Source organism: Nomascus leucogenys, chromosome 12, assembly GCF_006542625.1.
Source record: "Nomascus leucogenys isolate Asia chromosome 12, Asia_NLE_v1, whole genome shotgun sequence".
NCBI classification, from domain to species: domain Eukaryota; kingdom Metazoa; phylum Chordata; class Mammalia; order Primates; family Hylobatidae; genus Nomascus; species Nomascus leucogenys.
In genome coordinates, this window is record NC_044392.1 from 86,381,483 (window position 1) to 86,453,571 (window position 72,089).

A 72,089-nucleotide genomic window follows, 5' to 3' on the forward strand; every position below is an offset into this window, starting at 1 on the left:
ATAGTAAAATTCATGTGTGCTCTCCTGAATCTTTCTACCTAGCCACCAACTCCTTACCTCTACCAAGAGTGCACAGTGAGGACTTGACATCTTAAGCACAGGATACAAATTGGCAGCCAGAAAGGAAAGGGTTAAAGAAGTGAGGTTTGTGACACAGCTGGGAGCCATTAACAATTAAGTTCTTGGACAGAAACCCAGCAGGAAGCTGAAGAGGGGCTGAAGAGGCACTATGGCCTCTAAAAAGCAAAAACTTGATTCAGAAATGAATGAACTGCCTTTACTAGTGAGCATTCAGGAAAACTCAAATTTCTCAACTAAGAATGAAGAGCAGATACTGGTTGAGTCTATATTATGCCTACCCATAAAACAGGGATCCTAATAAGGAAGACAATAGAAAGTTAATAATTCTTAGAAATTTATATTTTAACAATACATAAAATAGGGGAATGGTACTGGCCTAATTTAAAAATCCTAGTTGGTGAGCCAGCATTAGGTACCCTAGTATCTTCCGCCATTTGCATCACAGTTTGGTTTATTTTTGATGGCAAGAGGTTTGATCTTGGTGATAGAGTAGTAAATAAAGTACTTTAGTGTGATATTATCTCAGAGTTCTGAGGTCCCATGCTTTTTGTCTTGCTTTCTCCCTGCTTCTGCTCCCTTCACGTTAAGGATCTCATCTTCCTACTGATTTCTGTTGTTCCCTTTCTACCCCACCAGGATCCATACTGTGCATTCAAGGTTCCCTAATCTCCTATAATGGAACTCAATGCATGACAAATTTGTAAATACTTATGGGCTATTTTATGTAGTCTCTCATCAATATTCTGTGAGACTTTTTCTGAAAAATTCTAGCCAATCCTCATTTGTCCTACCACCTAGAGTTCTCATGTGTATGTTCCAGCTCTGCCGTGCCTCCTGATCCAAATAAATAATATTCAGTTTGGCACTTTATGTTGTCTTTGAGTCATTCCATTGTCTAATGTATAAAGTATTAACTTCTACTGAAGACTACAAACCACGTGATGTCAGGGACATGCATCATAATTCATTTTTGTCTTCTGTACTGCTTTACACAGTGCTATTTACACAATACGTCCTTAAAGGGCAGCAAGTCCTTGCAGAACTGAAATGAGCACCTCCACAAGAAAACTGCGCAGGCTGCTTTGGAAGGTAGTAAACAGAGAAGGAGCAACAGCGTACATATGTTTATAGATAAAATAGTAGGCCTGCTCAAGAAGTCTTCCCTGAACAGGACCCTTAAGGAACATTACATAAGTCAATTGGAAGAATATGCAACCAACATGATTTATATAGCTTTCATAAGATTTAACACAAAATGAACATGAGAATAAGAACTGTTTCCCCATTTCATCACCATCTCCACCATCTAGCACAACATGTGACACAGTAGGTGTTGAATGAATGAATGTATGAAAATGCTCAGTCCAGGGGCAGGGATAATATTAATAGTTGGCTGGATTAACCTGGGAATATTTCCCAGACAAATTGAGAAAATATTAATTCAGTGACCAAAAGGGACATAGTTTGAGGCTTCTCAGGGTGAGACTGCTTTGGCAAAGTTATGGATTAAGAAATCATAGGGAAGAAAAGATAGTAAAAGTCTTTTTCTTTTTAAGAAGGAAGGTTAAAGAATGGTATGGGAAGGGTGATCATGAGCCCCAGAAAGTGTGAGCATTGGAGAGGTGAATATAAAAAGAGCAAGGGTAGAGAATAACTTAAGTCAGTGGAGTCAAAAGTTTGAGAGGCCATCAGGAAGTTACAGCAATTAGGTGAAGGAAACTCAGACGGATTATTTGGATAGTCCTCTAGGAGCAGACAGATATTTAAAAAAACAAAACAAAACAAAACAAAAACTTGCTTTGGCTAAATGTTGTTAGGAAGAATCATTTTCTGGGACCTAGTCATACAGATTTTTGTGATGTTAAACTCAAGCTGATAAGTCCCCAGAGGACTTGGAAGACATTTTATTGCCCTCATTTGGAAGGTGAAGCCATTGACCTCAAACCCTAGGAATGTGTTACTTTGTTCTTTTAATAATCATAACGAACTTTTCCAGTGCAAGCCATGTACAAATGCAAGATGCTTGGACTGAGTTGAAAGTGCTCTACAAAAAAGATAGTCCAAAAGATGATTGGTCTTGGAAACTGGTGCCAATGAGACCAGCTTCTACCCAGCCAAACAAAGTCATGTGACCAGTTTTTGAAGCTAAATGAGAGCTGAAAAATTCAGATGAAGGGTCCCCTGCTGATTAGGTTGTGTCAGAAGCAAAGAACTAGATAAGGAGCCACATTTCACTAGCACCAGGAATCAACCTCACTAGCACCAGGAATCAACCTCACCCTTAACTTCTTTGAAATGTCAATTTTATAAGCAGACATAAAGGAGGAGGAAGCTATGCTAGGCAACCATCAACTCATGATCAATGGTCATGATATTCTGGAAGAGTTATAAGTAGTGCATACACACCACTTCTGTAATAAGGTTTTTATTCTTTTTCTGTGAAATAGCCCCTAATTTAGCACAATCTTAACTGTTAGGAAAATATGACCACATCTTTATCAATTTTGATTCATAATAATTTTTTTCTGTAAATTTGACACACATTTTTCAAGAAAAAAATGCTTTCACAGAAGCATTTTTTAATGTTGTAGGTGGGAATTGCCTGTGCTTTCTAATTAGACCTATAAAAAGCCAGTTCCCACATGCATGAAAGTTCCCTTGGGTTACCAATAGCGGGCCTTGTAGGAATGCTGGGAAATTCAGGCAGTATCGTTGGGGCCAATCTCATGCCATCTGCTCAGCATCCTCAAAAATGCTATTCCAGAAGGCAGTTCTTCAAGTTCTTAAGCATCTTTTTGACTTGACTCAGTGTGGCTGATAAAAATAAACTTCATATTTTGAATCACAATCCCTTGCACACTTTCCTAAAAAATTGGACAAAAATTTGTCAGTCTCTCTAGTCTCAGTTACTGTCTATTTCACAAACTGTACTTAGCCCTGACACCAGTCTCCTGTCTTAATGACTGTATATTAAGAGACACTGTCATCTTGTTAAAGAGCATGCCAAGTGGATATCTCCCTTTGATTACTTGTCCTCCGTTTCTATGGACCTAGAGTCAAAGCAGCCTCTATTATTTGAGTGATAAGTCCACATCTGCTGAATAGAGTCCTCGGTATCAGAGTGAGAGTGATGTTTTTAACTATTTATTATCTGCTTTCTATAAACTCAACTCAAATATAGAAGGAGGCAAGCAGAGACCAAAATGATGTCTTGTTAAGATTCATAGTGTTTTCTCTGAAAAGAACATATTCTTTATCAAGGAATAAGAAAGTATCCTCTTCCCATTTCCTTTAGCATATGAAATATTTACTTGTTAGACCGCCTCTGAAATAACCATTTTCCATAGAGCTCTCATGGCCCAGCCCATTCGTGTGCTGGTTAATTAAGTGTGACCTAAACCAACTTGACTTGAGCTCTGCATTAAACGCACAAAACCCATTTGAGCTGACCAGCAGCAGAAGTGGTACTCAGAGAAATTGGAAAGGATTTCTCCCAAATGCTTTCTACTTACTTACAGCACTCAAGTAATGGTTGAAGATTAGCATATGACATGACAGATTACATTAAGTCATGTCTTTCCAGTGCTTTATGACAGCACTATCACATTAGCTTCTTAGCACTGGCACATTGAGGCATGCAAATGTTTTCAGACCCTCTTATTCAAATCTACAAGCTGACATGGCAGCCCTGATATGATTATTAGTCATTTGAGAGACTTTAATTCACGTCATCAGATAACAGGTTCTGCTAAAAGGTTAGAGAAACTGTCTGCTTTTAATGAAGCTCTCAAAAAAGACCCTCAAAAACGCTGTTACACACCAAGAGCCTGGGTTGACTTTATTGACAAGACCCCTCTAAGAACAAACTTAAGTGGAATAATTAAATAGACATCTAGACATTGGAAGTGTTGTCTCTTTTGCCGAGAAAATCATGTTGGATGGTTGTGTTTTTCTCCTTCCTCACTGCACTTCCCCCTGACCCGTTCTAATTTGTGCCCTCCAGAACAGTGTGGGTGACTCTCAGACATTTTTACAATCTGATAACCAATATGAGTGTAGCAAGCAAAAGGATAATTATTTCTGGAACAGTCATTACAGTTTGGGCATAAGGTTTGCCGTAGTTCACAGCAATGGGTTAATGGTATCAGGCCTAAGTGGTGATGTTATTAAAGATCATGAGACTTTGCAATTCATAGTTTGTTTGCTGTAAATCGGTTTGGTAGTCAAATGTTTTGTTTCATATTGCGGTGATCTGCACTTAGACCCCAAGAGAAACTCTGTTTCCAAAATGCTTCCACATGTATCAGTGGAGTTTGGCACCAATGATCTTGTTGGAATGAATGAAGGAAGATGGCCCTAGGAGATATGCTGGCAGAATGAGCAGAAAGCCAGAGAGAGACCTCTGCAGGTGAAAAAAGCATTTGATGAAGGAGAAAAAAGAAGAGCCGTTTTCCTTAATCTGGGAAAGTGAAGGCAAGCGCACATTTTATTTTCTTGTCTTTTCTTTTTGTTAGCATCCGAAACCATGAATACCAAAACACCACTTCTGGAAAAATTCTTAAGAGCAAACAGTAGAAGTATTGAGCTGTCTCTAAAGCCTGTTTTGTTAGTTTGTTTTTTCATGTTCAATGTCATCTTGTTCACTCAGATTTCTGGAGAAAAAAGTATAGTTACAGTTTAAGGCAAAATAATTTTCTACTTTCTGAGAAAATGTTCAAAAGCATTTGATTTGTGGTTGATGTTCTTTCTTTCTTGCATAGATGTTAGTATACATTGCCTTAAGTGAATTAAATATGAATTTAATACTATTCATATTTCCTTATTCTCTTTCTTGTTTCTCTGCAATTTGACAACTATTTTTTGTCAATATATTCTTCCATCTATTCTATTTCTGGCCTTCCTTATAGCTTTCTTCTAACCTAAATTATAATGGTTTCTAAAGTAATCTTGGCTGAAAAAGGAAATAAGATACCAAATATGGAGGATATAAAGGGGCATTGATAAGCAGTAGTGTAAATAAGTTCTTATTTAACTAAGAGATGCTCTAAAAAAAAAAGGTCTGAAGAGAACAAAGAAACCCATCAAAAAAGATATAAAAATCAGACTATTCTCTTACCTCAACAAAACAAAGCATAGACGCATGCTGCGTGTGTGACAGAAGATGGCTCTCTGGAGAATTTTAGTGGCCAGCAGGAAAATGCTGCCAATCCTCCCCTCTCCACCCATTGCTTCCTACTGCTCTGACCCAGCAAGAGTGAGATTTGGGTGGACATTTCAGTTGAACCAAAACAGAGCGAGTATCTGCCTTAAATGAGGTACTCCATTCAGTGCTAGAACAAAAGGGAAATGGACAGCATTTGTCCCCTCTTGCCCTATCCCTCCAGGCTACAGAACAAGGAAGGTGAAAAACTTTCCTTTTCCGCAAGCCGATTTCACTTTGTGAAAATCTGACCTTCTTCATATTTGAAAGCAGTAGCAGGCCTATCCTTGGCACCCCTACACTCATTTTCTATTGTGGTTGATGTCTCTTCCTGCATTTGAATGCTTTTGAACACATTTTCTTTTTCTTTTTTTTTTTTTTTTGCGGGGTGGGGGACAGAGTCTTGCTCTGTCGCCCAGGCTGGAGTGCAGTGGCGCGATCTCTGCTCACTACAAGCTCCGCCTCCCGGGTTCACGCCATTCTCCTGCCTCAGCCTCCTGAGTAGCTGGGACTACAGGTGCCCGCCACCACGCCTGGCTAATCTTTTTGTATTTTTAGTAGAGACGGGGTTTCACCATGTTAGCCAGGATGGTCTCCATCTCCTGACCTCGTGATCTGCCAGCCTCGGCCTCCCAAAGTGCTGGGATTACAGGCATGAGCCACCAGGACCGGCCCACATTTTATTTTTCTACTTTCAATTAGAGCTGACCTCCTTTTCACTTTCAATCACACCATTAAAAAAAAAAACTTCCTTTCCTCTTTTCAGTGTTTTTTGCTTGAAAATAACTTCTCTAGATTCCAAGTAGCCCAAAGATGGTGTCAGTGCCTAATTCATCTTTGTATGCCAAACTTTGTATGCACAGTGCCTGATATTTGGCTTATGTTCAATAAATGTGTAGTGATTGAATGAATGAGTAAATAGAAAAATAACTTTGGAAGCTATCAATCATAACTATGCAGAGGGCTGTGTTCTCATTCCTGGTCTCATTCTCCTTTGCCTCCCCTAGCAAGACAGTGTTTCTCTGTTGAAGGTCCCTTTTGCCTCCCTGTGATCCTCATTGTATGTATGTAGGTATGCATATATGTGTTTATGTACATATGCATATATTGCATGTTGACTTCAGTTTTAATGATTTTTCTACATCATACATTATGAGCATAATAGTGCTCATAATTTTACTAAAATCCATAGACAAATATATATGAATTAAAACTACAAAATTAGGAATTGCGTATTATGAGCACAACAATCATCTACTGTTGGTACTTAATCTGCTCTGCCTTCTTGGTGTAGCAGCCAGCACTGGAACCTGGATCTAGTTACCTGTACAAACTCTCCTTTGCTACTAGTACTCCAGCCTCCTAATATTGTTGAAATAAAGGACTTAACAAAAGTTCTTGGCTCACCTGCCTCATCTGTGGGCCTCAGAGACAAAATCCTGGATCTCTGGGTTCCAAAACATATAAAGAGTATACAAATACTGTAAGAATATCATTTATTTGCATGCCAACATTTAACATCCCACAAAATTTGCCCTGGCTTAAGCAAATTTCCCAGCACAGGGTTCTCCCATTTCTATTCCTCAACAACTCAGGGTTTTAAAAGAAAACAAACATCTGCACGCATAGATTAGAGCCCTCCCATAAACACATGTTCCTATCAAAACCAATCAAAATGGAAAAAAGAAAGAACAAAGTATTACACATTTTTCTTTAGATCTGATGTCTGATTTTCATTAGGTTTAACCTTATTTCTTTTAGATCCTAGGCAGTGACCCAGTATTTATTTTCCTTGCGGGGCCCTGTTCTTGCCAATATTTCACTCTGGCTCCTGGAGACTTTACAGAAGGAGTTCAAGGCCCTCACACTCCCTTTTCTCTTCTGCTGCCCCTTGGAGACACACATTTGTCACGTGTATCCTTTAGTTCATTTCACAGCTAATTCTGAGCTCTTTCTTTTCTCCTATTCACAACTTCTTAATTTCTCCCTTTTTATTGGATTTATGACTGAATACTTTAATTTGTTCATCATATAATGTCTTTAGAACTCTTATTTTTTTTAGTAATTTACAGTGGACCATATGCTTTCTGCTGTTGCCTCCTATTATATTGATCTGTAAAGCTTCTGGGGGCAATGATTAGCATGAAAGAAGCTCTGTAAATGAAAGTTATATTGTATCTTATTTGCTTTCTTTTGAACAAAATATATTTCAGAGTTCTCCATGTGGTATCAGATGTTCTTTAATTTTGCGAGATTTCATATGTGTGTGGGTATATATATATATATATATATAATCTAAAAATAAAAAAAATTTTAAAAATGGAACAATGACTTGAAGTTAACACAGTCCTCAGATTCAGTTTACTAGCTGTATTTCATAGACCATGCAGATTTACAAAGTCAAAACTTCACCCAAAATTCCTTATAAAAGGAGCTTGAGGCCGGGCATGGTGGCTCACGCCTGTAATACCAGCAGTTTGGGAGGCCAAGGCAGACGGATCATGAGGTCAGGAGTTCGAGACCAGCCTGGCCAACATGATGAAACCCCGTCTCTACTAAAAATAAAAAATTAGCTGGGCATGGTGGCATGCCACTGTAATCTCAATGTTAACCTTGAGCCATTTTCCTCTGAGATTCAATGAGATAATTAGACTTGATTACAGAACTGCAAATTCTTTATGAATGGAACCCTACATCCAAATGCAACTTAAAAAACAGACACAAACTGAACTGTTGGGGTTGAAATGGGGGTGGGTGTCTAAAGTCTTACTCAGGAGGCCGAGGCAGGAGAATTGATTGAACCCAGGAGGCAGAGGTTGCAGTGAGCCAAGATTGCGCCGCTGCACTCCAGCCTGGGCGACAGAGCAAGACATTGTCTCAAAAAGCAAAAAAAGGAGCTTGAACCACATAGCAATTAGTTTACTTTCAGAGGGCATTCTCTGTTAGACCTGCCTGATCTGTTTGCACAGATCACATGAGATAAAATATAGGCAAGTTCTTTGTTAACTGTGAGGATGATACAAATACCAATGTAAGAATTGTACTCAAGGGGTGGCACTTGCCTCTCTGGGTTCTGATTATCTTGTGCATAAAACAAAGATGACATTAATATCTATCCCTAGCAATGTTATGAGAATCACAGGAGAAATGAACATGAAAACACTTTATAAATAGAAAAGCAGTGTACAAAATATTGATAAATATTGCTTAAAAAGCAAAATATAACATATTCATAGTCTTTATTTTTCAGGCTTCATAGGGACTAAAGTATGTTCACTTGAATTCCATAAACAAAGCTTTGGCTTGAATTATTTGTGTTAACAAGTAACATGCTATATCAACTTAAAGATATCAATTAGCCAAAATTATAGAGTGCCACTATTTTTAAACAGACCTTAAAATCATGGTTTTGTGTATGCAACAAAATAATATAATCAATAATATTCCAGCAGCTCCTTAGTGGTCCTTCATAGGTTCCAACATACTGAATGCTGAGAATTTTGCACTCTTTGTCATTTAAGGAATAAACTCAAGGTCCAGTCCATAACACTGATTAACTTCCTCAACTCAGAGGGAAACTAGCAAAGGTAAGCCCCAGAGGGGAGATTCTGACAACTGGGCCTCTACCATCAGATCTCAATGTTTAACTGATCCTCTACCATCAGCTCTCAATGTTAACCTTGAGTCATTTTCCTCTGAGATTCAATGAGATAATTGGACTGGATTACAGAACAGTAAATTCTTTATGGATAGAACTCTATGTCCAAATGCAACTTAAAGAACAGACACAAACTGAACTGTTGGGGTTGAAATGGGGGTGGGTGTTTAGAGCCTTACTCACATGAGTTCTGCCCATACCATGTTAGCTTCCCCACTTCAGCATCAGTAGGCCACCTTAGAAAATCACTGGATGAAATGATTTGTCATATCCCTCTGGCTTCTTCCTAGAAGGCCTTTTTCACTCTGTGTCGTGTCATCCAAGGCCGAACTCAAAGGTCTTTTCTATCTTTTCACTTCTAATTTAAAAGTTTCTTCTCAATTCTTATTATTTGGTAGAGATGTGGTCTCACTCTGTTGCCTAGGCTGGTCTCAAACTTCTGAGCTCAAGTGATTCTCCTGCCGTGGCTCCCAAAGTGTTGGGATTATAGGCATGAGCCACTGTGCATAGCCCTCAATTCTTATTTTGAGAAATTTAAGAGATAAGAAAAAATTTTAAAATAACTAAACAAATACTCATATTCAAGCTATTTAATATCAGTAAAATTTTTTCTTATGTGCTATTTATAATTTTAAGAAATAAAACTTTACTTATGTATATATTATACAAAAATATATATTGCTTATTTATTTAATTAAATGTTAAAATATATTTATTTGTCTTTCTCTAGAGGCAATCATCATCATGAATTTACTGTGTTTCTTTCCCATTCATATTTTAGTACAGACACAAAACAAAACTTATATATGCTTCCACAAAAAATAAGTAACATTTTTGGTTATAAATTTATAACAGATATAATGTTATGCTTCTTGTTTTTTCACCCACACTTAGGGAATGAGTAATTATGTAAATGAGATACTGCCAGGCTGATTATGTTTTTAAAACAATTGTAGTTTTTCTCCATCTGAATATTCCACATTTATTTAAACATTTTCCTATCAATGAGCTTTTAGGTAGTTTTTTCTCTTCATTTAAGTAATTCTATATGTGTGCTTTTATCACTGTCTATCACTGTAAGGGTCACTCTACATTGTGCACCTAAAAATGTATGGCTGAACCCAAAGGTATTTACTTTAGACAATTCCTGTGCATCTGTAATTATTTTAAAATAAAAATTTAAAAATATTAGATACTTTTTGGAGATTCTTAATCCATTTTTCAATTTTTTTGTCTTTTTGTTTCATTTCTCTATATCTGTGCTCTTTTAGGGAAGATTTCCTCTGTTGTATCTTCCAATTAATTAATTCTCTCTTTAGCTGTATCTTTTAACCTATCTCTTTAGTTTCTTTTTTTTAACTAACCACATTTATTTTTGGTTATCTCCATTTATTCTTGGTTCTTTTTCATGTCTACATAGCTGCTTGTGTTTCATAACCTCACTTTTCTGATTTCTCTCTCTTATCTCTAATTCCCTTGATGTAGATTTTCCCCTTTGTTACACATTGCACCTCACTGACAGCAGAATTTCTCATACTGTATGATTGTTTTCTCCTATGTATGGCCTAGATTGTAGTGGCTTACTATAGGGTGGTTTTGTAACCAGGTCCTACAGTTTTTTAACTAATGTTTCTGATCTGTGTATTTCCACACCACATGATTCAAATTCAAGTGCCATTCTCAAATGATTTGCATTTCACAGATTACTATTTATATTTGTGGACCCAAGTGGGCAGCTAGCTTTATGCTTCAACCTAGCCAGAGAACAGAGATATTCAAATTCCCCTTCATGGAACTTAGCTTCTTCTTGGCTTAGACTTTAGACTTTGATCTCTGTTTCATCTCTTTCTACATACTGATTGCAGTTTCAACTATTGTCACATGTGGATGTTAAAACCCCACCACCCCTAATATCTTCCTAAATAAGTCCCTTGACCTACTACAGTAAGTTTCTTTTTTCTTTCTTTCTTTCTCTCTCTCTCTTTCTTTCTTTCTTTTTTTTTTTTTTTTTTTTTTTGAGGCAGAGTCTTGCTCTGTCACCCAGGCTGGAGTGCAGTGGCACTATGTCAGCTTATTGCAACCTCTGCCTCCCAGGTTGAAGTGATTCTCATGCCTGAGCCTCCTGAGTAGCTGGGATTGAAGATACATACCACTACACCAGCTAATTTTTAAATATTCTTAGTAGATAATGGGTTTCACCATGTTGGCCAAGTTGGTTTCAAACTCCTGAACTCAAATGATACTCCCATCTTGGCCTCCCAAAGTGCTGGCATTACAGGCATGAGCCACAATGCCCAGCGTACAATAGATTTCTTAAACTTACCTGGTACCTTGAAGTTTTTTCCCTTTCTTAAGAGCATTCAAGTTCAGCTATATATTTTGAAGAGAAAAATTAACTATTTTCTTTGGCACTTCTAAGCCCTTGGATCAGAAGAGAAGGGTATTTTATATGCTCTTAACATCACTAGTTTGTCCCAGAATGCTGCTGCTGTATGTTACTGTCTACCACATATTCCTGGGTTTTTATGAGGTCTCTTTTGACTTTTAAGGCATAGCTCATCAAACTTTGAATTCCTTATGACACCCATAATATTTCTTGGCCCAGAGTGGAGTCTTGGAGTCTTGTTGAATAAATACATTAATTAAAGGATTAGATGACTGGACAGGATTTTTTTGCCACACCCTACTTTTGGTGAATATTTCTCTCTATCTAGACAGATAGCTCATGCAAGATTTATTATCTCTAGATGTCTGAGATTCTGTTAATCAACTTGTCTAGTACCACAGATGGATAATGCTGAATAAAACACAACAAAGCATTCAGGAAGGTATTAATTCTATCTGCTTCCAAGTCTATACCATGGTTCATACTGGCTCCATACTTGCTTCCTGATGGCAGTCTAGAGAGAATTTTGCTTATCCACTAATAGCAGTGAAACATTATGCTTCACAGTTAGATAAAAAGAGGCCTACAAACTAAAAAAACAAAAAAAAAGCATTTTGTAAAAATAAAGGAGACATGGAAAGCAACAAACTGAAGAACTAATTCTGTTTATTTTTAATGGTTGTGAAATTTAACTTGAACAAATATCTGCCAGTGTGCTACATTCCCTGGAGTCTTTCCCCCTCTCAAATATTCATTTTCAGGAATTGTACTAAAAATAAACCCAAGAGTTTCGTTTTGACAGCACTCCGAAGTTCTCATCCTTTTTCAATAATTTCATTACGTATAGTAAACCTTAGTTGGCTCAAGGTTATTCTGGCTCGTACAAGCCCTTCTTCACCTAACTCAGGTAATATTTTCATCTGCCATTCATCAAAGCTACTCTGTTTTCTGAGAATTGTATAGACAAGTTAGGCATCCTGTATGTATCCATCCTTATGCATTTCACTCTGGAAAAAGTAGTGAAAATACTTGTCTTCCGGGAAAATATCTACCAAAATTTCAAAGTTGACTCTAAGTCTACCCATTGTTGCTCTCTCTTCCTAGGCAAAGAGAAAGGTTTCTTTGAAACTCTCCCATAGACTTTTGTTAAGGCCTCTAATTTAACAACTATAATACAAAATAAATTTAACAATTAAAATGTAAAATAAATGTGATAGTTTTTTCTTGGATAATCTACTTGAAATTTTTGAAGGTAGACATTTTTAGAGTAATGTCAGGTGCCTAATAGATACCCGAAAACATTTGATGAAATAAAACTATTTCCAGAAGCGTTTACACATAAGGACATTTTCTCCATAGATTCTGACTCTCTAATGAGTAGATGACTGACCTAGGTGAAAGCTTAGCATCAGATCCACTCAATTTGCTAGGACCACTCGGCTTCCTTCACTGGGACTCTCTCTTTGTTGCCTGATGCCTGCATCTGCTAACTTCTGCCTTGTCTGACCAATGAGTATTTGGCCTATTACCAAAGTGACCGTATCATCTATTGCAGAGTGAAAGAAGGCTCTGTTAATAATTATGCCAAGACAACAGGTATAAAGTGGGGCTGTCCTGAGCAGACTGGGATGTATGATGACTTGCCTATTGATTGCTTAACCTAGTATATTTTGCTTTGCCTGATATTTATAGCCCAGTAGTTTTCTAAGTTTTCTAAGTGAAAGTCATATTCTTTTTTTTTTTTTTTTTTTTTTTTTTTTGAGACGGAGTCTCGCTCTGTCGCCCAGGCTGGAGTGCAGTGGCGCAATCTCGGCTCACTGCAAGCTCCGCCTCCTGGGTTCACGCCATTCTCCTGCCTCAGCCTCTCCAAGTAGCTGAGACTACAGGTGCCCGCCACCACGCCCGGCTAATTTTTTTTTGTATTTTTAGTAGAGACGGGGTTTCACCGTGGTCTCGATCTCCTGACCTCGTGATCCGCCCGCCTCGGCCTCCCAAAGTGCTGGGATTACAAGCGTGAGCCACCGCGCCCGGCCGAAAGTCATATTCTTTAATAATAATCACCACTTACAGTGCACCCCATATAGACTGAACTGTTTAATAAACTACTTCTTTTTTATGGATGGAGAAATTAAGGCAAGTAAGCTAAGTGATTTATCCAAGACCACCCAGCTTTGAATTAGTAGATATAAAATTTGAACGTGGGTCTTTCTGGCCATAAGATATATTTCCTTTTTGCCATGCAGTCCTTATTCTGTTACCACACCAAAAGGTCATATAAATTCCATTGCTATAGGCAATTTTTACAATATAGCATCTCCCTTAACACAAGTGAAGCATTTGCTAGGACTTGGAAACATTTTAGGGGATTGAAAATTTTCTTTGATATGTAAGATTTAACTTGTACAGCTTGGATTTTCATTTCTCACTGTGCCTTTTCTACGGGCTTCACATCTGTCTATTCCTTCCTCTCTGTGTCATCCTTACCCCTTTTATCCTTCTTTATCCACTTTTTCCCCTTCACTATTAAAAGTCCTTTGCATGACTGAGATTCCATGAATTTCTTATTCAGAAAAATAAGCTTGAGTGTTGATTCAGCTCTTCAGCATGTTAATATATATGGTGCTCACAGCAATTTGACAGTCCACACCCAGTGAATTCTGAGGTTCAGTGAATTGCAGTTGTTATGTTTCCCTAAGTTACTGTAAGGTTTAACACTTACAGACAAGGGTGCAGCTCCAGGGATAAGATGAGTTTTTCCAGAGGTTAGAGAACCCTGGGGCTTGGTTGAAATTAGTCCTTCCTGTTAGCAGCACTTATTACTCTTACAAACGGGGCAGCCTTCAATGCCAGAGCTTCCCACCAAGAGGGAAAAGCTTGGGGGCCTGACTCGGTGACCACAAATTCCAGGTGTGATGTGGGAGAATATCTGAGATAAGAGACAATAAAAGTGGTAGGAACTGTGAAAAATCTATTGTACAGGAGGTGAAAGGGGAGAGATTAACTCAGTAAGTTGTCAGCTCATTTTCTTACTGTGCTATCATGAGCTTTAACTAAAAAAGAAAAAAAATCTGTTTGATCTCCTGTATTGGAGATGTATTTCAAGGCCTGTATCTGTCACTGAAATCTACAAAGTGTGCTTCAGCTATAAATCTCTATCCTTGAATGTACACATGCAATTATCTTAGAGAGATCTGGCTTCCATAAAAATGACAATTGTCATTCCTGATCTTGCTTTCCTTCATAAAAATATAATGTTTATGTTTAAAAAATAACCTTCAATTGATAAGTAACAGAGAAATTTATGCCATTATCATATTAGATGTCAAACCCTTAAATGTCTCTCACTAGTCAGGAAAAAGCAATCCTTTTACTTAAACTTTATTCCTTTCAGTACAGCAGCTCTCAAAAGTCATCAGTAAAATTACTTTCCCAATTAAATGTAGTTAAGATTCCATGGGTTAGAAACATTTTGGATTTGTGTGCATCCTGACTGTGATGTTGCTTCTAGCTGTAAGTATAATAATGGTTTGAGAGAATGAACTATTTCCTCCAAGTTTCCACACTATTGTCCAGAAATTTGTCTGCAATTGTTGGGTTGAGTTTGCCAAATCACACCGCATTCTTACTATTCAATGACTGTACTCTCTATCTGAGAACTGTTTTGTGCTTTTCAAATGTAAGAGCCTGAGCTAAAAATAAACTTAATCAATGTTGTAGGATCTACTAGTCATGGCAATCCCCCATGAGTTTTACATTCATGAAAGTCAGGCCATGGTTTGGTGGGAGGAGGAACTGTTCGTAGCATATTCTGTGGTACATTGTAGGTATTTAATAAACATTCATCAAATAAATTAGTAATATTTATTAAGGGGGTAATAATAATAGATAACATATATTGAGTGTTTATAAGGCACAGGACCCTGTTCTCAGTGCTACACATGCATCGTCATATTTTTTTCTCATTAAACCTCTATGAGATAAATTTTACAAATGAAGAAATGTGGTGCACAGAGAAGTAACTAGCCCAACATCTCTTCTGAAGCAGGTGATAGAGCGAACACGCCAATGGCCGTGGTCTAAGTCCAAAACTTACTCTCTTAGTCACTACATTGTGCTGAATGTATGTTTTCATATTTGTATGTTAACTAATTTCCAGCATAATAATTTTGGTTCCAGTGTTGAAGGTAATAGTCATAAGGGGTGGTTGTTATTTTTTTGAAATTGTTATTCTGCGTGTCAAGCTTATATTATGTACTTGCCATATTATCCTTTCACTAGCTCAGAGGTTATTGTTATTACTCTGATGATATTGATTAGATAATGAATGTCAGAGGAGTCAGAAACTAGCCCCAGGTCGTATAACAAAGTAAGTGACAACAGAGGGTTTGAACTCAAGTCTAACACATTCCAAAGGCCATGACTTTCCCACCACGACAGTGAATACCTTACATGATTGGACTAGGCCTATGTGAATTCACTAAATCCTACAGGTGTGATTTGTCGTTGTTTCTTATCTGTTGTTAAAACCAGTTTTATAAGAGCCAATCATCAAGAAGAAGGCCTTCAGATATGTACATCAACAATGTGATTCAGACTAAATGTCTGAGGTGTATTTTCAGGATTCTGCAGAGAAAAGGAACCAATGGAAGATATATATGATTTATTTTAAGGAATTGCTTCATGCTATAGTGGGGGCTGGCAAGTATAACATCTATAGGGCAGGCTGGCAGGCTGAAAAGTTGACAGGAGTTGAAACATTGCAGCCTTGAGGCATAGACAATGGGTTGATTATAAAGATCTGACTTAAGTATGCACATACCCCATCAAAGTGCATTCACGAGAGACCCTCAAGGACTCACATAGATGGTTTTCAAACTCCATCTAGTCAGTACTGCTCTCAGACTTGGACAAGAGAGGCTTTGAGCCAGGGTTCCATACCTTAAAGCACTTTGTCTTGGTGGCTATAACCCCTGCCATAGGCTTATAGCATGTAATCTGTGGGGCTGAGGGGATGTGTCCACCAGAAGCCTATGCCTGCTTTCTAGACCATGATCTGGGTACTTGGGACCCAGAATTTCTCTGAAAAAAAAAAAAAAATGGCCTGAACCTGAACAGTCATTTCTCTTAAATTTTACCTCCCAAGGGTGTACTGCAAGGCCAGTTTGCAGAGATTGTGGACAAGATCATGGACAGTGTTTGTAATTATGGGTAGGGTGTCCAGAGGTTACATATGAAGTCCCATTGTGGGCCATGGAACTTGGAATGGTAAGAAAAGTTGGGGAGATTGTGAGCTGGGTTCCAAGGGCAGAGAGCCAGGAGCTGGTCTTTCTCATTCTAGAATTTTCCATCACAAACTGAGGAGTACAAGAATTCTAGATTTAAACATAGTCTTCTCCATCATTATGAAGATATATTTGACAAAGTAGGGGATAGAATATGTTTTATTTAATGATTGCTTAGTTTTATTTATAACAATTTATCTTAAATATTTAGACATATGGTCTCCATTTGTCCTCTTGCCCTGGGCTCCGTAAATGTTAAGTAAGGGCCTTTCCTTCAGACCCCTTGAGGATTCCTCAGAGTTACGTGAGAAGAGGAGGAGGCTGAGCACAGAGTTTGAGCTTCCCAATTCCATCTTTAATTAGAATAGTACTTTTATTTATTAGTTTATCATGTCAGACTTTGTTGAACAAAATAATTCTGCTGGCTTAAAAATAAATGTTTGAAAACCACAGGCTTCCAGGCACAGTGGTGCACACCTATAGTCCCAAATACTACAGAGGCTGAGACAGGAGGATCCCTTGAGCCCAGGAGCTCAAGACCAGCCTGGACAACATAGTGAGATCTCACTGGTTAAACAAATAAAAATAAAAAACACTATAAACCATAAGCAAGTATCATATTAAAATTTGAAGGGATCTTAAAAGTCTTCTAACAAAATTTCATAATTTTGCTAATGAGAAAATGGAGGCCCATGGAAGATAAGAGAGTCCTAGGGTCCTTGACTAGTGCTTTCTGCGATATTGGCTATGATCATGGCTTGTCTTTGCCAGGCTCCTTGAAGAAGCAGTCTGAGATGAAAGTGTAGAAGAGATAAGTTTTCTTAAAGATATCCAGCATACTGGTTGGGCATGGTGGCTAACGCCTGTTAGCCCAGCACTTTGAGAGGCCAAGGCAGGCGGATCACGAGGTCAGGAGATAGAGACCATCCTGGCCAACAGGGTGAAACCCTGTTTCTTACTAAAATAAAAAAAATAGCTGGGCATGTTGGTGCATGACTGTAGTCCCAGCTACTCCAGAGGGCTGAGGCAGGAGAATCGCTTGAACCCAGGAGGTGGAGATTGCAGTGAGCCGAGATCGTGCCACTGCACTCCAGCCTGGGAGACAGAGCGAGATTCTGTCTCAAAAAAAAAAAAAAAAATAGATATCCAGCATATCTTATCAGGAGCCCCCTTATGCCTATTACAGTGGCTCAGTTATTCAAATTTCTCCCCTTTTGCACTCATCTTTATTGAAATTTTGGCAGAACAAGGTGCAATTGTTTAGTAAGATTATAAATTATCTGGTGCCACTTCTGGTGGCAATGGCATTTTAATCTTTTTCTCTCATTTTAAAATGAATTATTTCTTGGTGATTAAATAAGACAGGCATTGCAATTTGTGTATACATTGGAGTCAAGCAGGGAGAGCTTTAGAATTTTGTACACTACCTGTATTTTCACTCATTAGGCTCTCTCTGAAGGTAAAGAGTTAATAATGTAAGCGATCTAGAAAGAGTATAAATTTTTACATCTTTCTATCCTTTTAGATTGCAGAGAGAATCAAAGAGCAATAACCCCATGTAACAATTAGCTTAGATTTGCACGCCCTTGCCCATGAAACAATAGGATCTCGTTTAAAGATTTCTGGGAGACTAGAAGAAAACCTGTTCTACAGTAGAAAAGTGTAATGGAATCTTCAGCTTCTTCCTTGGAAGATCAGAGACTTGGAGTCCATGCTCCCTGGACAGAGCACACCTTAACAACCACAACTATTCTCACCTGTCCCCAGCTCAGACCCCCTCCATGGACTTGATGCCAATCCTACTTTTCCCAATCCTCTTTTTCTTCTCTCTTTCAGAACTTTCAGCATCTATTTTCTCTCTACCACCACTCTCACAGAAGGCTGACCTCCAATTTGTGCAAGGCTCCGGGTTGTTTATTCTCATGATGTTCTCTCCATTCTGCTTTTATCATTCCACATTCATTGGCTTAGTTTCATTTATTCAGGAAGGCGATGGAACTAACGTGGAGGTGATGCTGGCATTATTTAGAGCTTCCATCTCTATATACTGATGGCCTAAAATCCCCATGGCCTGAGGCTTTGGAGACACAGCCCTTGGTAGATGACTTTTACAGTCTGGGCAGGAAGCTGTGCCGTGTTTGACTCTAGGCAGCCTAGTGGATGTCCTAGAAGCATAGTGGAGGAATTCTGCACGGAGCAATGTCTCTCTGTTGCAGCAAACACTACATGTAAAGACACCCTAGATACTAGTTTGTCAACTTCGGGACATTGTCTTCTAATGTGCATGTCAAATGCAATAGGCAAAGAGGGTCTAATTATGTATATTATTATATTAAGTTGGTGCAAAAGTAATTGCGGTTTTTGCCATTACTTTCAATGGCATAACCCACAATTATATATTTGTACCAACCTGATAGAAAAGTCTACTGATAATGATAATGCGTATAGATTCAGGGAACTAACAAAATGGGGGAAGAAATGGTAAGGCATGATTTTGCTGTGTAAGAGAAATAATCATTAAAGCAATTAAAATGTGCTATTTGGTTTTTATACCTTGTTATCATACTATTAGGTTGGTGCAAAAGTATTTGTGGTTTTTGCCATTAAAAGCAAAACAAAAACCGCAATTACTTTTGCACTGACCTAATATTATAATAAGTATGCATAGTTTTCTTATGCATAGTTTACATCAAACTTTTTATATGTTTAAGTATATACTATTTTCTCTTTGCTTATTTCAGTTTTCAGAAAATATCATTCAACGTTTTTCAGTGTAGCATGATTACCCTCAACTCTCAAAAAACACTATCTATGAAACCTGAATAAATGTATCTAAAGTTTACTGGTGATATAAGATATCCTTGACAAAAACACATATGTGCATCCATAGTTTGTATACACATTTTGAAACTCCATGATATTTTACCTACATGTAGTATAAAATATATAATATGAATAATATATAATATTAAAATAACGCATAATTTATTAAATAGAGAATAAGCTTGCTCTCTGAATTTCAAGTAGGTTTAAGCATGAGTTAGGGAGCCATAAAGACTGGTAAACAATTGGATTTTCTGACCACATTACAGATGGAAGAAAACAGGACTGACCCTCCTAGAGTGAGCGAGCTTATTAGAAACATTGTAGGTGTGGTGGTGAACAATGTGGGCTTTGGGGCCTCACATCTGGATTCAAATCTCAGTCCGTTACTTGGTGAACAATTACTTGCCCTTTCTGTGCCTCAATCTTCTTAACTACAAAATGTAAATAATAACAGAACCTACATCATAGGGTTGTTGTGAGGACTAAACCTCTTTTACATATATACATGTATATATATACACACACACACATACACATATATATTTATACATTATATAACACATGTATACATATACATACAAATATATAAAAATATATATGTATATATTAATCAAACCAGTGTTTCTCTTTCTCAAAATAAGATAGTAGAGCTGAAAACTTATGTAATAAGAAAGTTGTTGGATAGTTCTGGGAAGGAAATGTCATACCATATTTCTGATGAGTTATAAACTGAGATCCATAGAATCTCGCAGAAAGATTAAATATCTTTAACTGAAGGCTCCCAAATGCTAGACTCAATAGCTGTGTATTTACCCCAGCAGGCTCCAAGATTAAGTTCAAACTTACTGCAATATTGTTTTCTATTTGAACAGAAGACTAAAGTTGGATTCAGCTGGGATTATTAATGATTGTATTTATTTGCACCTAAGTATTATACTTCTTTAAGTTGCACATTATATACATATTTATAAATTTAGTAAGCGTTAAAATAACCAAAGGTGAAATTACCAAAAAGTGTCATATGTGTGTGTATATGTGTGCATAAATTGTACACACACACACACACACACACACAATGGAAGCAGGTATTAAAATCAGACGCTCAGTCTGTTTGGGAATCCTACACAGAGGACTACAGTCTAGGCACCATTATTCACCTGGTGACAGGTACCCAAGTTGTAGATGTGGTATCTGAAAGGAAATAAACAACCTTACACATGCAAACCTTGCAAACAAAACCTAAAAGTGATGGCTGTTGTCACTTCCCCAGCAACTTTAACAAAATTCTTTCATTCCACTGAATTAAACAGAAAGAGCACCAGGCTCCTAGATTCTAAGCCCACCTTTGCCTCTTAACATTTCTGTGGCCTTGGGCCATTTCCTTCACCTTTCTTAGCCTCAGTTTCCTCACAAGGACATTTGACCAGATGATTTATAGGGCATCTTCTAACTCTAAGATTATGTGATGTTGAATTCTGCCCATGTGAGGAAGATGGAGACAAGTCAATTTGGACAGGAAATAGAACTTGTGTGATTCTAAAAATACTGAAATAAAAATATAAACTCTAGATTAAATTCCTTAGAAACTTGTAATTATTTAACATCTTTTTAGAATGGTATATATTCCTGTTCAGTAATTTCAAATTTTATACACATTTTTAGCAATATGTGTAAAATACATAGAGCTTTGCTAACCACGAGCAATTGTTATGTCTTATAATATTCTCTGCTTCTCTGTTTTAAATTTTTAGCATAAAAGGAAAAAGCCTTTCCTTTTCATGGATACTACAGCTTGATAGCTACAAGTCCAAAACTATGCCACAAAAGAAAACAAAATTTTAAGCTTTAGATAATCTTTAAATCTGTTCTTTGCTTTCTGAATCTTTAAAATTTCTGGGATTTTTGTGTTCTTCAGATGCTATTTCTTAATAACCACACAAGATATTCAATTTTCATGTCCAAAAATGTTTTATGGCCTCCTAATTAAAAAGAAAAGATTCTCCATATTGTTGTGTGGTTACTTTATTGTGTTGGATACTGTGCTAAACACTTTCTGGATATTGATTTATTTAGTCCTCTCCATAAGCCTGTTGCATGAGGTAATATAAAAACCCATTTTACAGGTAATAGAAGTAGACAGTAGAAATCTTAATTATATAGTTTGTAAATGTCACAGTTGGAATTCAAAACCTTTGTCAGTTTGCTGCAAACTTTATCCAAATTTTAAAAAATAATGTCAATGCCAAGGCTATAAATGCTAGTTTTCCAGTACTTTATTTCAATTTGAATATTTACCATGGTACTGAAATACATTGTTGTTAAGTGAATTTATTGTTAATGGATTAATAACTAAATATATTAACTATGTGAATGTATGTATTCTTTCCATCTATGGTGCTTTTGAATCTGACCAGGAAGTAATACCCTCTAATCAATGACCACATCCTGAGAGTATTTTATTTAATAAATAGCCAAATGCACTTATTGTGTGCAAAGCACTAACCCTTTATAGACATCAACTCAATTGATTTTCATTCTAATGCAATGAGTAACTACTATTATTATCTCCAATTGTACAGATGAGAAAACTGAGTCACAGAAAGGTTAAGACACGTGCCCACCATTGTATAGCTAGTAAATAAATGGCTAAAACCAAAACACAAGTAGTCTGTATCCAGAGTCTGGGATTTTAACTTAGTATATTTTACTTGATTTCTCATTTTAAAAAAATGTTTTGATACTATCTTCCCACTTTGCAGTTTTAAAGGTTTGAGTTTTAATTGACTGCTAAAGCTACCGACAATATTTGCCAGCTCTCACAGAACTAAACAGGGAGATCACAAAGAAATGCCCAGAAGCAATCTCCAATACTTGAGAATCTCCTGCAAACTAGGCACTGTATAAAGTTCCACAGACAATACAAGTTACAGAAACTTAAGTATGGCTATCTCATTCTTTTTACTGCATTTGATCAACATCACAGATAGTTTTGTGTTGATCTTACATAGTTTTGTTATGACAAGAATTCTAGGAAAGAAAGCAGCAAGCACAGAGTTCAACTTTGAAGTTTGCCCATGCTAGTGGTTAAGAGTTAATTTCCATCAGCATCTGAAAAGTTAACTTTTCCAAGCATGGCAGCTTTTCTCAAAGATGTGTGTGTACTTGGTGCTTGAGCTCTTGACTTCAGTCCATAGATGAACTGCTTATTTTAGAAAGCTCAGCTAACCTGAAGGCCATCGGCTCACTGTTGGGTGGGGGGTCCTGAAAGGTGGGTAAATTTGGCAATATACCAACTATGTCAATTACACACCCCCACTTTTCCTACCTCCTACCTTCCTTACTCCCCACAGGGTACATAAGAAAACAATCATGTTATATTAACTTAGCTTTATGGAAAAACTCAACAAACATATTTAACACACTGGTTATAGGTACATTAAGATTGCCTTAAAAAGTTGGCCCTGATACTAAGCAATATGAAGAGGAAGAAGCAAATTGTATTGAAAATCCGGAATTTCCAGCTGCTAGAAGGGCTGCGAGGGCTGTGGAGATGTAATGTCTTAAGAGTGGAGAGAAAGTGCTGATGACATTGCATTTCTGACGGCACCCACGGTTAGTAGATACGCAGGTGATCCTGATGAGCTTCCTTCACGGTTGGAGGACAGATGCTGTAACTGTAGTAATAGTGGGTGCATAAAGAGACCCCAGCAAGAGTATAAGTGAAAGGGATGCAGCTTTCCTGAAGACATGAATATCAAAGGCGGATGCTGGTATGGGACACAGTCAATCAGCTTGGTTGGTGATGGCAAGCTCCTGCTGTGATAAAAAATGTGAGGCAAAATATGAGGAAAATCTGATAAAAAGCATATTTTTGAACTGCTGTGCTTGAGACAGCATGGTTTAATGCTTGAGCTTTCTTCTTGGTTCAGCTTCAAACTGAGCTGGCTCTGAGTAGCTCTCCTTGCTTGGGAAGGCAGCTCCTCCAAGACAGGGCAGACATTTTTGGCATGGTGGTCTGGAGAAGTTTGCATTGGCACCCTCTGGGTTGAAACTGGACTCTGGATAAACAAAGTGCTGCAGTTCCCAATGCTGCCAGACCCTTAAACTCCATAAATATCAGTATTCATCCCCCTCTTCCCTCCCCAGAGAAAATGAAAAGAAAATGAAACTGCATTGGAGATTGCTTCCCTTGAATAAACACCAAACACACTCTAAAAACCAAAGCTGCCCTCCTCTCTGATATTAAACCCGGTAATTACACTATGAAACTGAAGCCTATAAATTCAACCTTGGGAAGGTAAAATTGTGGAGAAGGAGAAACCTAGTAAATGTGCCCCTTCTGCACATGTATAGCCCCGTTCTCTTTTGAATGCTCTTCAGTATGATATAAACTTCACTCTACTGTGGTGAAAATCATTCTACCCCACTGTTTCTATGATGTACCTCCCTTTCATACTCCGAATGCTTTACTCAAAAGCATAAGCATTCCAGGTAGAAGGAAATCGATACTCTTCAATGTGTTAAAGTTTATTTTGTGTGTCTGGGAATTTGTGTTTTCTCCTGTTTTTGAATTGATGAAATCTTTGAAAATAGATGCCAGAGCTGTGAGATTCTGTCTAATAAGTAGCTGGCTTACCGGGAGACTAAGTGTCTGCAGAGAAGCTGTGCTGTTTCAAACCAGGCCCAATTTTTGGTTGTCTGTTTGCTCAGGTGGCCACTGTCATCCTAAATGAAATAAAATCATTCAGGCCTCCCCGGAACTCTGGTTACAGTTACACTCTTCCTCTGACCACTCAGAATGAAATCCAAGCAACAGTGCTTTGGAATTTACAATTAGATGGAAACATGGGGAAGATCTGATTTTTGTACTCACATCTCTATCCTTACTTTCCCTCATTCTGAAAATGCTATTGGTTTGCTAACGATGAGAGAAGAACCTTGAGTTTCAGTTCAGAATTTATTTATTTCATTTACCATTTTAATATAAAGAAAGACTTACAATAATTTGGATCATTAAAAATATACTTTCTTCAGATAAAATTTTTCTTATGCTTTAAAAAAAATAAGGAGCCTCATCCTGTTTAATGGATTGTTTTATAGATCAGAGAGGATAAAGCTAATATGGCAGCAAAGTAAATTAACTCTTAGCCCAGTTGGCCAAATGTATCCCATACAGCTAGATTTCTTAAGTTTGTATTTAAAGGTAACTTGACTACTCTTCAGGATATTTCTTTGTACTTTTGTCCTTTCTCCCCAATCTATTCTATTAACAATATCTTTCTCTCTCTTCCCAGAAAGATGCGATTAGGTTCTTATCTTGCTTTCGTAATGTGTCTTTCTGCTTCCTTAATTTAGTTCACAGCTCCATTTGTGCCAACCGTGGCCTTGTGCTGGACCATCTTGCCACATCTATGGGTGCAGTTGCTGGAATTTCAAGGTCAATGCCTCCTAGCTCTATGTGAGGCATTCCCTTCTGCTGACCCTAATTGGAAACAATTTAAACTTTGCTTTTGGCCTTTTCTTTCTCTTCCATGTTCTATTTCTATGTGTTCTCAAGCCTTCTTCTCCTCAGGCAAAGATAGATGAGAGTCACCATTTTTTTTTTTTTTTACTGTTGTGGTGCCACAGGGTATTTTATTCTGCAGATGATAGTCTTTCACACACCTGTGAACACACAGATAAGCAGGATGATGCATAAAAACTGTTTTATTAAAGGCTAAGATATACCAGAGACACAGCTCTGTGGGGCTGTGGGCTCCCATCCGAGGATGGCTTCCTTCACTCCTGCAACTGCTTGTGTAGTAAAGTGTCATTTTAATGTTTAATTTGTATAATTGTTTATTAAATTCTAGGCTAAAATGATACACTACAGAATCCATCTTAAGAGCAAATGTAGCACAAAATAATAAGCTCAAGCATAAATAAACCAAGTTTCTGAGTTGAATGGCAAAAATAGAGCTGCAAGTTTTAGACGGGCCTCGTCTGTGAATTGGTAGCAATCATAACAAGCTCAAGTCATGTGAGGATGGAAGAGTAGTGAAGGTTGATGCAACTTTTAAGAACTATATTGGCCAAATGACAATTTTATATTTGAAAGAAGGAAGCAAAGGTGGGTTTTCATGGAGAACAGGAATTGGGTAGGACAGGAGGATAATAGAGATGGAAAAATAAGTGATTAGAAAGGTCCACAGATGAGTTCAGTTCAGGCTTTCAGGTCTCTATGTTACACTGTAGTCACTTAATACTTTTCTACTTAAAAGTTAGGTGATTATGTGGTGAGGTTAACATGTATACATGGTCTCATACACAGATAAAGAAAACAACAGAATCAGTTCGCTTATAAATTTGAGTTTGGTTGGCTGGAAAAAAGTCAAAATAAAGACTGATGTCAACCATATTCACAATGAGAGAAATATTTCAGAATGCCTGTCTCTTAATTTAAAAGAGCAGATATATTTGGTAAGATTGCCTTTTTAAGCTGTGTGGGATTGTCTTCCCCATAAAAGAAATCTATTTGGAAAATATATTCAATGACTAATGAAGTTGAATTATGTTAAAGGTTATTGTCATCACGTAATGGTCATGTGACAAATGTGCTCCAATAGAATCATAAACACGTGAAGCCAGCCATAACAATGAATGACTAAATTTAGTAGAGTCAGAGTGTGCTCACTCTCCCAGATACTGCTGGATCAAAATACAGCTACATTTCTAAGCGTTAGCAGTTTTGATATGACTGTATCGCAGGTTATAGTTAATTACATTTTTAAAAGCATTTGACATCATTACCCTTTAGCTTCTTCAATAGGGCTTAGCAGTCACTCTGGAATCATTAACAGCCAATTTAAAATAATATTGAGGAATATCTTCTAACAACTTGTTTCTAGAACTCTATTCTTGCATTTTGATTTGGTTAAGATGACCTTATAGGGTACATACAAATTTTTAAACTGTGAATTCTTGAAAAAGTAATTGTTAAGAATCAAGGGAGGAATTAGAGAAAAATGACAATAAGCTTCTTCTTCCCTTGATGGTTGGCAATATCATTTGTTTGATACCTACTCTGGGTTAGACATGATTTTTAACTTCATATATGCACCTTTCTTTGATCCTTCTGAGTGTCTTACACTGTGCCTCCTAGATGTCCCTCACTTGAATCCAATATTGAAATATCTCCTACTGGCTACATATTTGTACAGCTCTTACTTGTACCAGAAACTGGTATATTAGTAAATTCATTTAATAACTAAAAATCATGATTCAAGAAAAACTAGTCAATAGACAAATAGGAAGATGTATCCAGCAGGAACAAAGGTAAGCTTAAAATAATAAGGTGTTAGTATCTTTCTAAAGCTGTGGCTGATTTTGTGGACTTTTCTTATTCAAAGAACTGAGGACAAATAAAAACTCCCATTTATATTTCTTAAAACAAGAATGCTCAAAGTAGCCATTACTGTGGTGAGAAAGATTTTTAAATATTAGCTACTCTTATTGGTTAACTTTTGAGTTTGTTAGTTTATATTGCTATTTATTTATATTCTCTCACCACCAGAAGTAGTATTGACATGACCAGAGATTTGCTTATAATTTATTTAGAATTTAGAATTTTCAGATGTTTGTAAATTTACCTAAGCTGTTAATATGTATCAATAGAGAGAATACTGTCAGAATGTAAGAGTAAGGACCTCCAAAATTGTTTTCCTCCATATAAAAATGAGAATATTGGCAACAATGGTCAAAATAAACTTTTCAAAAGTGTGGATATTAATCAAGGCTTGCAAAAACTCTAGCAGTCTTTATTCAAGAACAACTTAGATCACAGCAAGAACAGTAAGCCCTGTGGTATTATAACCTAAACTATTCCCATTGCCCTCTCCCTTGCTGCATGTTAGCCTTGAAAACCATCAGTCTTGTAACCATGATAACCATGAAAACCAGTAGCTGAGCAGCCACAGGAGGTGACCCACAAGCCCCATCTCCAGAGAATTTTGGTTGTTAGACCTGTCTAGAAGTTCCTTGGAAATATCCACTCACAGGACTTGCTTTTATTTGTCCTGACTCAGCTTTTACTCACTGAGAACAGACTTTTTCTGAAGACATATGTGGAAAATAATCAATGGCAATTGTTTGAGATCACAGCTGCCTGAAATCATAACAGCTGGAGCAAATAAGAAACTGACCAAAAAACTTAAAACAAAAAGCTGGGAAATTAGAGGTCCATAGAGGGTTTGAAAAGCTCTGACATTTTCCTGGAAATCTAAAAAGGCACGCACATGTGTAGGGCTGTGCACCTGCTGCCAAAAAACGTGAAAAGGCCCTAATGTCTCATCTCTGGCTGACTTTGAGGCTCTGAACAAGGAGGACATGAAAGTTAAGATACAATTGTAAACTCTTTGCCCAAGCATTGAAAATGTAACCCAACATACACACAAAGCCATTTAGCAAAGGCTGGAAGACTTACTTGTTCAAGATATTTAAGGAAATTTTTGTCCAACCAAGCTAACTAAATGGAGACTCCAGTGGCCAAAAACAATAAAGGAAACAGACTTAAGTAATTAATTCAGGAAAGGAAAGTCATTAAACAAACAAACAAGAATAACAAAAACAACAACAAATACTATCAACCACCAAATTTGGGGAGGAAAAAATCTGATTTCTGAGTTACTACAATATACTTTAAAAAATGTCAAGTTAAAAACAAACAAAAAAAAAACACCGTACACCAAAAAGGGAAAATCATGGCCCTTACAGAGGAGAAAAAGAACAGTTAATAGTTAATAGAAATTGTCCTTTAGGAAACCCAGCCATTGGACTTACTAGACAGACTTTAAACCACCTATTAAAGGTATGTTTAAAAATCTAAAGGAAATCATGTCTAAAAAGTTAAAGAGAAGTATGAGAATGATGTCTAACTAACAGGGTGAAATTGATAAAGACACAGATGCCATAAAATGCAACCAAATAGAAATTCTGGAGTTAAAAAGTACAATAACTGAAATAAAAATTCAGTAGAAACTTTCAGCACCAGATTTGAGCTGGCAGAAGAAAGAATCAGTGAACTCAAAGATGTCAATAGAGATTATTCAGTCTGTGTAGTAAGAAAAATAAAAGTTTTTGTAATAGCTAACAAAATTGAAAAATCTGTAGCTAGATTGACCAAGAAAAGAAAAATTCAAATTTGTAAAATTAGGCATGAAAGATCAGTCATTACTAATGATCTTACCAAGCAAAAGACTTTAACGAAATAATATGAAAAATTATATTCCAACAAATAAGATAACTTACAAAGGCATAAAATATTGAAACTGATCAATTTTTAAAAATCTGAGTAGACTTATGACAAGTAAAGATATTGAACTAGTAATAAAAAAAATTATCCCACAACAAAGAAAATAAGCTTAGATGATTTCATTGGTGAATTTTACCAAAAAAGAACTAGCTCCAATCCTGCACAAACTCTTCCAAAAGATAGAACAAAAGGAACAAAAGGAACAAAAGGAAAATATTTCCAACTCATATTATTAGGCTTATATTACCCTGACACTAAAACCAGGGAGAGATTCTGAAAAAAGAAAATTATAGACCACTAATCCTAAGGAACATAGTCACAAAAATCTTCAATAAAATGCTAGCAAAAAGAATCCAATTATGTTTCTGTTTTAAAAAGGATTGTACACATGACCAAGTAGATTTTACCCCAGGCATGCAAGGTAGTTGAAATAAGTAAAAATCAATCAATGCAATATACTCTATTAACAGAATAAGCTTTTGGCAAAATCCAACACCCTTTCATGATAAAAATAATCAAGATATTGAAGATGGAAGTGAACTTCCCCAACCTGTGAAAGTCATCTACAAAAAAAATACAGCTAACATTATACTTAATGACAAAAGACTGAAATATTAGGAGCCACACAAGGATGTTCACTCTTTTCACTTATGTTCAACATTATACTAAAGTTTCCAGCCAGAGAAATTAGACACAGAAAAAAAACTAAAAGACACCCAGTTTCAAAAAGAGGCTATGAAATACTCCCTTTCACATATATCAAAAACTTATATATAGAAAATTCTAAGCAACTACAAAATCATGATTAGATCTAATGAGCACACTCAATAAAATTGTAGGATACAAGAAAATTAGGCAAAAATCAATTGTATTTTATAAGATAACAATGATCCATGTAAAAATCGAATTAAGAAAACAATTTATAATAGTATCTAAAAGATAACATATTCATGAATAAATTTAACAGAACACATATACAACTTGTACACTGAAAAGTAGAACATAATATTGAAATACATTAGATAAGACCTAAATAAATGGAAAGACATCTCATGTTCATTGATCGGAAGACTTAATATTGTTAAGATGACAAACAATTTCCAAATTGAGTTGCAGGTTCAACGCATTCCCCATTAAATCCCTATTGCCTTACTTGACAAGCTGATCCTAAAATTCATAAAGAAATGCAAGAAACCCGGAATAGCTAAAAGAACTTTTAAAAAGGAAGAAAACAAAGTTGGAGGACTCACACTTCCAATTTCAAAACTTACTACAAAGCTACAATAATCAAGACAGCATGATACTGGCAGAAGAATGAGGCATATGGTTCAGTGGAATAGAACTGAAATTCCAGAAGGCAACCTTACATTTATGGCCAATTGATTTTAACAAAAGTGCCAAGATAGGTCAGTGGGGGAAAAAGAACAGTCTTTACAACGAATGATCCTGCCACAACTGAATATTCACATGCAAAAGATTGGAGATGGACTGTTAGCTAACACTGCACACAAAAATTAACCCAAAAGGGATCATAGACTAAATACAAGAGCAAAAACTATAAAATTCTTTGAAGAAAACAGGTATAAATCTTTCTGAAGTTAGAGTAGACCATGATCTCTTAAATGTGACACCAAAACCACAAGTGTCAAAAGTAAAAAATATTTATTAGGCTTCAAAATTAATTGAAATTTAAAATCAAAATTAAAAACATTTGTGTTTCAAACAACGCTATCAAGAAAATGAAAAAGCCCACAGAATGGTAGAAAATATTTGCAAAAAGGATTTTTATCCAGAATATATAGAGAAATCTTGTAAGTCAATAATAAAAAGACAAACTACCCACTTGAAAAATGGGCAAAGGACTTAAATAGACATTTCTCCAAAGAAGAGATACAAATTGCCAATAATCACGTGAAAAGATGCTCAAAATCAGTAATCATTAGGTAAATGTAAATCAAAACCATAACAAGATACCAATTCCCATGCACTAAGATGGCAATAATAAAAAAGACAGATAACGACAAGTTTTGCCAAGAATGTGAAGAAATTAAAACCCTCATTTATTACTAGTGGGAATGTATAATGATGCATTCTCTTTGTAAAACAGTTTCGCAGTTCCATGGAAAGTTAAACATAGATTTACAATATAACTTAGCTATCCCATTTCTAGGTATATACCAAGAGAAATTAAAATATATATCTGCACAAAAATGTAGAGAGGGGTGTTTACAGAAAAATTATTCATAATAGGCAAAAAGTGTAAATAATTCAAATGCCCCTCAAATGATTAATGGAGCTGGGTACAGTGTCACATGTCTGTAATCTCAGTTACTGTAGAGGCTGAGGTGGAAGGACTGCTTGAGCCCAGGAGTTCGAGGCCAGCCTGGGCAACACAGGGAAACCTACTCTCTAAAAAATATAATACATTTTTTAAAAATGATAAATGGATAAACAAAATGTGGCATATCCACACAACGGAATATTATTCAGTTATAAAAAAAGAATGCCATGCTGATACCTGCTACAATGTGAATGAACCTTCTTTGCTGAGATAATGTTGGACTAAATTGATAGGTGAAGAGTGAGAGGTTATAAAATATAATAAAACATTATGAAGTATGCAGAGATTTCATTAGTGAAAGAAGTTGAATAGGTGGTAGGGCAAGAGGACCAGGTCTATGAGATTAGTTGTAGACAGTTTTCTTTATTATTTAATAAGCACTCACTATTGTCATTTAATTCTCATAATATTCCTATGAAGTAGATATTAGTATTAATCTCCATTTTCTAGATAAGGAAAGCTAGGCATAAACAAGTTAAGTAATTTGCCCAAGGTCACACAGTATGTGATATGGTTGGGGTTTGAACCCAAACTCTCTAGCTCTAGAGTCTATGAGTTTTTGTTTTTGTTTTTTGAGACAAAGTCTCACTCTTGTCGCCCAGGCTGGAGTGCAATGGTGTGATCTCAGCTCACTGCAACCTCTGCCTCCCGAGTTCAAGCAATTCTCCTGCTTCAGCCTCCCGAGTAGCTGGGATTAGAGATGCCTGCCACCATGCCCAGCTAATTTTTGTATTTTTAGTAGAGACAGGGTTTCACCATGTTGGCCAGGCTGGTCTTGAACTCAGGCGATCCGCCTGCCTCGGCCTCCCAAAGTGCTGGCATTACAGGCGTGAACCACCATGCCCAGCCCAGGGTCTGTGTTTTTAATCACTGCACTAAGATATCTGCTGTATACTGTTAAAGAAATGAAAATTAGATTACAAAAACAACAGATTATTATGATTTCATATGCATCTGTGTATCTCAAAGTGGTGTTGACACCTCTTTTATTGCCTTTGACATGTCTTTCAGTTTTTCTGAGAACTTTGTGGCTATGTTCTGTCTGTACTGGAATAGATTCCTCACATTTTCCTCCTTTAACTTACTCATTCAAAGCAACAAGCAGTCAATCTTACTCGACTTCTTCAATTTACAAATATTTGTGGGGGGTACTTTCTATGTGCCCCAGCTCCGAGCTTGGTGTTTTTCAGATGAGACCATGTTTAAGAAATAGTTTCCTGCTGGTCATGAGCCTATAGGCTAGTGGGAGAGATGGAAACAAAATATGATAAACTGAACGCTGTGCTTGCAACATAAGAAAGTGCTGTGGGAGCAGTGGTGGAGAGGCTGGGAATAAGCTTTAGAAGTGGAGACATGGGCTTGATGGCCCTGTTCTGAGGCTGACCCGTGCACCAGTCATGCTATAAACTAACACTGTGGACAATCTGTCCATGGGGGGCTCTGAGGGCCCTTGGTCATTCTGGGGCCCCTGGGCATGGAGACTCTGCCTCTCCCCTCTCCAGAGACAATCTCCCAAGAATATCTCCTTTTAGATCAACATCCTCAGACAGGATCTAAAAATAAATAGGTCTACCACAGGGGGAATATATAGGGTGGTTTTCATCTAAGTTTATTAATCATTTGCTGGCTCCCAGTTAAGAATCAGACTTGCCCTTTTTAGAATCTTTTATTTTCAAGTTCTCTTTGGATACTAATCACGTTCTTCTTTTCTCCTACCCAACCCCGTTGTCCTTTACTTTACCAAGTACATATTCAGTCTTTCTAATCCATCCTCCCAGGTCAGTGCCTTCAGACTGATGATCAATTGTTTGCACTTCTTTGAACTCCCATTATTTTATCTTTATCAGGTGGGTATGAAGGTGTTGGGGAATAAATGCAAAAGTAGAGGTGTGGTGTCCCCAATGTCTCTTGTCTCACATATACCCTGCGATGACACCCATATATGTGATTAAAAGGGCTTTAAGTGAATGGGGAGGAATGGAGGCTGTCTTGTGTACTAAGTTCATTCTGATATACAAGCTATTATTAAAACTAGTGTTAAACATCTCTGTGCTGTCCAGTGCGTTAGAACTTAACCAAGTTCTATGAACGAAAGATGCTCTTATTTCTCTAACCCTTTAGTTTATTTTTCAACTACAAACATAATCCATACCCACTGCAGTATAATTTAAATATACAGAAGGAGTAAAACAAATCCAGTCTTCCCCTCCTTCCTTCTCCTAAACTGAACAGTTTGGTGTATATCTTTCACACTTTCTTCCACGTATTTACAAGTTTTCAGAACCTGGAATTACACCATCCACAGCACTCTGCAACTAACTCTCTTCACCTGACATCAAATCATAGGCTTTCTTCTATGGCAGTACAAATAAGTACACCTTATGTTTTCCAGCAGCTGCATGTTTTTCCATTCTATCGGGCCTACTGTAATTTATGGCATTATCTGATTCATATTTATTTGCAGATACATTGTGGTGAAAACTGAGGATTATAATTAGAAAACTGTTTAAAATTTTTAAATCTTTTCTTTGGATTATTGCTGTTTTCACTAAGATGAATTTTTCTTTTTCTTTTTGTCAGCATTGATCCATCTCTTTCATGTGTTAGTTTTCCTCAACTTTCTAGTTTTCCTTGGTTGTGAGATTAGTCTCATAAGTGAGTTACTGCTAGTTAGTATAGGTAGCTGGTGTAAGTTTCCTTTTAGATTTGTAGAGATCCATTTCCCAGTAGCCTTCAGCCTTAAGAATGAGGGCTGGCCATGAGCCTTGGATTAGGAGGCAAGGAGTGTTAGACACAGGAAGCCACTACAATTCCCTAAATAAGGAGGACTTACCATGTGTAAGATGGAGAGTTCAATGTGCTTGTTTAATTGCTGGGCAGATATGGCTCTCCTTCTGCCCACCCTACCCCCACCTCGCCATGTCTGTTATAAAGGTCGACTAAAATGTCAAGCTTCATTGTACTTCTTACACCTCCCTACACACCTACTCTATGCTCGCAAACCCTAAAGAGATCATACATTACATAGTGAGCTGTTCTCTTTCTTCCTGCAGTCGGAAAGCCACTGCCCTCTGTGCTCTCTGTAGCAGAGAAAGTGGTATGAATGAGGCACAGTTTGCTCAGTTATTCTAAATCTTTCCTTCAGTTAATTTATCTGCTGTTTATCCTATTACAAAGAAGAATTTTTAAGTCTATTAATAAGAAGAAAATTCAATCAACAATATTTTGCCAGTTTTTACTTTTCAAATTGACAAGAACAAAGATAAAATATGTAATGCTGACAAAAATGTAGGAAAATGAGCTTCTGCATCAAGTTTTTTGGAGAGTACACAGTGGTGTGGAAAATTTTTTTCCTGGACAGTATGTTGGCATTATTTAATAACATTTTGTTGCATGAACTCTTTGGTTCTGAAACTTCACTTTTAGGAATTTCACTTACCAAAATATTTACACGAGTGCACACATATAAATGTTCAATGATCATTATAGCTGCATTGTTTGTATTGAAACATAGAAACAACTTAAACATCCACTGTAGTAGGCCAAACAATGGTGCCCAGAGTTATCAGGTTGTAATTCCTGGAATCTGTGCATGTTGCTTTCTATGGAGAAAAAAAAGGACGTTGTAGAAATAATTTCAGGATCTTGAGATGGGGAAATGACTTTGAATTATCTGAGAGGGACCCAAATGTAATCGCAAGTATCCCTGTAAGAAAAAGGCAAAGGGGGATTTGACACACACAATGGAAAGCTGGAACAGACAGATCTTTGAAGATGCTGACCTGGAAGACTGGACTAATGTAGCCACAAGCTGAGGAATGCTGACAGACATCAAAAGCTGGAAGAGGCAAGAAATGATTTCTTCCACAGAGCCCCTGGAGGGAGCATGGCTTTGCTGACACCTGGATTTCTGCCCAGTAATACTGATTTGAGACTTCTGGCCTCCAGAACCATGAAAGAATACATTTCTGTTGTTTTAAGGCATCTAATTTGTGCTAGTTTGTTATAGTCACCAAGCAAATACACTAATCAAAGGGGAATGGTTATGTAAATTATCATATGTTCACATATGGGAACTCAATAATGACAAAATATGGTATATCTCTGTATTTATATAGAAAATGTTCTCAGATACAATTTTCAGTTATGTCATATTTATACCATAATCTCATTTATATAGAAGAGAAAAGTAAACCTATATGTGTGTACATATATGTAGGTAGGTGCTCGTCTGGACATTATTTTCAAATATGAGTGTAGTAGTTACCTACAGGAAAGGTGTAAGTTACAGGAAAAGGAAGGAAAATTTTCACAGTATTGTGTTGTTTATGTATTTTGCAACATGCTTATATTTCTATATTATATGTATCATATTTTTAAGAGAAAAATGTGGTAGGAATTTTCCCCAAACTACATTTTTATAGATCCCAAATATCTACTTTCTTCGAATACTTATTCAATGTTTGTCTCCTTCACTAGACTTAAAGTTCCTTGAGAGTAAGAGCCTCACCTGTCTTGTTCCCTTTTGTCTACAGCACCTAATTCATTGCTGTCACATATTATACTCTCAAAAAATTTGTGTGAAATGAATGATGGGCTGTAACATCTATCAGCAGCAGCCAAAGGTGAGCATCCCCGTGAACTGACAGCAAAGGCAGTAAGTACCTTAAGAAATGACAGCACCTGCCTTGTTTCTTCAGGGCTTCACCACCAAGAATATGACAGCAGCAGCAGCTTAAGCAGGAAAATACACCCAAATGTCTCACCTCTGTTTCCATCAGATAACTAGCTCACTGTCATAAGCTTGGAATATCCTGAGAGGGACCCAGCTGATGCCCCTCTGATTGCAATGTCGAGGATAGTCTTCTCCTTCAGAAGCAATATGGTGAATCAATGCTTGCAGACACAGGGCAAACCCAGAATGCCACTTGTACAAACAAGTATGGCTCCTTTCCTGCGGAAGTTTCCAGTGCAGATGGCAATGTCTTTGCCATCCATTCGCCCTTACGGAAAAGGGCTTGCTGAACTGAGGCAAAGTGGGGAATTGAGCCTGTTGACTGCCTTGGATGCTTAGTGTCCCATATTCCCTGTGGCTAGCCTGGACAGGGTCTGTGAGGGATTAGAGCATGAAGGCTATAGTGCATAATGAGTTTAAGGAAAAATTAGCCTGAAAAAAATCACTTAGCTCCAAATGTCTAGTGATATTTATAGACGTTGTGGGTTAAATTTCACTTCACTGACTTTGTCCTTTACATTGACAAGCTAGATAAGATGATCTCGTTTTAAATAATCATTTGTGTTTAGGTATTTCTCTGGCAGTTTTGTATTACAGTTTAAAAATAGACTAGCCTATGTCTATGGCTCATGTTGGCTATGGTATTTTGAACTTGATTTCTGAGGCCGCTGACAGCTTTTGAAAGATTTAACAACTGGCAGCAAGAAAAACTTCCATAGAATCTCTTTTCTGAAATTTTTTCTCCTGGAAAAAAGGGCATCACTTAGCAGGTAATATATTGCAATGAAAATATGGTTATGAAATAATGGCTCATTAATATGATAAACCATAACATAACCTTTTCTATTAAATGTAAAAAGCAATTTCTTGAAATGAAGGCATTTTCCTTCCTGTGGCATATTTTTCCATAGTTGTTGGTTTGGAAGAATTTTTTTAAATTATTATTCAAAACAGTCATTTTGATTTGCACAGGAGATAACAGTTGTTCATGACATTTTTATTTCTGCATAAACAGATTTCCATTCTGGCGAAGGTTAATACAGTAGGAATTTGTTTTTACTTTTGGATATACTGTGATACACTAGAGCACTTTGTTTGGTATGGAACCACTAATTTATCCTTTATGCCTTTACGATCTTGTCAGTGCCGCATGTCTCCCTTAGTTTTTCTAATCTAAAATAATCCCAGTGAAATCCTTTGATTGTCTGTTTGGACCTGCTCCATTCCTAAAGCAGGAATGTAATGGGCTTTATGGCACTTACTTGGGAGTAATTTATCCAGCAGAGTGACTATAGATACTTGTTTTAATAAGAATATGCTTTATGGTAAGTGGGTACTGCTATTTAATTAGCCAAAGGGAAAGTAGTTCATGATACAATCTGTTCCAATCATCTTGGACATTAAACAAAAAGTCAGGCTAAGTTATTTATGTGCATGCACTTTATTTGTAGTTGCTTTGAGCAAACCTCTTCTCTGAAACTTTATAGCATTTTCTGAGTGAGCTGAATTGTGGGAGGAGGAATAGGGGAAGAAAAGGACATGAGAGCATCCTATAAAATTTTTGAAAAAGAAACAGAAGGTTTACTTATTGCTATCAAGGTTGTGAATACAGGCATACCAAATGGAAAACAGGCAGGGAACTATGATTTATCCTCTGCTATTTGGTAGTTTGCATCTTTAGTGCATAGCTGATGGAAGAATGTTGCAGGATGTCAGTAAGACATTATGGGATTTTGTGCTCCTGTGTGTGTGTTTTCCTTGGATTTCCATTACTTTCAGCAGGAACATGTTTCTGAAGATTCACAATTATAGTCCTATATTTTTATTATAAATAACTAAATGTAAGAGGTTCAATGCAGATCCAATTATTTCAATACTTAAAGCAAAGCGTAAGCAAGTGGATACATTTTAAGAAATCTTCCCTTCCTAATAATACTACAATGGTGATATAATGGAGATGAGTAATATGAATTTCTAATTGTCCAACAGTTTGGGCAAGTAAGTAATATTAATATATTTATGGATGAATGGGGAAAAAAGAAAAAGTGAAAAAAAAATATGAGACAATATCCCTAGGGTATCACAGCCCTGGTTATGGTCTGCTCAGTAATTATATATTTGGTCCCTTTCTTAGGTGTAAATGTCTCAGAGTCACTGACTGTAAGTACAAAGGGCCCAGAAGCTGGAATCTGAAGACAAACATGGCTCCACTACATTTTACTCTCATTGCCTTGGGAAACGTTACTTAAACCAGAAGAATCTATTGCCCTCTTTACTTCATAGTGCTACAGAGAGGATTACATGAGCCAATATTTGTGAGTGCGCTTTGTAAAGTGAATGTCTAGTGTAAGTCAGCACTTGCTTATAAAGCTCCTTAGGCATAAGATTTGGGTTATGATCATGTTTGCACATGCTTGCACGGGGCCTTCTATGTGGTTGAGGCTTCCAAAGTGGAGTCTGGGTGAACCGGTCTTCTGTCCGTGCCCTTCCTGCATGGTGCACAGGCATTTTGCTCCTATTTCTTATACCTCTATTGTTTTGTCTGTATTACATATCTTGCTCTTTTTCAAAGTTACCATAAAAGCTAAACAAAAACTAAAGAGCTTTAATTCATGCAGTTTGTGTCTGCCATCTAAGTAACAAAAGCACTATCTTTTCACAATTGACCTATCTCTCAGCAGTGGCACAAAAATGTGGTGCATGGACTAGAGTCCTAAGGAGTGCACTGTGGGTGAAGGACTCTGAATGGCCATCCAGGTGGTCAGTGTTAAGTGCTACCCTCCCTACACCATTGTGTAATCTTTGTATAATTTCCATCTTACCCTCAGCTTTGCTTTGCCGTTAGTATGCTCTCTCTCTCTCTCCCTTCTCTTGACCTGGAAAATCTTTTCAGCTGCTAAACAAAAGCCCTAAGAATGGTTGCATATTAAGTTATTTTAGACAGCTTGGGGAGGTTATGAAAAGTTTTGGAGTCATTACCATTTCAACAATTGACTGCCCCACTGTCCCCATCTTTAGGACACACAGGCAGTGCAGTTGGCCCATGAAGTGAAAGCCTAGGTGAGCCTGTCTTTAGTACTTTTAACGTAAGAAGACAGAAAACGAAATACTAAAGACCGAACTTTCCTTCAACTCTGTGGTCTCACACATCCCTCAGTGACTTGGAAACTTTTCTGACATGAGACAGTGTGCAGAGCAAGATAACCACTCCCCTTCCTCCTCCCGAAGATGTGTAAACAGCTGGTGCATGCAATCCCTCTGGCTGGAGGGAAGTAAATGCAGACTGATGTTAAACAAATACAGGCCAGTATCAGGAACTCAGAAAATATTACATATACAATGTGACAAGGGGCCCTGCAGGGTTCATGATCATTGCAGGTATTAAGGGTCAAGAGTTGGTGTGTCAGAGCCAATAATTTTTTTAAGGCTATGTATTTGTTTCTTGTTTGGAATTACATTGGTTCTTTTGCTAGAGTTTTCTTAGCATGACATCACACAATTGTGAAGAATGTTCATCACTATAAAGCTATTATAATTCCTCATTTTTTTGTTGGCTTTAATTCTCAAATTTTATATACCTACAAGTCATGTTACTTTAATCACATCTTGAGAAATCAATGAGACGTCACTTTTTCCTTCAACCCATGGCACTTACGTGAGCTCTGGGTAGGAATAAAAGTGAGTGGGGATAAAAGCTTCTGTTAACTCTGCTTTTCTCCTAGCAGGCACATGGTGTTCAAAGTTCTTGGCTATTTCATAGGAATCTTGAATACACAATTATGAACTAATTATCAATGCCTGATTCATCAAGTAACACTCATGACATGAGTCTGGGTGGCACACATCTGATAGCAAGTGGAGTAAACTAAACACACTGTCCCTGTCCTCCAGAACTGTGTCAGCCTTGCTGATATTAAAGCTGGATAAGCCACAATCATCTTCGTCTTGTGACATGGTAGCTACTCAATCAATCAGTTGACAAAACTGAATGAGAAGTGTAAAATAAAACAGAAAATCAAGCAAACATAAAGCATAATAGGAACAAAACAGGAGGGCCAATTTCTCTTTTATCATCAACTTTGTAATGCTGGAAGTTCTGCAGTCTTCAGGGTCTAAGAAAAGTGGAGTAGGTGTCTATCTCGGTATCAGGATTTATGCTTATATTTACCATTATGGCATTGAATGGCTTACTTTTGTCTTTCTCACCAGACTCTAAGTTCCTGTGGGCAGATCTCATGTCTTATTTCTTCTTTTATCCCCACACGTTCTACAACTTCTACAAGATAGATGCTCAATAATGGTTTCACAATGGATGAATATTAAATGAATGAATGAACACAGCTCAGTCAGGAGTAGAACTAATATGCAGTAAACCCTACTTGTATTTTTCACCTTAGTGAGGTCACTTCACACCCCAGATGGCAATCTTTCCTATATAAATGAGCTTAAAGAAAAGAAAACTGTGTTATAATCACTCTCAGAAGAAAGTTCAGCCTAAAATTGCCATATTAAGATGATTAGCTTGTATGTAACTGAGTATCTTAAGAATAATTCATGTCCTGTGCCAGTTGGTGAGCTTCTATTCTTCTTGTTTGCAGACCCTTATTAGAGATTTTCTAACATTTTTTAAAGGGAAAGGGTGAACTGTAAATTATAGGGATTGAAAATGCTAATGATTCTATTTGTATTATTATTCATAATCATAACCCAATTCTTAAGATTCTGTACCAAGGATTCACAATACATATGAATATATATGTACATATGCATATATACACACAATCTAAACTGTGTTCTGAATGACTTGGTAAAACATTTTGCTGTTTCTTTTTCGGGGAGGGCAAGCAAAATAAGTCATAAGTCTGTTTGAGAAGCTGTTAGGCACAATCTTTAAAAGCTTTAATTCCTTTCAAAGCATACTTGCATCAATTACTGCCTTCCTCTCATATCAGCATGGAAAGTAGACAGGACAGGTAGGTAGCATAACCTTCTTTTTTCTGAGAGAAAACTAAGGTTCACAAACCCATTCACTTGGTCCTCAGCAAATTCACACAGGGCACTAACTATGCATAAGCTACAGGAGTTGCTGGTTTTACAAAGTAAACATGGTTTCCCTTTGAGTAACTGACAGCCTATTTGAGATAGCATTGCCCTTGGAATCAGGTAACCAGGGTATCTGCACTAGGCACTGAGCTTTAGAAGGCCCTACCTGCCCTCTCTGACTGCAATTCTCTCCATGGGGCAAGGAATCCATGGAGCCAAGGAGATATATATACCCAGAATTTGAGCAATCTATCTTCCAATCTCCCCCCACCTCTTGACCACACATGAGGTACCTGAGACTCAGAATTCCCCACCTAATGGGGAAGCCCTACTTCCTGGGCTTGTGAAGTACCTCTTCCCCGCTTCACCCTCCCAAGGGCACACATTCACCATGCCAAGGGTTGAGAGAGAAGGTTGGAGAGAGCTCCAGGCAAATGTAGTAACAGACCTGAGAAGAGGAGATAGAGAAGTCAGCAATTACAGTGCTGCCTGTGGTGATATGGAAGTGAACAGGCAATGCTAGGGAAAGGAAGAAGGGACACCCAGCCCAAATGAGGCATGAAGAAGGAGAAAGAGATGGGAGCAAAGGCTGTTGAAAAAGAAGCTGAGCCTCGGAGGCTGGGTCAGAACTACCACACGAGGTTAGAAAAAGAAAGGAGGGCATTTTAGAAGAGTGAAAGAAAGGTATACGCAAAGGAATGGTGGAGGATTAATGGAATTGCAAGTTCTTCTGTGTGCTTGAAGAAATGAAAAAAGAGGGGTAGGAAATAAGTTGAAAGGGAGAGATGGACAATTAATGATATTTGTCACTATTCATTTTACTTTCTTATGGCGCTATGAACCTGATTTTATTTGGAAGTAGTGACTTCTCCCCATTTGATACCATTCGGTGAACTAACAGTCAGGTGCCCTGCTTTCTCCTTGACTAGACTCAAGAGGAATGACAAAAAGACTGAGAATCTCTGAGGTCCTTGGGTTTCCAGAGGTATTCCTGCAAGGAATAGTCAAGCAGCACCAAACCTTTAGACTTTCTGAAACAGCCTGGTTCCTCCCAGCACTGGGTCTAGTTCTGCAGCCCTCCTTTCCAACATGTCATGTCACTCATCCTCCCAACAAATTCAGTAGTTGGTTAAGCAAGCCATATTCAGCGTTAGTTGACTGAAATCAAAGCTCTATAGCTAATACCAGAGGAAAGCAAAGTTCTGATTTTCATAAGGTTTTGAATGTTATGCTATGGATTTTGGACTTTATTTTGAAGGCAATAAAGAATTGTAATAAAGATAGTAGCATGAGTGAACTGGTTAAGAGATTTGCCAAAATGTCTAGCCATTCAACTTCGTAAGTATCTGAAATTCTCCATAGAAGTATAATGTTAAATAAGTGGCCTCCGGTAAGGCAAAAAAAAAAAAAAAAAAATGGATAGCTGCTATTTCTCTTTCTATTATTATTAAAGAAAATGTAGCTTTCCAAATGACTTAATTTTATTCATGAATGAATGAATATTGAGTTAATAACACTCTCTATACTTTTCCTTTTTTATATATATAACTTGAGATAATAATTGCTACTTAAAGTAGGATGTTTATAAATACATGGTAGTACTGTGTATGCTTTCTTTTTTGTGGTTTTTATATGCTTTTATATGTTCTATGTATGAATGTTAAGGAGAATTTCTTTTAGAATTAGTTATATGAGAATAAACTTGTTCATTCTGAACGCGTGTATTTAATGTGATTCATTTGGCCACCTTAACCAAAAAATTATTTTGTGTGTTTTAAAGGGGAAAAAGGATTGTCATATGTTTAGCATCTGAATTAATGTAGTCTTTCATTGAGCAACTATTCATTAAGATCATCTAATGCAAGGTGCTACACCAGGCACATTATATGATGATTCATTCTATCAATAATTTCTTAAACATCCAGTGAGCAAGGAGACAATTGTACCTGTGCATTGTTTTGCAATCACATTAACAATTCTAAAATTAGTCTTTTTGAATAAAATATCTTCAAACTTTTGAACAAACAAATATTCCAGTGATCTGGCAAATTCCCAGAGCTCATGTGTGACTGTGGGAGCATTTGTGTGTAACTGTGTGGTTTTTTGTAAGTTGGAAGCCCACAAGATAAAAATAAGCCCTTGATGCCCTCATGACTTTATTAGCTATTGTACTCTGAAGACAACAAGCCTACATGTTTTGAAATTTACAATTTCCTGGAGCATTTCTACAAACAGTTTTGACATAGTACAGAATACTTGATCAACTGTCACCCAAGGCAATTTGAAGAAAATACAGGAAATGGAGGGTCTATTTTGAACCCTGAAAATGCAAGGTCTTCTCTTTTGCCATGATGAAGAAAAATAAACCTTTCCCTTATAGAGAAGATCCATGGAGCACTGACGTTGAAATTCCAAGCTCTGCGTTACTAAGATTTCTGGACATCATCACAAAGCCTCTAAGCCATACTTGCAGCTCTTTGCAAAGCTTGCCAGAAGACGACTTTAGTGAGAACTGTAATTTTATGATCGTAGACATTACACCTGACACAGTCTCTTGGTTAAAAATGAATTTGGAAAGCTACAAGGACTCGATTAGCAAAGCAATGACGAGCTAGCAGCATTCCAGAAATCCTCACTTTATGATACTTTGACATTTATAGCTGTGTGACTTTAAAGAAGTTACCTAATCTTATTCAGTCTCAGCCATCTCATCTTTAAACAGAGCTAAGAATACATGCTTCTTAAGATTACTTGCACAATTTCATGTGATAAGGTATACAAAGTGCCAAATGAAATTCTAGGCATATACTAGGAGTTGAATAGATACTGTATTCTTTCTGCTCTTGTTAGTGCCTTATGTGATTTACTCCCAGGAGAAGGTAAGACTGTTTGTCTAATGGCATTTATTTTACTAATAATAGAAATCCAAAGGTTGTCAATTATGGATGACCTACTTTGTCTCAATTTAATAGATGTATTATTTCTGTATTGCACATTTATGTGAGATAAATCTTACTATCTCCATTTTTGCAGGTGAAAACCCAGAGAGGACAGATGACGTGACGAGGGACATATAGCTAGGAAGTGAAGTTGCAAGTGATTCTAGGCCTGATTCCAATGTCCTTACTCTTTCTATTTATCCACACATATCAGTCAGGAGATTATGATTTAGACAAATGGCTGTTAAGAGTGGATACAACATCAAAAGTGCTTAAGCCTTAAAGATGTTTTAATATCATCAGGGCATTCTTTCTTGCAGCTCTCACCTCTGTGAATGATAAACAACTTATTTCTTAATTTTCTTAAAATCCCTTGGTAAAAATAATCGACTTTAAATTGATATTTACAAACACATACATTTGAAATTATTTCAGGAGTTAATTTTCATATGACACCTCATTTGCTAATGCACAATACTGCCCCTATCAGCACAGAGTATTACAAGGCTTTCCAGTCAAATGGGAGCAAGCAGCTGGAGGGATTAAGGCTAGTATTTATACCTTAATTCCCTGGGCTGCAGTGTTAACCCAGAAATATCTCATATGAATATCACTTGGCTTCAGGGTGCAGTCATACCAGGCATTCTCAGTTAATTTCACTATTTGATGAAGAGTCAAGAATGACTTAACCCAGGTCCTTCCACAGGGATTTTTCTTCCAATTCATACTCATTGTTATGGGCTTGATAAGTTCTTCTCAATGATTATGATCCATTATACTTATATATTACTGTCAATAATTGTATATGAGAATATATTCATGGATGCCCACCTGTGCCAAATGAGAAGGGTTGCAGGCTTATTTTCCCAGGTGATTTTTCTGAAAAGCTATTTTTTCTGCTTTAGAGTCAGCATGTGGATCAGTAAGCATGAAAGGCTCTTTTTTTCTCTTTTCTCTTCCCGTTCTCTGTTTCTACCTGCTTGGTGAGCGATGGTACCACAGTGTGAGTGGAGACCCTCTGCAATCTCAGCCCTAAGCACTTTGATACATTGTAACTCACCATTCTTCCCTCTTAAAAGTCTTTCTGTACTAAATTATAAATGTCAATAGAATGTTAGGAGCAAAACACATCAATTTATGTTATTTTGTTTTCGAAGACTTTACAGGAGATTGCGATTGTTTTGGGGAGAGAAGGAAAATAAGAGTAGTATTGTTTTTCATTTTAATTTCATGTTAACCAATATTTTTCCTTTGGGTAAAATTAAAATATACTTTTTCCTGAATCTTGATCAAGATACATATATTTTTTAACATCTGGCATTCTAGGGTATACATCCAACTTCTTCCAAGAGTCAGGCCAATCCCCACCGTCATCCGTTAGCACTTGCTTATGATGAAAAATTCAAGCTCAGGAATAAATACTTTCTCTTTGCTTTTTCTCTCAAAGGAAGAAAAGTGAATTTTGTTCTATAAACCTGAGAAATATATAGAGAAACCCAACCATTGGGTGAAATCCAATTGGTGATAATGTCATAAATCAACAGAAAGAAATGAAATAAATGATGAGGCTGTTAAATATTGGAGAGACTGACTAAATAAATTAATGAACGAAGTCTAGTAAGAACTGTGACAAGGTTCCATTAGTACATCAGAGAAACCAATGAGATCCCAGTCATGGCAAACAGTTATTCTGTTTCTGTTTCTGTTGAGCCATGATAATTATGCTAACCCTAAAACGAAAGGGCTATGAGAATGCAGTATTGGCTAAAAATTGAAGCTTTGGAATGATTACTTCTTGAAAGCATAATCTCATTCTTTGAATATTCATGAAACCAAGAAATTGAACAACCAATTTTTTGAGTTGATTTTCGTGCTCTTTTTTGTCCAAATTGAGTTAGATAATTTTAAAAATACATGAACATATTGCACTTAAAATATTATAGGACATAATACAGTAAACTAAAGTCCCCTTTAATTTCAGAGGTAACCATGTTCTGAGTTTGCATGTATTCTTCCAATCCTTTTTTGTTCCCTAATCCCATGGCTTTGTGTTATGCCCTTTTGACTAAAAGTGTAAGTATAATTTTGGTAATATCATTGATTTTCAGGTGTGGCCTGTAGAATTGGTCTCATTACTTTAAAGTCACATCTTGTATAATTCATTTTTGTAATTCTGTTTAGTATTTCCCCAGGCCTTCCAATACTTAAAAAGAAACACACAACAGGGGAATAACTCCTGAGGCAGCACTCAGATGGCAGGAATTCTACAATCACTTATTAAATTGGCCTCCTAAATCCTGAACGGGTTTAGTAAAATGGAATTTCAAAGAACTTCACGATGTATTGAATACCATTTTACTTAAAAGAAAACTGGAGTTCAGAAAATGAGATCTACTGGGGCTCCTATGGGAAGCCTCCTTTTTCTTCTACCTTTCCTTACCTCCCTCTTCTCTTAACTCTCTTGAAAAAAAAAAAGGGAAGAAGAGTCAATCATCGAACTAAAGAAATCATTCAGGCCTTTGTTCTTGCTTACTTGACTTTAGCCACTAGACTCCTTTATGATGCAGCTTGGTCAGAGAGTTATTATTAGGATTTATAAGTAGTCCCATGATAGACTTAGATTTTTTAGGCGTTTATAACTGTCATAAAAATTTAGTGTGGCATGCAAGGTCTCAACTTGGCAGTAAATTTTGCAATAATACCTCTCCATACTGTAAGAAAGTTATTTGCCCATCTTCAAGGGATTGGGCAGAGGGTGGAACAGGACAAGAATTTTACCATATTAGAAAAATTTGACACTGAGAGAAAGAAGGTGGCTTACTTTGCACAAAGTGTTGTAAGTACCATGAGAAATGGTACTATATACGAGAATAGATTAGAACACAGGACAGCTTCCGCATTTACCACCTATCTCACCTTTGGCAAATTATGTAATCTCTCTGGTCCAAAACTTTTTATTTGCACAATGGGAATAATAATAGTAACCACCTTATAAGTCGTTACCTTGTATTGGATCATTTTTGGAGCAGTGCCAGGCATTTAAAAAACTATGTTTGCTACTTAATATTTTCTTAGAGGGCTGGCTAAATTCTCTAAATTCTTGTCTAGACTTCATCACTGATAATGAAGTACTGTTTTGAAGTATCTAGAAAAAACATAAAATATAATTATTATAGTCATTATGCACCACATGTAGTCAAACAGTGACTATGAGTCACTTATAGTACTTTTCTCTTCACAGTACCAGGACAAGAAGCAGAATTCTTTGGGATTACAGAAAGAGAAATAAAGAAAAATTTGAATCCTAGGTGAGATAGAGTATGCACACTGGAGGGAAAGGTGGCCTCTTTAAGAAAAATTATGGCTTTCTTCTTGGTTAACTTGAGTCTCAAGCAGATGTTAGCCTCAGATCTTATTTTCCAAAAGGTCTTATCATTTAGGATTAGATATGTTTGACTCTGCAGAAAATCTAAAGGTTCTTCTAAACAAATTTTCCCAAAGAAGGATCTGTTTAGTGAGTAGACAGAGCACTTTCCTTGTAGCCCCATAGCATTCTGCTTCTTATAAGAAGCTGCCCTATGAGCTCTGTGACTGTTGACTGACATCCTCTTTTCTCAAGATCACATGAAATTTTTACCAATACATATAGGAAGCAAGAGGGTCAGAGCATAATGCTCATGTTTTCCACATTTGAATGGTGCCTGTTTCCTTTTTTCTCTCTTCTAACCCAGTGATTTGCATTTGTATGCATGTGTGTGAATCTGTTTGTAGATGGTGTATTTATTTTTATAGTGAGATTACCAGGTGAGGGGAAAGAGAACTAAATATTGAGTACTTATTATGTTCTAGGCCTCGTAGGCCTGTTCTGAGGACATTACACATTATCTCTTTGATTCTCACAATAATTTTGAGAGATAAATATGATTATTCCAGTTAAAAGAAGAGAAAACTGAGGTTCAGATACATTAAACTTGCAGAGCTGGCAAGAAATGGAACCTACAGTTAAGCATAGGCTTGACTTCAAAACTGATGATATTGCTCATCCTCAAGAACCAGTTTCTGAAGTGTAAATAGCTCTAGGAGTGAAGAAGTTGCTAAGTCCTAGAAATAGCCATAGAAAACGGAAATAGGTAGAATTTGTTTCTAAGTCTCATGTTCGTCTCCCTATTATCATCCTTCTCAGTTATCTACCCTGATTACCTCTTTTCTGATTCTGTGCTAAGCTCACCAAATCAAAATTCAGTGTTTCTTCAAAACCTGATTGTCTAAGTCTCATACATCATGGCCGTGCTTGGTCACTACAGCTAACCTGATGGATCCGTTTATACTAAATATATTGATCTCAAACAGCAGTGACATATTTTTGACCCATCCAGCCTACTCTGGTGCTTCCCAACACCATCAGAACATTTTAACAGTGAGCTTGCCAGAATGAATTTAAAACCGACATGAAACAGAGGCAGAAAATTGTTTATGCATTTCCCCATAAACAAGTTTAACAATAATCAGTGTGGTGCTATTTCCTCTTCATTTTTCCTGAGCCAATGACAAGTTTCTATTTGAAACTTTTTGAGGTTGAAGACTGCCGACTTCTATGTTCAGCTCACATTTAGCACTTTTGTCCTTCTCCATTCTCTTCCCTTATTGTGAATTTGAGCACAGCCCTCAATCCCAGTAGATTATAGATATGTCAGTAGACTGGGTTTGGTTGTTTTATTGTCCTTTAGTCTTTACTTTCAGCATCAGTGCCCTGAATGAGTGAAGCACAGGGCAGACCTATGGTATTTCAAGGCCGAAATCCCTAAGTTCAAATTCTTGCTCTACTATTTATTAACAGTATAATCATCATAGGAAGATTATCAGCATCTTTGAGTTTCAATTTCCTCATCTGTAAAATAGAATGAATAATAACACATAGCTCATGAAGTTGCGAAGATTCAATGCAACAATTCCTGTAAACACTTTATACAGTATCTAGTACATAATCACTTATCATTATTATTTCTGGAAAAACTTGAAATTGTTAAAGCTAGCAGCATCGTACGAGTGGAACTGAGATTTGAGAAGTTTGAAGTAGAGCATTGAGCATCACATGAAATGTAGATTAATTTTTCATTTCTAAATCTTAGCTCCAGCTTATTCAACTTGTAATCTAGTTTTATTTCATGAAGAGAACTTATAAAAATCATATCAATTCTTGGCCTAAATTAATTGGTTACCATCCATGTAGTCACATTCACAAATACCTACTGCATACTTACTATTTACCCAAGTGTTTTATCAGAGAAATTAGTCTCAAAAGGTTAGTAAACATTATCAAAACTTGCATAAAATGCCTTTCTATTTTTTAATTTTTAAAAATTGATGCCATGTAAATTGTGGTCCATAAGAGTTTTACATGATCTGATTATAAGAAATAAATTTCTTCTTATAAGGCAGAGTGAATTTTCAGTCTATGATCAGCTTGGTGATTCTGAAGTGTTTTTCACTATTTGGCAAAATTCAGCTCAAATCAATGTGATATAAAATATAGTATATTGTTGTATAGATTATAATATGGATAACATCCACTAAAACTTACAATATGTTCTGTAAGAACTCAGAGATTTTTGTCTATTTTATTCATTCTGAATCCTCAGTACCTAGAACAGTTCCTAACAGACATTGTTAATGAAATGTCCTGTTGCTACATGCTAGATTTTGTGCTACATTCTATAAACATAAATAAGAAATAGATTCTGCTAAGTAGGCACTCACCATCAAGTGGAGGAGAAAATAAAGAAACTAATTAAAATGAAGTGACAGAGATATGCTTGTGGTAGAATAAAGGCAATTCTGCTTGCAGCAGGAAATTATTTAGAGATGAAAAATTAAAGTGTTCAAGTAAGTAGAAGTTTTCAGATGGGTATGGATTGAATTTGGAGGCCCTTGAGGCAGACAGAAAAGCCTAAAATAAATGGATTTATGAAAAACCATGGTGGTGCCTTCAGAATTCAAGTAGTTTGGGATGATCAGAGTTCATGCTGTGAAAGGAGAGTGTCACATAGTAACAAAGGCGAGCAGGGCAGGAGTCAGATCTTGGAAAGCTTTGTGCCCTTGAGAAGCAGTCTCTTTTATCTTGTGGACAAAGGGGAGCCATTAGCATGGAGCTATTGAAATGTGGAGTAACATAGTTTTGACTCCTAAAAAGATCATCCAGCAATAGTATGAGAATTTGTTGGGTAAGACTGGAGGAAATCAGCAGGTAACTTCCCATCATTTAGGGTAGAAACAACAAAAGTAGGAACTAGTTGTAGTGGCTGGGAGAGATTTTAGGAGGTGGAATAAAAGGAACCTATTGGCATGACTGTGACAGGCAAAAAAGGAGAAGTTAAGCCTTTTTACCTGGGCAAAGGATGAATATTAGAACCATTAATCAAAATATAAGTTCAGTTTTGAAAATGTAGGATTTTCATATGGACATATCCAACAGATTTTATATATATATATATGAGTTTGCAGCTCAAAAGAGAAGTCTAGGATGGTGGTACATCTGGCATCTTCAGGGTGTGTAAAATCAGAGAGTACTAAAAATTAGAAGAGAAAAAGTGTGAGACCAAACTTCAGGTTCACCAGTTAGGACAGTAGTCTCTAAACTTGGATACATAGACATGACCGATTGTACAAGACGATCCGTTAGAGTATGAGAAGAAAACACTACAGCTTCTATATAGTCTTTTTTGTTTTGTTTTGTTTTTTGAGACGGAGTCTCGCTCTGTCGCCCAGGCTGGAGTGCAGTGGTGCGATCTCGGCTCACTGCAAGCTGCGCCTCCCGGGTTCACGTCATTCTCCTGCCTCTCAGTCTCTCCAGTAGCTGGGACTACAGGCGCCCGCCACCACGCCCGGCTAATCTTTTTTTTTTTTTTTTTTTTTTTTTTTTTTTTTTGTATTTTTAGAGATGGGGTTTCACCATGTTAGCCAGGATGGTCTCGATCTCCTGACCTCGTCATCCGCCTGCCTCAGCCTCCCAAAGTGCTGGGATTACAGGCGTGAGCCACCAAGCCTGGCCAGCTTCTTATATATTCTTATTGTCTACATGTATAATAAGAATGCAATTAACCTTTACTAAGATGTAATAAACAGATTTAAACGGTTCTCAGTCTGTGTTTCAGAGGACCACATGTTATGTAACTAACTGTCCCTGGGAGAAGGATCATGATTCTATAAGGTAAAATGGTTAATAGAGTTATCTTCAACCCATTTGTTCATTTTCAGTATATTGCAGTGTATACTAATTTATATATGGCCAGTGACATAAATATAGGTTGTGTTATCAGGATTTTAGCTAAATTAACTCTCCCTAAATGGACAAGTGGCTCACACATTTTCTGGCCAAGAAATAATGCTGATTGTAATGTAAGCCCAGATTAGTATGAGGAAAGTCTAAAGCTGACACTTCCACTTACAGAATAAACTATTTCCATGAGCTGAAAGCAATGAAGATCTATTTGGCTTTTCCAATAATTCTTCCAAACTGAATATTTAAAGTCAAGAAAAATTACTTGAAAATATGGACTTATCATGTACAATCATAACAATAAACCCCAAATGGAAAATATGCCTTGAGATATTAGCTAATGATCTTAAAAATAATATTGATTTCATTCTCTCATTTTTATAATTTTATATTTTGTACATAGATTTTAATATATAGTCAGAGAGTATGAGGTAATATAATTGCTACATAAAACATATAGAGAAAGATGGTTGGTTTTCTGATATTTTGAGGTTTTCACAGATAAGAATGAGCCATCAACAGGATTTGAAGAGTGCTGAGTTAAGGGGTGGGGGGATCTAAGCAGTCAGAATGGATTGCCATTGCTTACATCTCTTTTCCATACTAGCTGAGAAAGTTGTTCTTTGTATTTCTCTGTGTAATACATCCTTGAAAATAAAGCCACAATCTCCTCATCACACTATTGATTACATTATTGAAATTTAGTCTCTGAGCCATAATAAGGTACAGAGGTGAAATAAGAAATTTTAGCAATGTGATGATTTTATTAAATGTTTGAGAGCCTTAGTGCTAGAAATTAAAAGTGCAATCATTGGTTCTAGTTTCACAGACCATTAAACAAACAACTGTTTCTGTTTGGACTATTTTATTTGATTCAGGTAACATAAAAGACTTTCATAACAAGAAATCCATGAAGAAAAGTTGACTTGTCCCATACTTGTCAATATGCCTCCATTTAATCATGCAAACTTTCATAGGAATAATATAGCAATATATTGCAAGCTGTGACATTTATGCCAGAATATTGGTCATCCTTAAGATTCATGAATCTTCCCTTTCTACTTTTTTGCCCTCTGTTTGTTCTGGGTGACTGGAGAGCACAGTCTTCACCAGCAATCTTAGAGTTAAAGGTTTATGGGGTAAATCCAAAATGGAAACTGTAGCGCAAACTCCATTTACTTTCAGTGCTTGAATCGCTTTCAATGGATTGCAATTCCCAGCATGTTAAGGGCTGAGGGAAAATAGTGACAATACACTCAGTATAACCCAAAACTAAACCTTCAAAGACTCTGTTACTTAGGCATATATAACAATATCTAAGAATTAGGTGACGATTGATAAATGAAATGACTACAAAATTTAAAGAGAAAGATTTAGAATATGGCAAATTTGGCTTTCATTTAAAAAATAAGTATTCTTCATTTTTCTGGAAAAAAATAACTCTACGAAACTGGAGATAAAAATGAATAGCATTTGCCTGGTGGGTGACATATTATGGGAAATATTTGTGGCATTTAAGATTCTAGGTGGGTTTGGCAAAAGATAGGTAAATCTCAATGTGGAGAAGAAATGTAGTACTGATGGGGCCTGTTTACTGCGGTAGATGAGGTTAAGAAGCTGGGCAATGCTTACAAAAAGCATAGATGTAAGAATGTTGAGAAGCCACCTTTATTGCCCCATTCTAATGATTAACTACCATCAGGGACACATGCAAGTAGTTACAGGAAAAGTTTTACAATCATCACAGGAATTCAGAGGTTTATCTAACCATAAAACGTCTTAACGTGCTTCCCAGTTGGCTCAAGAAGTTGGGGGAAAGAATCCCTCTAAATAAATAATAAATAGTAAATCTACAATTTGCACTTAATTTTTCTAAGACCCAAGCACACTTCTGGGCAGGTCCGACAGTAACAGATATAAAAATCTGGAGACACTATCATTCAGGAAGGACTTTAGCCACTGGGCCAAATATGGGATCCACAATATATGCACTTATTCTTACCAAGGGGAAGAAAAATGCTTTGTTGAATTAACAATACCTTATGTCAACTAGTGAGATGAGAAGGGAGCAAAATAAGGAAGAAAGTCTACAGTCTTCTAATTTGAGGAGGACTTGGAAAGTGAAATAGAAGGGGTAATTATGTCTCATCCAAAGACTACCCATGAGAAGGCCTCAGATGGAACACATTTGGAGTATCAAAAGGCCTCTAAGCAGGAAGTCACGTGCATCAGGGGGCAGTTTTGTGTGTCTACTGCAAACTTTGGATTATGTACAAATCAGTTGTAGTCAAATAGCAATCAATTTCATCTTCAATCTATCTGAACAATTGTATCATGGCAATTAGCTGTGATTTACTTTGTGTTTAAATATGGACTATTTTCTTCTCTATCTTTGTCACTGTTTTCTACCCTTACCAACAATCCCTACACTGAATGAAATAAATTAAAATAAAACCACCTGCACTTGATCTTCTTTACTTCATGCTGAATCACTGACTAGTTTTCCTTCTGCTGGCTTTTGATCCCAAGTGTAACACCAGCCTCTAGTCCCCCTTAGCTACTTTTCTCTCTAAGTCTAGTCTTTGCACCTTCCTGACATTTATGCCTTCTCTTCGTCTGTCTTCTCCTCTTAGTATCATAAGGATCTTCCGGAGGGTTTTCAATTTTTCTTGCACTTCTTGAACCCCTGGCATTTAGTGTCTCTTTTAGATGACATAGTTCTGGTTCAAGAAGTCTCCTTCTGACACCAAAATTTTATGAGCCAGTTCTTGTGCCTTCACCTCAAATACTGGTATCATGCTTTTCTATAAGACATTACAGAAGTCCTGTGTTTGAGCACATTCCAGAATTTATGTCTTAAGAACTTCAGGCACGGGATTTTTTAAAAACTAGACATATACAGAAGGCAATATCTCTTAACTGGACACTTAAGAAACTGCCTTTAGTTTGCTAAAAATGGAACACATAGATGCAGTTGTGGAGAACTCAATTCAGGAAGCAGAAGGAGAAGAGGGTTATAAAGTGTTGTCTGTGTCTTGTGGATGACTAAGGGAACAAAAAAACAGAAAGAAAAACTGCCACCATTTTGACATTCATGGCATATGAGTATAACAATAACCAACTGGGGTATATTCAGTTTCAGGCTCCTCCCACCTCTGGATATTTGATCTCTAAATCTGCCATCTCAGCTTGTGATACTGAAATGGTAGCAACAATGATAAAGGCTAGTGGGTGTAAATTCTCGTGTAAAGCAGACAATATGTGTATTCTAGATGCCAACAGCAAAAAGAGCAAACAAAATTTTAAAGGTAGCAAAAGAAGGTTTAGTGTAAAATAATAATAACTGAATAAGAGGAGGGAGAGAGGACATGCTGCCTGTTTGTTCATGGACTGCTGTTGATGATGTGTATAACAATTCCTGGATTTGGTAGTAGAAAATACACATCTCTGGGAATCAAAACAGAACCTAATTATGAGTGAAACCCAGTGGATTTCCCCTAGTGACCTGGTCCCATTATTGGTGATGTCTGCCTCTATCATTAAGATGTTTGAGAGCCAGCTGCATGATAAGGATTTTGTAAGCTCCAAAAATTGTAAGATATTTGGCATCTCTGCACTTACATCTTCCTGTAATGATATATTTCATTGTTTGGAGAAAGAAGGAGTAGATCCACTTGAAACAAAAGTGGAGAAAGCTTTCAGTGATTTTTATGGTTATGTGTGAATATACATGTGGCAAATTCCGTGGATGAAAGCTTCTTCTGGTATGATCATTCTCTGTTTTTCTCCTTCTGCTTCCCACTTTTCTATTCTTTCTCCTGTTGGCAGTGTTCCTTTTATCTTTCTAACCTCTTTTTTTTTGTTGTTTTGTTTTTTGGGGTTTTTTTTGACAGCGTCTGTCGCTTTGTCGCACAAGCTGGAGAGCAGTGGCATGACCTCAGCTCACTGAGACCTCCACCTCTGAGGTTCAAGCGATTCTTGTGCCTCAACCTCCCAAGTAGCTGGGACTACAGGCGTGTGCCACCACACTTAGCTGATTTTTGTATTTTATTTTTAGTATGGCATTTTTAGTAGAGACGAGGTTTCACCATGTTGGCCAGGCTGGTCTCAAATTCCTGGACCCAAGTGATCCACCCACCTCGGCCTCCCAAAGTGCTGGGATTATAGGCATGAGCCACTGTGCCTGGTTCTTTCTAACCTCTTCATTCTTCCCTCTGAAGAACATAAGATAAACAGAGGTTGACCACTTTGTCCCTTGGGAGGGAAACTTTTTTTTCACAAGTAGGTGATTAACTAACAAATGGACAGGATGTTCGCTCATTTTCCATATCTCTGTATTTCAAAGGTGATCTTACAGGGAACCCAAAGAAGGCAATTGCCAATGTCAAGCAGCTAATATCTAATCTGGCCAGCCCTAAAAGCATTTTATATTAGATTGTTAGTTACTTTCAGCATTCTTTCTGCCTCTAGTCAGATTGAAGTGGTCTGTGCAATAAAACCTAGGATAGCAATATTGTTGAACAGAAACCAACATGCCTCAGTTTAGCTCAAAGCTTCAAGTCTAAGTGTGTATTCTAGAATCAGTGGAAAGCACCTGCTCCTTAGAGCTTGCTGAAGTGCCGGGTCATAATTGGTTTAAATGAAGGAGTTATTAGCCCATGTGTTTTCGGATATTTCTGGAGGAAAAATGAGTCCCTTGGCTCCACAATTCTGGTAGAAGTGAGGGTGATGGTGGTGAAGGTGGTGGTGGTAGTGGAGTGTGTGTGTGTGTGCGTGTGTGTGTGTGTGCATGTGTGTGTATTTATTGCAAACTTATTCTTCACCTAGGAAGTTCTTGGCAGGAATTTAAAATGTAAGGGTTATAAACTAATAAATGTTCTTTGAACAGCACCAGGTTTACAGTCAAGAGAGGGCAGTACATGGCACTATTAAGGATAACAAGAAGAAGAATTCTCTGATGGGAACTCTAATAAATGTAGTAGCATGCTGTAATAAAGAGCACTAGAAAATGGATGAGGTATAACAAAATTATTCATAAAGAGAAATGGAAAAGGATGTCATGCTGAGTGGTTACATGCAGTTATATAGACACTAACAAGGTTATCACTAGAAGCTGAGTGCTAGTACATTCACATATGTTTTCTAACTAGCACAAAGAGAGACCGTTTTTATCCTGGAGAACAGGAGAGCCTGGAGTTAGAGGTGTGCTAAATCTTGCTACTGATTTTTAATAATTCAGAGCCAAATAGCAATAATGGTTCACGTAGGTCAGTTTAATGAACAAAGCAACCTCACTTCAGGTTATTTGATGGAAGGTTCTCTGCCGACTTGCTAACTGGTATACTTTACAGCTATCTACAGGGTTCTTTTTGATATGATATTATCCTCCTCACATACTGCGCTTTCTATACACCAAAATATAATGTGATGCCACGAGTGAGGATGAAAACACTAAAAGAATTTTCAAATGAGCCCATGAGCTCTTGCTCTGAAGCCGCAGTAATGCTAGAAAAACAGAGGCAGCTGCCCTGCTCACATGCCTTGCCAATAAAGTTTTCTAAGAACCACAGTAATTCAAAGAGTTGGTGAGGAAGTCACCTGACAATCCTTGGAGCTAAGGAGAAACATTTACTCGCAGTATCTTCATTATCTGAGACTAATAACCATAAGAGAGCAACAGATTTATGAGATGTTAAATGGATACACTGATTGTAACTAATTTAATAAATACATTGATCAGCAATTATTTTATTGACATGCAGGACCCTCAATTTCTGTAAATTTTCCTTTCACGATAAATTTGAATAGTGCTTTTATTACCCCAATGTGTTTTAAATTCAACCCATGGGAAGAAGTTTTAGCTTAGAGATTTGAGGCATTCAGACTTTTTTTTTTTAAGAGCAAAATCATATCAAGAGATGGCTAGAAGTATCGGTGGCAAAGTCTCAAGCCAATAAAAATCACTGAAAGTATTTTTTCTACTGAAATTGGCCTTTGGGGATTTTCCTTTTAGATTCCATTTTAATTGAAACGCAGAGCCAATTCTATATGACGGGGATGCAAAAAGCCCACTCACATTGGAATTCCTTGCAGAATTCTACAGTTTTGACCACATAACCTTGATTGACCTGAGCGTCACGGTATGAAGACTTGTCTCAGTTTCTCACCTCTTCAGAGTCCTAACATGTTATGTGTTATACTATTTAGAGGTACAGATGATAAAGATTGAGTCATGTGTGGGTTGTTCAGTGTTTTTGCTTTTGGAATATTTCTTCTCTGCTCTTCTCTGACATCTCAGAATACACACTTACACATTCTGGCAGCACTTAGTAAGTAAAGGTCCAGACATGGGTGAGTGGACTCCCTCTGACCCCTTTACACAGAGAGGGCTGTCTTGACGACTAGCTTCACCTAGATGTTCCACAGTGCCACACAATATTCAGTTACATTCAGCCTCTCTGACCAGAGTTTCCTAATGAGTTTGAGGCATGTTTCATCCCTCTCGAGTGCCACTTGCCCTGAATTTATTTAGTGAGTCTCTAGGCCTGGAACAGAGGCAGAGTTCATACTCCCTGGTTATAAATACTATCATTGTATGTGCACTGATTCTCTGAGGTAAGCCACCTACCCAGGGAGGGTTGGGTTTCTTGGAGAGTTTTCACACTGGAGGTATGCCGGAGCTAAAGCATTTATGAATGGAAATCCTGGGGGCAGAGAACTGGGTGTGAGATTCAAACAGAGAGACTGAGTACCTGTTTCTGAAATCATGAAAACAAACCATCCTCTACTCTCCAGGAAGAGCCCTGCACACTGCACACAGGTGGAGCAGGTCACAGCCTTTCTGCTGACAGTAGAGAAGGGTTACATCTCTCCCCCAATACCATTAATTAAACCAATATGGTACAGCTGCAAAATTTACAGTTTACAAGAAAATTAACCCATTTCACCTAATCTGAGCCTCAAAATACCACAGAATATGTATTGTCAACCCCATTTTAAAGGTGAGAAAACCAAGGCTTATAAACTACGAGATTTGTCACCCAGATTTGGTGTGGGAGAGTTGCAGTATGAATTGAGACTTTCTCACTCTACATACTTTGATTTCTGCCTCTGAAAACATATATAGGTCCTTTGACAGGTATTGACAACTTTCCTTAGTTCTTTTTGTAGCTACTTTGGGAAACAAGCAGCAAAATTCTTATGGATGAGGACATAGACAGGTGGACTTTGAAAGAAGCTGGGCAGACTCGTGCCATGACATCAAATCGCAGGGGAGGGCTGGGTAGATTTTTAGGCCTGGGGAAGCCAGTGCACAGGGTCTCAGGGAAGGAGCTGTTAGTCAGTGTTCCTAATAGAGAGAGGAGAGAGGAAGGGAGCTTGGATAAACTCTAAAGACCAACTTCTCCTTCCCAAGTTTGCCTTGGGGAGCAATACAGTGAGAACCGATTAGTGCAGGCCTTAATGCTTGGTATGTGAAAGTGAGTAAGACTTATTGAGGGGAGACTAATGCAAGCAAAGCCTTCATTTCCAAGGAGTAAGTAAAATTCTGCTTGTAAAGATTCCTGATTCCCTATCTGTCTGGGTCATACAGGGCAACAGTTAGCAATGGTAGAACCATGGAACAAATTCCCCTGGAAAGAAGACACTATATCATTGCTACTGGGAGGAAATGCCACACGTAACTTCAGAAGAACTGTTTATATGGTGGAAAATCAATTTTGGAAAATGTAAGCAGTGGCCACAGTGGGGCCCTAGCTGGGATTTGAAATAAACCTTCCTTAAGTAGGACATAATTATTTTCTTTGGTTCCTAAAACATTGGCTTTTATAAGCCATAAAACTATTTATTTAATGCAACCGGCCCTACCCTGTTTATCAAATATAGCTGTAGCCCTAGACATGAAACCCTGGCATTGGCACATAGGCACACATGTGGGTGACATCAGCTGCAGGTGGAGGTCATCATTTAGTGAGAGGCATTGGGGAGGCGAATCAAAAGATAAAATGCCAAAAGCATGTACCACTTTATTCTCCATGCTGAATACCCACCAACCTTGCCAGCCACATTTTATCTATGAAACAGATTTATATTCTGAAATGCAGAACACACTCATCAAATGAATTTATTTTGAATACTGAAGCCAAACTGGATTTTTTCATTGCATCTGTGACTTTTTACATTGAATTTGGATATAGTTTTGCACCCACTTCCAGTCTGGAAAAAGATCTGTCCCACTGAGACTAAGTACTTGATCTACCCACCTTCCTCTGTGAATCACTATTAAGGTTTCAACTCCCTCACCTTAGTGAACTTCTCCAAAATCTACAGTTCTGTATATATTCTCAAGGCTTGGGAAGTTAGATTGCTAGTCTAGATTTCTTCATATCACTTGGCCTCTGAAGAGTTGTCATCTAAAGAATTTTCTGCCCCTAAACTTACTTTTACATAGTAAGATGTAAACAGAGTAGGTACTCAATAAAGACTTTCAGCTATAAGTGACAATCACTTTCCTACCTAGGTTAAGCTTTGACAACACACATGAAAATATTTCTCCAAGCAATGCATTTTGACATTGGCAATTAAGTACTAGGTGGTGTAGCCAACAAGTAAGTAATATAATGATATTTCAATCTTTAAAAAAGTTTTGGATTTTTTTTAACCTCCACGATTTTGAAGTATAATATACATACAAAGAAACCCGTAAATCAAAAATCTATAGCTCAATGATCTATCACAAAACAAACACCTCTGTGACCACCCACACCAGCCTCAAAGAATATAACTAATGCATGTTAAAGTTTCCTTTCTAAGGCCGGGCGCGGTGGCTCACGCTTGTAATCCCAGCACTTTGGGAGGCCGAGGCGGGCGGATCACGAGGTCAGGAGATCGAGACCACGGTGAAACCCCGTCTCTACTAAAAATACAAAAAAAATTAGCCGGGCGTGGTGGTGGGCTCCTGTAGTCCCAGCTACTCGGTGAGGCTGAGGCAGGAGAATGGCGTGAACCCGGGAGGGCGGAGCTTGCAGTGAGCCGAGATCGCGCCACTGCACTCCAGCCTGGGTGACAGAGCGAGACTCCGTCTCAAAAAAAAAAAAAAAAAAAGTTTCCCTTCTAATATTCATTAACTATTTCAACAGATAATTGTTGTGTCCCTACTCTGTGACAAGCACTGCCCTAGGCGTGCTTACAATATAGTAAGAAAAACAAACAATAAGCAAATAAATACATACATGTCAGCAGACGTATGATATGAAGACAAAGAGAACAGGCTAAGGGACATGAGGTAAAGGTGCAAGGAGGGTAGCTATGTTACGTGGAGGGTTACCAGGGGTGCCTATGGAGCACAGAAATCATGTCTAGTTTTTCCTTGTGTCTCTGGGTTTTTAGCCCACAGTATCAATTAATAGTTGTCAAGCAAATTGAGCAATGATAGAATCATGTATTCATGACAGATCAAAGCAACCAAAAAATCAAACAAACGGAAAACAGCAAAACCAATTGAAAAAATTGTTGGTTTTGTGAACAGCATGGCTAACAAATGGCATTTTATCAGGGAAAAGAAAAAATGGCCATTAAACTTCAAACACTGTTAGAACAGGAAACGCAATTCATTTTTAGACGCTTCCTCCTGAAACTATTGCACTGAATTAAGATTTTACAAGTTCAAAAAACTATAAACATAGACAGTGGACTATTAAATTTGAAACAAACAGTGTTTGCCCATCCATGGTTGGCCTCCAGCTTCTTAAATATTTCCCAAATTGGTGATTAAGCATTTAGAAATGCCAGTGGAAGATTTAAAAAAAAAAAGGAAAACCAAAATATCACAAAAGGTAAAATGCTCGACACATTAAATGCCCTTCAATGCTAACACTGGCATTGTGGAATGACCTACCAGGTATTACCTTAGGTCTCTGAAATGGAAAGAAACTGATTGGAAAGGCAGAGACTTCCTTTAATCTGGAGGCTCAACTCAATGAAGAATACTATGGCCAAAGTTGTGAAACCCTCAAAGGAATTCCAGTGTGAGTGGGCTTTCTATTTCCTTTCATATAGAAATGGCTCTGAGTTTCAACTGAAATGATGTCTAAAACGAAAATCTCAAGGGCCAATTCAATAGAAAAATAAGCATTTCTTGGGTTTTTGTTTCATTTTTTGCTGAAAACATTTGAATATATGGCCTTTAAGAAGGAAGGAAGGAAGGAAAGAAGGAAGGAAGGAAAGAAGGAAGGAAGGAAAGAAGGAAGGAAGGAAGGAAGGAAGGAAGGAAGGAAGGAAGGAAAGGCAAGAAAAGAAAGAGAATGAAGAAAAGAAAAAGAGAAAAAGAGGGAGAGAGGAAGAGAGGCAGAAAGGGAGGGAAATAAGGAAAGGAGGGGGAAAGAGAGAAAAAGGGGGAAAAAGACAGAAGAGGGGGAGCAAAAAAGGGAAAGAGGAAGGGAGAGAAACAGGGAGGGAGGGAAGAAGAGAGACTGTTGACATTGATATCTTGAAAAATATTAGAAATTTGCAAAAAGAAAAATAGAAGTGAAATGTCTGTAGAAGTCTCCCATGATCCTTTTATTATACCAGGCAGAAGATTATATTAGGCTGTCCTCTGTATTTTGGAATTTTAACATACACATTGGAAATTGATATTTGAAGCCCTTTGCGCTACATCTAGTAGTTCTTCAGTAAACGTATCCTGAAGATACTGATTTACCTAAATCCATTTCCCACTTCCTTTTTAGTGACTCTTAATAATCCTCAATATTAAGTTAAATCAATAGTAACACAGGTGTGGAAATCATTTAAAACTCATGTAATCATTCATCCTATCAATCAATAAATATTAATTGCATTTCAGGCTGTGTGCTTAGATGCTGGGGTTTTAGCCATAGGCAAGGCAGACATGGTTATTGCTCCACAGATTATAAAATCTGTCCAGAGTAACATTTAAAAACTGCCATCATTATCATCATCATCATCCTCCTCATCATTATCATCCCAGCTAACACATATTGAGAACTTCCTCAGTACCAGCCACTATTCTAGCATTTTACACATATTAATTCATTCCATCATCATAGCAATGTTGTAAATAGGTAATAATATTGGCCCCACTTCTCTGATGAAAAAACTGAGACCCTAAGAAATTGAGAAATGTTGAGTTAATTTCAATACAGTGCTAAAGTTGTTATGATCCATATGTGATGGTTAAAATAATTCTTAAAAGCAGCCATCAGAATTGATACAGAAAGAGGATTAAAATTCCTCTTCCCCCACACACTCTCCCTCTGCTTAAAAGAAAAAAATTCTAGAAGTCTTTAAATATTTTCAATTTTAATTTTATATTTTACTTTTCTAACTTCTTAAGAACAGAATCATTGGTGATAATGGTAACAGTTGTTTTATACATTTTATGTTTTAGAACTTATTTGTTCAGATAGAGAAGATAATACACACTATGTGATGTGATTCAGAGTCTTCCAAAATGAGGGGAAAGGGTGCACCAATGGATACATAAGCAAAGGAGCTCTCCTTAGGAATTTAAAGCCCTGTTTCATTTTCTGACCTCACTACATAGACTTGCACACCATCCAGGCCTGCCATTGGATAATAACTGTGTCCAGCAACCCCTGGAACCCGATCAATTTATCATCTACTCTGCTGGAGAGATTTTTGGTTACCTCCATCCTGTCTTGTGCTGTGCAGTCTAGCGAAGTCGAAGGGTTGCTAATTGCCATGTTAAATTCTCCTGGCCTCAGCTATTCTCTCCCTTGTGTCTCTCAATCTTTCAGTCCAGTTGGGGATGTCCGTAGGAATTTATCTGCACGCCGGGAGCTCAAAAAGCATTTACTGCTAGTTTGTCTGTATCAGCAGAGGAGAAAGGTGGTTTTAGTCAGGGTAGCTGTGCTCTGCATTTTATGATGCTGTTTCATAATGGGAGGTTGCAATCTTCTGCCTACTATAAGATAAAAGGGAAAAGAATTCACAACAACTTGTGTTTGGGGAAACACTTTCTTGAATTTAAGGTTATCTATCAAGATAACAGTTATTACTAATGTCCTTATCTGATGTTGTCTAAATAAAGTCCATTAACTGACTTTACATTTTCAGGTCTGGTTGCTATAACTTTATTATAGTTGTCAATACCGTGTTCAGAATAATAATTCTAGCATTGATTTCTACTTCTTCTTTGCCTAAAGACCCTTTGGCATCTCAACTGAATTTCTTGAGTTTAAAAAATTCGTGACATTGGGTGGAGGATTTAAAAAGTCATCAGGTGAAAAAGTCCCTAGGTGACCTTCCCTATGCAATATTTAGACAATTTTATTCCTTTCCACAAAATATAGAATCAGTGACTTGGAGCGATTTTTTTTCTCCCTCTACCTTCAAATTTAAAAATATTTTTAGACAGCATGGGATGCATTGACATCATTTTTGAAAACTCATTATATAAACATGGAGATGCTTGTTGGTTAACCATGACGCCATCCCTGATCTGACTGATACATGTTTAAACTCATGTAAGAACACACACGCGCACACACACACAAAAAAAAACAAAAAATCCTCTTCCTATAAAAAACTCAAATTGTGAAATATTACAATTTCTTTCAGTGAGAATACATTTGACATATACATGTTAGAGAATGGGCTTTATTTCTCAAAGATTAAAGAACAACATTATTTGCATTACCAACCAAGGGCAAGGTCCACAACATTTTTCTCTCTGGGCAGAAGTAAGAGAGGTGAACTGATGATGTCAGGTATATTTGAGTATTACACGACTAACTAACGTGGTGGAAGATATGCTGCCGGCACTGTGATGCAGTCATAGTGAAGGTCTGTTTCAAAGGAATATGGACCGAAGGACTCGTAATTGCTCTTGACAGGTCCTTTTGGCCTCTTTCCTGCTTTGAATGCTGCTTACTCTCTCCAGACCTAGTGATGAGGGCTGATGCTCACACTTACTAACAAAGGGCATTTAGAGATCTGAATTTATTTCTGAACCAACCAAATCATGCTCATTTTCCTAGTTATATTTCTTCTCTTTCAGTTAGGTCTTAAACTCATAGACTTCTCAAAATCCACCTAACATGGTAGAAAGAGCACCAGCTTTGGACTCGGAAATGCCTGAGTTATGATCCTGACTCTGGCAAGGATAAAGCGTGAGGCCCTGGGCAAATTATTTAATCTTTTGGAGATCCAGATTTCTTAAGTGGAAAATGGAAATAAGATTGCCTGCCTGGCAGAGTTGTTTGTGAGAATTTAATAAAACTTCACAAATATAGTGTCTAGCATAGTATAACTTACATTGGAGGAACCGAATTATAATAATAAAGGAAAATAAACAGGTAAATAAAAACATAATGTATTGTGATCTGGTATCTTTGTTTTTCCTTTTTCGGTGACTGCAATGTCACTTCTGGGGAAATATTAGTTTTCTAATGAAACAGTAATTAAATTAAAACCAAAATGAAATATCACCTCACATGTTAGAATAGCTATTTTCAAAAAGGCAAGGATAACAAGTGTTGATGAGGATGTGGAGAAAAGGGAATAGATACACATTGTTAGTGGAAATGCAAATTAGTACAGCCATTATGGGAAGTGGTATGGAGATACCTCAAAATAAAAATACAACTATCATGTGACCCAGCAATACCACTTCTGGGAATATAAATAAAGGAAATAAAATCCAGATCTCAAGGAGATATCTGCACCCTTATGTTAATGCAACATTATTAAAAATAGCCAAGATATGGAAATAACCTAAATGTCTCTCAATAGATGAATGAGTAAAACAATAGTGGTATACACACACACACACACACACACACGACAACATGGGTGAACCAGAGGATATTATACTATGTTAAGTAAGCCAGACCTAGAAAAAAAAATAGTGCATGAGCTCACTTACATGTAGAATCCAACACAGGCAAACTCACAGAAGCAGAGAGTAGAGTTGTGGTTGCCAGGGATGGGGATGGAGTGGGATGGCGGGAAATGGGAAGTTGTTGATCAAAGAGTCCCAAGTTTCAATTACACAAGATAAATGTGCTCTGGAGATCTAATACATAGTGCGGTGATTACCATTAACGACGCTGTGTTATACACTTGAGAATTGCTAAGAGGATCGATCTTAAGTGTTCTTGGCAAAAGAAAGAAAGAGAAAAGAGGGAAGGGAAGGAGGGAGGGAGGGAGGGAGGGAGGAAGGAAGGAAGGAAGGAAGGAAGGAAGGAAGGGAGGAAGGAAGGAAGGGAAGGAAATGGTAACTGTGTGAGGTGATAAATGTGTTTATTGGGTTTAGTGCGGTGATCATTTCACAATGTGTACATATATTAAAATGTCAAGTTGAACATCTTAAATATATACAATAGCTATGTGTCAGTTATGCCTCAATAATGCTGATTTAAAAAGAGAGAGAGAGATTAGTTTCCAGGTGCTTTCCCCCTTTACAAAATAACAATGAGGTTTAAATCTATTTCTCAGCTTCTTTGACACAAACATTGAGTGTGATAGTAAGAAATTGAATCGTCGTGTGAGTCCCACAGAAAGTCCTAAAAAATAAATGCTTTATGGGCAGTTTGGAAAATATAGTAAACGTAGTAATTTTATTTTAATTTTCTCATTTAAAGAATATTCTGAACACCAATTAGCTGTTTAGACTTGACTCTATCATTTCAAATACGAAGCCACACTCGAAGCTTCTGCAAAATATGGTGTTAAGTCAGAGTGATGGTCAAAGGCCCTTTGGTTTCTGAAGGCATTATGATTCTGTTGCACACAGCTGGGGAAATATAATTCTGAACTCTCTGAACCCAGGAAAGGATTCTTCTTTCCATATATCTAAGTCACTTCAGGATCACAGAAATCACCTTTATTGGAGTGTTCATAGATGCTGCCTCCGTCAGCCTCTAGAAAGAGGACAACCTTAAGTTTACCTCAGACTAATTTGTATTTGAGGATTGGTGTGAAGCAAGCCAGGCACCTTGAATCTTTTGGTTAAAAAATTATTATATCATTTTACAATTTAACAACCAATGTTCAATATGAAAACAGGTGGCAATATGACCTACTGAACTTAGAAGTTTTAGTGCTCTGGTTTGAATGTGCCACCTCCAAAATTCAGGTGCCTAAACTTAATGACAAATGCGATAGTATTAAAAGATGGGGCATTTAGAGTGATTAGGCCATAAGGGCTCCTTACAAACAAGGCTTCACATAGAGTCCTACTGGTTTGCCCTTCTGCCTACCATGTAAGGACACAGCATTTCTCCCCTCCGGAGAATACAGCAACAGGGCACCATCTTGGAAGTAGAGAAAAACCCTCACTAGACAACTGAATCTGCCAGTGCCTTGATCTTGCACTTCTCAGCATCCTGAACTCTGAGAAATAATTCCTTTTCTTTATAAATTACTCAGTCTTAGGTATTTTGTATGGCAGCATGAACAGACCAAAATATTTAGTCTCAGTTTTTTATTGGCTGTGCTTCTCCAAGTGTCTTAACTGCTCTGTCCTTTGATCCTTCACTTACTTGAAAAAAAAGGAGGAGGGGCTTTAACTAGATGGTGCCAGATTTCCTTCAATAATAATAGTTATAATAATAATTATAAAAAGTGAGAGAAAAGTAGCTCCCCTGAACAAATCCAGTATTATGATTATAGGTGAGACCATGAAGTAGGCCTGAGTTAAAAGAATTAGCTGTGTGACCTTGGGTGTTTTAACTTTCTCACATGTAGAGTGGGAACATGAGGAATATGGTCCTCAGAGGGCCGTTATGAGAGTTAACTGAACAGTATACATAAGGTGCTGGCCACAGCTCAAGAATGCATGTCAGCCAGTAGTAGCAGTGACCAGGCACTAGCTCGTTAATTTAATTCTCACAGCTCGCAACCTTATAGATTAATATCTGTATTTTATAGAAGAGGCAACTGAAGTTCAGAGAAGTTAAGTAATTTTTAAAATATCATATGGCTAGGAAGTAACAGATTTTGAAACTAGTTCTAATTTTAACCAGTAGCATACTTTTAAGCTCTATAATTCCATGAAAATCCTATTTTGATTAGAATTATAAAATGATGCTTACGAGTTAGTTGCTCGACCATTTTTGCTCCCAAAGCACTTTACGCATATAACTAGCAAAGCATTCATCATATCTTATTACTTTAATTGTTGTTGTACTTGTCTCTGACCCACAACACAGAGTGAGCTTTTTGAAGACGAGGATCATGGTTTACAAAGTCAAGAGATGCAAACACTGGCACACGGTAGATATCTAGGAGATGTCTTTTGAACAAAATATATTTTAAGAAAATAAAGTCTATAGCAAAACAAAACAGAACAAGACGAAAACAATTTCATTAAGTTAATTTGACTTTATGGAAAAAAAGAAAATCAGAGACCAAGGAAACGTTTTGTCAGGACAGTCAGGTAAAGGGACATTGAAAGTAAGATACTAGGTTTGCCTTGAGGCAGGAAACAGATTTCATTTTCAGATACTTCCTCCTGCAACAATTACTCTAAACTAAGATTTTACGGTTCTTGCAATATACATAATTAAAATTAATTTAAAAATTTTAATATCCAGAGACGCTTCAAATTTAGGGACCTGACTATTAAATTTGGACCAAAGACAGACTGTTTAGTTTCAGAGACATTCTAGGAGAAATTCAGTATAGTTGATGTTTCATATTAAAATTTATACCATCCATCATCCTAATAGATTATCCGTATGATTTGTCAATCACATTGTGAGAACAAAATGCTATCTTGTCTCCTTGATACTGTGTCTTAAAAAAAAAAAAGAAAAGAAAAGAAAAGAAAAAAAACACACTGTTCCTTTTCTAGTTTTTTTCTTTGAAGTTGTTCAGAGCACACAAGGTCTGGCATCGGGAGTAATTAGAGTAAACCATGCAGAAATCCCAACGGAAGAGGGCAGGTAGGATAATGTTTGCTGCATTAAAACCTTAAAAAGAAAGCTCAGTGTTTTAGAGGACAAGAAGGTGAATAAATCCTTACTAGAAAAATTAAATGAGTGAATCGGTTTTGCCTGTCCAAATTGGACTCCCCTGGCCATATTTTGAGAAGCAATCATAATGACAGGAAAAGCTTGAGAGGGAATTTGTAATAATTAACAATGCTTTACACATGACAGGCAGACAAATGTTTTCGAAGACTATGACCAACAAAACTGTGCATTAGAATCACCTGAGATGCTGTGTCTACCCGCCAGCCCTAAAAAAAGAAAACTGAATTCCCCGTCTCTGGGGAATGACCCAGGCCTCTGCTCCTAACAGTTTCCTTGAGATACTGTAAGGTTATTTCTACAATATGAGGATGCCTGGCAGACACAGTTCCCTTACAAAAAAAATCTTTATTTTCTCCAACTAGAATTTTAGTATTTTCAGCTAATTTGGTCTGTATCAAACACATTACAGGCAAGATGTTTCTGTATCTCCTTTCCTTATAAAGGGAGAATGATGAAAATTATTTAAAAACAAAAATAGTGTGAAAATAGGGTTCCTGGATTTAGAAAGCAAAAATATCCCAAACGTTACATGGGGCATACTTATACTAAAAACGTATTTGTTGTTTATTTCAAATTCATATTTCACTGGGTGCCCTATATTTTATCTGGCTGCTCTATACAAAAAATGCGGAAGTCAACAGCCTGAAGGTAGCTGGTACACCATTTGCAAATGACCTCACACGTGAATTGATGCAGAAAAACCTACATTTGTCACCTAAAATAATGTACCTAATCTAAATTTTAAAAATATTTCCTTTGTTTAGAAAATAGGAGTTCAAAGGAACCTTAATAATCTAATGGCCTCTATTGTAGACTTGTTATAACCTTTCTTAATTCACTTTTAATTTAATGCAGTCAGTTGCTGTTTTTTAAAGAACTAAGTTTTTATTCAATGAAAGTGGCCTGAAAGAAACCTAATTGTCCTCCTAACTAAATGTTGTATTTAATTTTGCACCTGAGCAAGGGGATTTTTAACAAATTTTCAACACTAAAACGGACATACTACCAAGACCCCCAGGAAGTCACACATAAAGTAGGCAATGTAGATAAGCCTCTCACCTGAACTGAGATCTGCCTCTGTGCTCTACACAGGCCTACAGGTGTGGCCACAATTGGAACAGGTGTTTCCACACGTGGGAGTTGGGGTTTGAGTATCTATTTGCTGCCTTTGCCTTTTCCTTTGTGTCATTCATTGTGGCCATGCTTGTTCTCAAGCTGTCGGACTTCTCTGCCTCACTTTATGCCTCTATTTGGTAGAGCTGTGGGCTGTGGTGTGCTATTTCTTTCTTGCTTATTTTTAGATGATTGTTAAGTACTTTTTTTTTTTTTTTTTGGTCTTGCTGTTTTGAGACTTCTGAATCAGACTTTTTGGTCACAAACAGAGGGAGAAAAAGAGAGAGACAGAGAAAGAAGCATGAAGGGAAAGAGAGAGGATGGAAAAGGAAGAAAGAAGGAGAGAAGGAGGGGGAACAGTAGAAGCATTATTTTTAAGAGGGGGAAAAAAAGCCTTAGCCAAAGACAGATGACCTTGCCCTTGTTCTGCTTTGACATGGTGAGTTGAACTGCCCCAGGAAGTCATTAACAGACCAGTAGTGACTGTTTTGTCAGGTCTTATTGTTTAATTAGATCACAACTTAGATCCCAATTCTAAAATCCTTTTGGCACATGCCATAATTCCCAGTACTTAGTATCAAATACTTACTAGCAGCTGCCTATGTACGGCAAAAAGTAAGTAAATTCAATATTTAATTTTTTGAATAACAGACTCTTAAAGTTTCTGGTGGTTGATCACACAAATCTTTTGTAAAAGTAATTGCACCCTGTGGTTCTCAAATGCTCAATTTGTCTTCAAGTCTTCTCTTTGTAAGTGCTTTGCGCCATACCTGGATAATTGCAAGTCTTTAGTCCTCCCAATTATATCCTGGTTTGAAGATGTATCTTCTTTGTATCCATTGACTGTGACCTGAACTGCTTCTGAAGCAAAACAGAATCAAAGTTCTAAACCTATGGAAGGAGAAGGTGTGTGGCAAACTATTTGTATTTGGTTCTAATATTTCTGGCCTATCAGAGCCGGGCTTTCCAGATGTGAATCACAAAATTTAGTGGCATCCAAAAATTAGAGGAAAGATCTGTAGGATCCCAGAAATCCTTGGCAAACAGAACATTTTTCCCCTCACCCAGTTTGTTTCACATGCTAGATATTTTCAGCATAAAATGTCTCAAATGTTGGAACTTATCACTCTTCCTCCAATGGCTCCATCCATAGACCAATGGATCTGGTTATTAAGATTTTTCTTCTGGGAAACCAGGTTGGGTTATATTTTGCTCAATTTCATTCCACTGCCCCCAGTGGTGCTATTATAAACACATCTTTCCTGCCCTTTTTTCCCTCTTCTTCCTATTTTCTTTCCTTCTTTCCTTCCTTCCTTCCTCCTTTCCTTTCCTTCCTTCCTTCCTTCCTTCCTTCCTTCCTTCCTTCCTCTCTTCCTCCCACCCTCCTTCCTTCCTTCCTTTCTTTCTTTCTTTTTCTATCTCTTCCTTCCTTCATTCCTTTCTTTCTTTTCCTCTTTCTCTATTTCTCCCATTCTTTTTTCTTCCTTCCTTCTTTCTTTCCTTTTTAATATTAAAATAGACAATTATTTTTATCTGTATTGTCTTTCTCCATTTAACCAAGCTCTATATGTTGTGTTAACATTTTATTTTACATTTTTCTCTCCATTTCCTAAGTCTGTAGAGTTATGACTTTGCTTTTCCAAACATCATTGTTTGTTTTCAATATTTTTCCAAAGTGTAATAAGTATTATGTAAGTTTTATTTGTAGGGTGGCATAAGAATACTTAGGAAAGATAACAGCTCAGGTTGGTGAGATGCAATGAGATTTCTGGAGGAAGTAATGCTTGGGCCTAGTTCTGAAGGACAAGAAGTAATGTGGAAAGGCGTTGAGGGAAAGCTTTCTTGTCTGAGACAGCATCAATGTATAGAGCTTGAGGGTAGTGGGTAAGAAGAACAAATGAATAAAACTGCCAGTAATCACAATTAAAGGACAAATTGTAAAGGTTGAGCAAGAGGTGATAGATAAGGTGAAAGAAAGGCAAGGATCAAACTGCAAAAGACATTGCACACTGCAATAGGGTTTGATCCTTATTCTAACTGTAAAGGGGAATGATCAAGGGCTTTAAGAAGGAGAATAATCAGGTTCCTGTTTCTGAAAGATAATTCTTGCACATGTAGACAATGGAATAGAGTAGTGGGGAAAAAGGAAGTAAGAGAGAACAGTTTGGGGGATATTTTAGTAAACTAAGCAAGAAATAGTGACCTAAAGTTAAGTAGTAATAATGCAAACAGTAGGTAGGTAGGTGGAGTCTACACAACTTGATGACTAGCTGGATTATGAAACTGAGAGAGACAGGCAGTGAAAGATGACTCTAAACTTCCTGGCTTGGGAAAATAAGCAGAAATGACTCACGCATTTATTGAGAAAGAAAAAGCAAAGATGAAAGTTCCAATATGGACAGCAAATGAAATCCATTTTGAAACGTTGAGTTCATGGTGCCTGTGATACACTCAGGTGCAGATATTTAATTGCCTGATTGAGTCATAAATATGGGATTTATCAGTCTACAGAGGGTAATAAAGTCTTGAAAATAAATGAGATCACCTAGAGAGGTTTTTGAGTGAGAGTGGAGTCCAGGACAGACCTCGAGAGAAAGCCAACATGTGGACAAAGGAAAATTAAGCCATGGAAGATTAGGATGAAGAATAACCATAGAGACAGGAACAAATCAAAGAAAGTATTACGTCACCAAAAAGAGAAAGAAAAATTTCAGGAAGTGCTCAATACTATCAAATAGAAAAATCGGTACTGAAAGATTTATTGTATTCAGTAGCAAGGCAGTCATCAGTGACCTTGTCAAAATGGTTTCATGGTGATTGTTGTAGATACTGATTGCATTAAAATAGTTGAGCCAGTTTTAGTAACTGTGTCTTTCAAAGAATTTGTCCATTTAAATTGTTG